This window comes from Leptonychotes weddellii, chromosome 13 (genome assembly GCF_054177405.1).
Source record: "Leptonychotes weddellii isolate Sample4059 chromosome 13, ASM5417740v2, whole genome shotgun sequence".
NCBI classification, from domain to species: domain Eukaryota; kingdom Metazoa; phylum Chordata; class Mammalia; order Carnivora; family Phocidae; genus Leptonychotes; species Leptonychotes weddellii.
This window is the reverse complement of record NC_138381.1, coordinates 11,781,826-11,848,639: the sequence shown is the minus strand read 5'-3', so window position 1 is coordinate 11,848,639 and position 66,814 is coordinate 11,781,826. Positions and strand designations below refer to the sequence as shown.

The following is a 66,814-nucleotide window of genomic DNA, read 5'->3' as shown; positions in this document are numbered from 1 at the left end:
ACCAGTTGAAATAGGGTCCCCTACTCCTCCACCATCTTTCCCCCCTCCTTATATGTCTTATTCTGGGAGAAGCTTCTCCTTTTATTTCTTTCCATTGGTGGCACTTGTTTCTTCTTTGTGTCAGTAGAGAAAGCAGAGCTCAACGGGGGCACCCAGCCTACCCTCAACCAGACCCAAAAAGGCACATATACCTCCAGTCAACACCAGATTTGCTGCCCAAGAGTGAGTCACTTTAAAAGATTTTTGTCATTTCATTATTCATTGATACTTGGTTCATTTCTTGAAGAAATATTTCTTGAGCATCTACTAAATTCTAGGCCTCATGTTAAACCGTATGTATATATAACCAATACCAAAAGAGTCGCAATACTTGTCTTCATGAACAGAGAAGACAGACTTCAGAACAATAATGACACCTGGGTGCTGGGCACTGTGAGAAGGCTGTTACAGGCAAGGACAAGTGATGAGGATGGAGTTATGGGTGGGGGGTCTCCAAGTGGGGAGCCCTGTAGCCATTTCAGGGAATGAGGACTTTCTTCTGAGGAAAATGACTTGATCAGATTAGCATTCTGGAAACATCACTTGGGCTTCCAAATGGCCATCTTTATAGTGAGAAAGATGCATTACAAGCTACATAAAATACATCACAAAGGAGCATTTTCCATGTTAATAATCATTTTGGCAGAACTAGAAGAGTTTAGAGGTGTAGACAGAATGACTGCTCATGGTTTATTTTGGTTATATGTAGATAGCATCTTTGACAATTTAGGTGTGATAGTGAAGGTGCCATTGAGATGCTAAACTGGGTGATGGAATTGTCCAGTAATGTGGACGTGAGTCAGAGTCACCCACCCACAAAAGCTCTGAGATGTCCATGCCAAGAATTCCCCGGTCTAGTCCCCAAGCATCTTTGACTATCAACGTGGAAAAGACTGTGTGTTAAGAGGTAATAAGGTTGTTGGCTGACATTTACCAGACTGGGATTTGGCAGGGTTTCCAGGTTCTGCATGTGATCTATGGAATTTTTTTTTTTTTTTAAATACTCCTTTCTGTTAATGAAATCTTTGTAAGGTCTTGTAGAGCGTACACTGGACTAACAGACTCTTTCTGCACTTGATCTCACTGGTTGTTGTGGGTCCTTCAGAATCCCGCCCCTTGCTTCCATAGTGCCCCAAATCCTCACTGAGATTCCCCACTATTCCCTTCCTTGTGGTTGGATCAGTGTGGAATCTGCTCCCCTCTTTGGTGCCCCAGAAGCCACCTGTGATGTCACCAACAGGTCCGCGAAAGTGCTACCCTCTGTTGGTGTTGTGTCCAGAACTGCATTGGATCAAGTGTCCTTGAGTTCCTGGATCTGCTACTTCTGCCCCAGTGGGCTCAAGAATTTGGTGTGAGGAGACAATGCAGTGCTTGCAGTGGAAGCTGGGGTCGAAAAACTCTTGCTACCTGTCTGCTGTATCCCGTCATCATTCCCAAGCAGGGCTGTGTTGCTCTCCCAGTCTTGTTCAAGGATGATGCAGAGGCTATTTGAACTGTCCCATGAAGCTTTTCTGCCCTGGGGCTCGGACTCAGGTATGAGGGAACATGACCTGAGCATACAGGTGGGCTGCTTGTACAATTGCCCTTTATCTCAGAACCTGAGCCACCGTCCTTGGGTCATGGACACCCCAACTCTCCTCCTGAACATGAATTCTTTCCAGGATGCTCCCTGGTTCCTCATGCAGATAGGCTCCAGTGGGCTCCCTCATCACTTACTTCTTCGTACATGTCCATGCCACCCAAATTCCTGTGTGGGCCACAGGTCCATTTGGGACCCTGGCCACATTCCTAGTCTTCACTTCCAGATGTCATCCTCCAGACTTCTAACTTGCAACCTCATTACACACTCGCAGTCCCTCTTCTCTATTTTGCTTTTCTCCTTAGCACTTACCACTCTCATATATTTTATTTATTTTGTTTATTGACAGTCTCTCTCCTCTAGTATGTGAACGTCATAAGGGCCGTTTTTTGTTTTTTTTTTTAATCTTTTTTGGTTGTCTCAGTGCCAATAAGGCCTAGAGCATAATAGTTGCTCAATAGATATCAGTTGAATCAGTTAAGGAATTAATTCCTTAAATACTTCAATGTTCTGAGTGTCTACTATGTTCAGCATTCATTGGTCTGAGTGATACATGCTAGATGGGGACTAATGCCGTGAACTTGGCCCAGAGCTCATCTGACAATTCTAATAGGATTGTTCTATAGTTAAATGAAAGTGACCCCAGGCTACAATGTGGAAAAACGTTTTGTTTCTGCATTCACAATCTCTTCTGATAAAGAAGATGAAAGAGCCTATATACTCCCACATGAGATGGTTTAAGATACACCTTGTGTTGAGCTGGTTTCCCCAGAACATCTAAGCCACAGTTTAGGAGAGTCAGTGACCACTTAGGTCAGCTGACCCACTGCAATGATGCTCACAAGTGGAAGAGAAAGTCCAACCTGTCTAACTGAGTTCGAGGTGTTGATACATTGGGAGCTGAACAGTTTAGTGGTTGCCAGCTTGTTAGGATACCACTCAGATTAACTAAAATTGTTAAGGATGGTCAAGAGTCTTCTGGCATCTCCAAAACGAAGTGTCATCGTGTTATATAATGTAACCAGATTTTCCAATTACAGCTAAATTTTATTCAGCTTTTACACTAAGTTACAACCTCTTTGTTAACCAGTGTGTCTTGGGTTCTTCCTGATGGGTGAGACAATAACATGAGATGCATATAAAACATAATCTGTGCTTGTGGGAGACCATGATGACAACAATGGCAATGAGAACTAACATTTATTGAGGCATTACTATATGCCAGGCACCATTTTAAGTATTTTACCAGTTTGATCTCCACAAGTGTATGTGATGACACTCGGTCACTTGGCCTGAGACTTAGAGAATGTCAGTAACCTGCCTAAAGTCCCACTGTTGGTAGTAGAGTCAAGATTTGAGCCCAAGCAGCTTGACTTCAGAGTCTGTGTTCTGTCCTCTGCACCATTGTTATAACGGTACTTGGTACTTTTGTGAAAGTTGGAGGGAGGGTTAGATTGGCAATGTAGAGGCCTGGGTTCTACCTCTGCTTCTGCCACAGCTCCTCTTAAACTGGGTAATCCCTAAACACTGAGCTGACTGACATTTGCTTAAGGGCTGTAGATGTGTTGCTGCAGCTCCCCATCCCATCACTAGATGGCAGACATGGTGGTGGGAGGGAGCGGAGGGTGTGGTAGATGTACAGCATTTAATTTGTAAATCTTGTCTTGTATCCTACTGGTAAAGTAGTTTATGGGCTATTTCAGTCAGGCAATATAAATATTTATTACATTTATACTCATTAAATTTCTGTCAGTTTGTATTTAATAGTTCCATTTGTCCTATTTGTTCAATGTATATAGTAGCTACAAAAGGAATATAAATCAGATAGTAGGGAATTTGGCTGCCTTATTCATGATAATGACTACAAGAGTATCTGGCCTATAATCAGGACTCAACAATATTTGAGATTTTCTTTTCTTTTTTTCATGTTGTAAGGATTTCATTTTCCTTTTTGTTTTGAACAAATGTTAGCGTTATAGAAAAGTTGCAAATATATTACAAAGATTTGCCTTATATCCCTCACTCCATTTCCCGTAATGTTAACATTTTACATTACCTTAGTAGAGAGATCACGAATAAAAAATTGACATTGGTACAGGCTTATTGACTAAACTACAAACCTTATTTGAATTTTACCCATTTTTTCCACTAATGTCCTTTTTCTGTTCTGGGACCATACTCTTCAGGGTTTCACCTTACATTTAGTTACTATTTTTTCTTAGTCTCCTCCAGTCTGTGAAAGTTCCTTGGTTTTTCTTGGTGTTTTGTGACCTTGACAGTTTTTATTGATCCATTAATTTACAGAATGTCCATTAGTTTGGATCTGTCCAATGTATTCTCCTAATTGGAGTGAGATGATGTATTTTGGGCAAGAAAACCAGAAGAATGATGCTGTGTCCTTGTCTGTGCACCACATCTGGGTGTTCATGATATTGATATGTCTTACTGCTGGTGACGTTTACCTCGATCACTTGGATAATGTGATGATTGCTAGGTTTCTCCATTGTAAAGTTACTTTTTTATACCATTGTAGTTAATAAATACCTTTGAGGAGAGTTTTTGAAGACAATGCAAATCTTGTATCTCCTCAAACTTTGCCCACAAAGTTTAGTGTTTTTTCTGCTCTCCATTACTCACTCTGTTATCCATTTGGCCAAATCGTTATACTCTTGGCCTTATTTTTCATTCTTATATGACTCCGTAGTACTTACAATGGAGTGTGGATAAGAGAGTGGAATATGCATATACTGTACATCTACTACTTATTGACTAGTTCAGATAAAGTTTTTTTTACTGATGTATAATTAAATTATTAAATTCCCCAACTGGACCTCTCTAGACCCCACTTTGGATATTTTTAAAGTGAGAAACTATGCTCTGAAAAAAATAATGGAAGCAAATTTCAACAGTAATTAATGGAATAGGATCTACCCTCTTAAATCCATTGAAAATGTAAAGAGACATTGTATTTATAAAAATTTATCCAGTGGTAGAAACATTAGAAATTATAGGTAATCATAAAGAAAAAAACTCATTAATTCTTCCCTTAACTCTAACCTTTGTTAAGATTATGCCAATATCCTTCAGAATTTTCATATATATATATTTAAATTTCTATTTTAAAAAGGATCATATTGCATATGTCATGTTAAACTTAATTTGTGTACTTACTATGTTAAGTAATTCTTTTTTTTTTTTTAAAGATTTTTTTTATTTGACAGGGAGAGACACAGTGAGAGAGGGAACACAAGCAGGGGAAGTGGGGGAGGGAGAAGCAGGCTTCCCACGGAGCAGGGAGCCCGATGCGGGGCTCGATCCCAGGACCCTGGGATCATGACCTGAGCTGAAGGCAGATGCTTAACGACTGAGCCACCCAGGTGCCCCTATGTTAAATAATTCTTAAGAACAGCACAGTATTCATTTACAGGATATAGCAGGATTTATATAAATAATTCCTTCTTATTGTATATTTTCAGTTGGCTTTTTAAATTTTAAATGTATCATTATAATTGGAGATAATATTTGAGGGTTACTTGTCCCCTTGATGTCTTATATCCATCTTCTAGGTTTTCTTTGTATACTGCCTTCATGAGGAAAGAGTATGCTATTGGGCAGTGCTAAGGTTCCTCAATGGATTTTCTAGATAATAGCCTTGAAAGTCAAGCTTTTGTTTGCATATACCTGAATTTGGGAGGTAAGATTCTTTAAATTTCCAAGATTTGGCACAAAAAATACAGGGTGCAAACTACGAGAGAAGCTGAATTTGCAGTTAATTTGACACATGTGTACACATTTCTGTTGCGTACATATATAGGGCTGGAACAGCTTATGCACAGACTTATAATCAGTTTTAGTAGTTTTTCCACTTTATACTACCACTAGCAATGTCTGAGAAGTTCCTGTTCGAATCTTTTGCACATTTTTCTACTGGATTGTCTTTCCTTTTATTACTGATTTGTAGAACTACTTTATATATTTGCATAACATTTGAATGGGAGGAGATGAGGAAAAGGGATGTACTTATACTCTAAGTCTAGCCTTGGCAATGTGTCTAATTTTCCTGTATCCCAAGGGGTGTGTGTGTGTGTGTGTGTGTGTGTGGTGAGGGGATGCGTGGGATGTTGTTTCTATAAAGGACTAGTGACCTTCAGATAGCTTATTATGTTATGCCATGCTGCCTACCATTCTTACCCTTTCTACCCTGGCAGTTAATCCATGGGCCAGGGCATCCAGTAAGATGGAGACTGAGTATCCCCAACCCAAATAAATGGAAATAGAGAATAGAAGTGGTTCTATAAATTAGTGATACTGGCTGGTTTTATTTCACATGAACAGGGAAGTCTCCTTATTTCAGCACACAGACACTACATCTCTATGCTCCACTGTCACGGGCCATGGCTGTATTTAACAAGGGCAAAGTGACAATAATTTTGTGATGTAGATGAGATTTTCATTTTACATACAGATCATGATGAAATGCAAAATGAAAAGTCTTTTTCCGAAAGATAATTTAGGAGATGTCCAGGTGTGTATGAAGGGTGTTTATAGTCATGGCCAACCAAAATACTACTTGGACCACAATTAATTAAGTACATATTTTTCAAGTGCTTACCAGATTTCTTACAGTATATTAAATCTTTGGGATTTTAAGGCAGTATGGCTTGCTTTCTGTGCTCAGGAATATGTCTTGTAGGAGTGACTTAGAAGTGACAACATAAAATTATGTATAAAAAGTGGAAATTTAGTAAAGTATATGATGAAAGCCTATTATCAAGAAAGAAAGAAATCAATATGGGCTCGTGAAAATATGGAAGATGGTGAAAATGGGGAATTTGAGGTGGACTTTGAGTAACAGGTAATATGTAAATAGAAGAATCTTATAGGATCAGCTCTCATACATCCTGGATTTTCCAGGGCTGTCTCAGTAGGTTATTACAATAATAACTACATTTATTAAATGCCTGCTATCTACTAAGTACTTTGTATATGCTACTTATAATCCTTTCAACCACAAATTTCCTAAAATTCTCCCCATTTTTCAAACAAGCAAAGCAAGACATACAGAGCTTGCCAAAGGTCAGGTGGGTACAAAGTGAGGAGCTGGAATTTCCAGTACACCACACCCTTCTCTATTCTGCCACCAGAAGTGCACTTCCCAGAAGACGTATCCTGATGTTTGGTTCCGAATATATGGTCTCTGCTGTGTATTGCGTTGTTAGCATTTCTCCAGAGTTGCACGTTGCCATCTATTATTGGCAAAAACTGTTCATGTGTTGCAAGCTTATCCTGAGATCTGGGACTTGAGTTACTTCATCTTCAGGGACACCATTTGAACTCTACGTAACGACTGTCATGGGAATGGCTGAAGCCCAGGCATTCGGTCAGTCCTGGGCAGAGGACAGGATTGTCTAAGTTTTGCACCTGGTGCTTGGCCCCTCTTGGCTCTGTCTCACCCTCTCACCCTCCCTGTGTTCTATTCTGCTGGCTCTGATTCTTGGCTCTTAACTGATAACCTGCTCTAGGTCCAAATACACACAGTTTAGATGGGAATGTGAAAGGAGAGTCTTTAGAATGTTTTCTTTCTGTGGTTGGTTTAGTTTACTTGCTCATGATTAAATGTGGTCGGTTGAATGACAGACACCAAGGCGCTGAGCAGGGGGCGCCCTGTGCCTTCCTGAGTTGGACAGGGAAGCCTATTTGGTGTGCCTCAGTGGTGTCCCTTCCATGATTTTCTTCGGAGAGCAGTCTGGGAGAGGGGAGGGGCTTCTTGCACTGCTGTCACCGCTGCTGCTGTTGTTGCTAGGCCCTCCTTCAAGGGCTGAGCCAGTGGGGATTCTGGGGAACTTTCCCTGGACCTTGGCGGAGATGAGGAGGGAGGAGGCAGGAGGAACCTGAGCCCAGCAGTGCAGGTGGCAGAACTGCAGTGGGAGGAGGTAAGTGGCATTCTTATGCATGCTGGGTTATTATAGAGTATTTTCAGACACCCTAAAAAGGATGGGCAATGCCAGTGGCTGTCTATGTGAGCATTCATCTGCCTTCAGAGTAGCAGCTTTGCCTCCAGCATCTGGGCTTCTGGCAGTCAGACAATGCCTTGCTTGGAAAACCAGAGTCTCCCACGCTTCCCTGAGGCATCATAAACTCCCCTATTCACTCTCTATTCTCTACAGGGTTGTAGAGTGATTTTAAGATTAGAATGACGGTGGATGGCAGCCTCTATCACATTGGCCAACATATTAGATATAAGAAAATCAGCATTGTTCTTTACTGTATGTGAAAAACGCCTACCAACTGCTGAATAAATCCAAGCTTATAAGAGATAATTTATACACCGAACATACTTAATGCTTGCATCCAGGCTTCCTATCCCCTGGGCGTAAAAACAGTACTAAATAAATGTGTGAATGAATGAATGGATATTTACAAGCTAGTCTTTTCTACCTTTTTGTTTGTTTGTTTAACAGCAAATGATCTAAAACCCTGATGACAAGTTGCATGTCAGCTCCCAGATCCAAAACAAAAGCTAGAAACAATAATACAGGATGATAAAAATCCCCCCTCCAAATCTTCTAGGTGTTAGACACTCCCTGTTGGTGATATTTTCATTATTATCAATGATATTTGGCAACTTTAGCAACAATGGCGAGAGGCTTGAGCTTGATGTTGTTGTTTTTAGGAATGTTAGGTGCTTTGGCGTACTTGATAAACTTAATTCAGAATCAAAAGTTCCCCTGCCCCCGAAAAAAAAAATCCAAAGCTGGTGCTGCTGAGCTTTAGAATATCTCTGTGGTTTATGGGGCGCCTGGGTGGCTCAGTCGTTAAGTGTCTGCCTTCAGCTCAGGTCATGATCCCAGGGTCCTGGGATCGAGCCCCACATCGGGCTCCCTGCTTGGCGGGAAGCCTGCTTCTCCCTCTCACACTCCCCCTGCTTGTGTTCCCTCTCTCGCTGTCTCTCTCTCTGTCAAATAAATAAATTAAAAAAATCTTAAAAAATTTTTAGAATATCTCTGTGGTTTAAATGTTGTGTTCAACAGTAATGTATAGCCTGGACATCTCTGCTCATATTTTTGCTCATAAAGATAAACTAGAGTGTGGGCTTCCCACGGGGCCCCCTATTAGGCATGACACAGAGGAGAGGAAGGAAAAGGACTGTTTATATTTGTTAGGCCCTAACCTTGCATTTAATCACAGTTGTAGCTGGAAGATTTTGATCCAAAGTCTGTGGTAGGGTTTCCAATACTAACATATTAGTAGAGAAGTTTATATTTATATTGATAAATAAAATAACATTTATTCCTCAACAGGGATGAAGTAAAACTGTTCTGAAAGTTTTTCTTAAAAAAGAGGTATTAAGTCTCTCATTTGTCTGAAAAGTGCTTAGAGATCTACATGGGGTGGAATGAAACCTAAGTTTCATAACTAGGGAAGTGTGCTGTTTTATTCACGTTTCATGAGTGAAGACGGGGTCTGGGTTTGCTCCAGAGTAAACACTGATTTCCTCCTTTATTCTTTGAGAACTAATCAGATTATGTTTTCCTGTCTGACCCGGGTTGTGTTGCCATGGGTGATGCTGCCTGGAACACCGGCAAAGAGATAAGAGCTCCACAGTGAAGTTTTGTAGGGACAAGCCCTATAGTCTTAGAATGTTCCCCAGAGGAGCAAAGACAAGGATACGGCTGGTCATCAGGGCTGTCCGGAGAGAGGCTGGAGCCCCAAGGATGGTGATTCTCTGCACCTGAGCCCTTCCCTCCAGCTCAGTCAACCTCACTGGCTTCTCTCCTTACTTCTGTCAGACGGAGTTTGAGCAGCATTTCTCCTGGAAAGCTTCCTGCAGCCATTCCTGCTCCCCCAAAGCTCTTTCCAAGTATCTCCAGCCATCACAGGGCATGCACTACTGGGGGAGAGGCAGGAAAAATGCCTTAGGAATTTCCTCCCACCCACAGCGTTTAAACTGAAGTGTTGAATTGAGGTGGCACTTCAGGCCATAGTTAGAGGCTTCTTGTTTTTTTTTTTCCCCCCCCTGCTTCTGAAATGATGAAAAACACTTTTTTCTTTACTGCTTCTTTTCTTCTCATTTCTCCCCCCACCTTTTTTTTCAATTTTTCTTTCCCTGTGAGAAGGGTGGGAGGGGGCATGAATAGGGACAAAAATCAGGGATAAGATAAGAAGGATCCAAGTTTCTTTCTACTAGTCCCCTTGGTATATAATTAGCCTGTTTTCATGGCAGACACTGGAGTTTGCGGGTTGACTGAACAAAATTCACTGGCAGTAGTATCATTTTAAAGGTGAGTTAGTGGGGCGTCTGGGTGGCTCAGTTGGTTAAGTGTCTGCCTTCAGCTCAGGTCATGATCCCAGGGTCCTGTGATCGAGCCTCGCTTTGGGTTCTCTGCTCAGCGGAGAGCCTGCTTCTCCCTCTCCCTCTGCTGCTCCCCCTGCTTTTACGCGCACGCTCTCTCTTTCTCTCTCAAATAAACAAAATCTTTAAAAAAATAAAGGTGAGTTAGTGAGGCAAGTGGTGCTTAATAGATGGGCACTTTGAAGAATTTTAAAAATCTTTATTCAACTATGGGCAAGAATTGTATCACATCACTAATAAAAGGATGCTGTTCTCTATGTAAGGCTGTTGTCATGGTTGACCAGTATGCAGTAGGTTTTTACCTATTACCAAAGGTGGAAACAAATAGGGACAGTATTCATTGAGATAAATATTTACACATGAACCTTTGAAGTTTAAAAATAGGATACTGTTCTCTGTGCACAAGATGTTATGTAATGAGAGCATGCCTCAGGGGATACAAAGTAAAGAGGAGAGCTGTTTTCTCACACATGTTGCTGCCTGTTCAGGCTCAGATTATGAACTTTACTGTGTGCCAGGTCTCATAAAATCAATATGCGGGGTCGGTGCATGAAATGTTTCAGCCAAGTGGTTGGGAGTGTATTTTCCTACACCTTGATGGTGACTGGCCATTTCTGTCAATGGGGCACAGAGAACCGATTTATGAGTGGTTTGCTCCCAGCCACCCCTAGAGGACCCACAGAGCGATCCAGTGACAACACCACAGTCTAAGAGCCATCCCGACCTGTCTCTTGTTACAGGTTGTAAAAGCACACACCATTCGTCTCATATGACAAAGTGGGTATGGGCTTCCACAGCATCCCAGTTGAAATCAGGGTGGAGGATAAACAGAGGTTCCTGCCTCCATGGTCAGTATTTTTTGAGGAGCTGGTGAAGGAGATTCTGTGAGATTAGAAGGCATTAATTATCTCAGGCAGTTAGGCCTGGCACTGTGGTTTCCTTCAAGATTCCTGTCCTACGTTTTAGATTTTGCCAGTCATTTCCAGAGTCTTGGGTGGACTCAGTGTGTGTATGTGTGTGTGTGTGTGTGTGTGTGTGTGTGGTGTGAGGAAATGGAAAAACTTACAAGGACTCTCATTTCTTTGTAGTTGGCATTACAGTGAATTAAAAGGCTTTCTTTTATCAAATTCTCTACCTTTTCCCACATTGGTCACCGTTGTCATTTTGAAAGTTTCTGTTCAATGTTAAGAGTTAGAAACATAGGAAGTTCATCTTTCTTGTCCAGAAAATTTAGTTAGCTACAAAACAAAAATTTAGATTCTGGATTTTCTGATTCTTATTGAGCCAAATGATTGTGTATAAGTTCTATCTATTATAACGTGTGTACCCTTGGAAAAGTAATTGAGTAACTTGAAATTAATTTTCAGCTGAAAAATAGGAAAATAGGAATAATAATAAAATAGTGGTATCAATGCTTGTGAGGATCAAGAGATTTTATAGATTTAGTTGGTGTAAGAGTTTTAGTTATAAAGTTTAGTTATAAAGTTGCATAGGGGTCTGTCAGGAATCAAGTGTGGTTTGCCAGAGTCCTTAATCTCATCTTTGATTTCCGGAGGGCCATTTAATGCTTTAGGGTGGAGTTGGCAAACTTTAGCTCTCAGTCCAAAACAGGCTTGCCACCTGATTTTGTAAATAAAGTTTTACTGGAACACAGCCATGTCCATTTGTTTACCTACTTGCTCTGTCTGCTTTCATGCTACAGCTGAAAAATTGAGTTGTGACAGATGGCCATATGGCTCAGAAACCCAAAGTATTTACTCTCCAGTCCCTTACAGAAAAAGTTTGCCAACCTCTGCTCCCAGGAGTTCCTGATGAAACAGTCTAAACTGCTACAGTGCAATGCTTAGTCTTTCATGTAATCGTAAACACTAGGCACCACACTTAGCAAACTATCAGTAGAGCTCCCCTTCAAGTTCACAGTCTAGTTTGCCTTTCTGGTAAGTGTTAGATTGTGAGGGATCCTTTCCTGTTTGTTGTCCATCCCTCAACTACAAGTGGGTTTACCGGGCAGGGGGGGGGTGTTGTCTGCATATTTTAGGAACCGCTTCTTCAAATCTGGTGTAAGTGTCACACTGCTACATTCTCAACACACCTTCCCCCACTCCTTCACACACACACTTTGTACAACTCTGTGGTCCACATAGCAGACAACAAATGGCACGACTGGTGTGACTTTAAAATGTTCACCGATATAGAGCCCCAGCAATTTTTAATAGTATCAGGACCAGGACTGATCCTAACTGCCTAGCCACACCCAGAGCCAGACACCATCCACAGAGATTAGTTCTTTTTCCTCTGATATTTGTGCATTTCCTGGCTGGTGAAAAGTGGCACACGAGACTTAAATTGTATAGTGAACACATTTTCACTGTCTTGAACAGATTAGTTAATATAAAGGGAAGCAAAAAGTCATGAACTGCTTTCTTAAAGATGCTTCCTGCTTCGCTGAAGCACTCAGAAATATAATCACTGTTTAGAAACTGGCTCTAAATAACAGTGACTTGGCCATTTTTATCCAGTCTCAAATCTTCTGTATCTGTCCCCTGGAGAGATAGTGGTTGACTGTGGAGAGATGTTTCAGGGACAGTTATAGGAAAGTGATTCTTTAGGGCCTGGGCCCCTTTACATGAACAGATCTCATGTCATCTGGATTTTTGGTATGTGTGACATAAAGAAGACTCTTGTGGAAATCCTGGTGCCCATGTGGGTGACAGGCCCACTCCGTTCTAGCTCCTCACCCTTCTCACCGACATGAACAGCCACTGTGAGGCTCCCACTCCCTGCTTTGGCACAAAGCCCAGCTCTTCAAAGGCATCCCCACAGTGTGCAAGTTCCCTTAACAGCAAAGAGCAAGAACTTTGCCTGGTGGCCAGGGTCCCCGAGTTTTAGTATTAAGCCCTAAATATGTAAGAAAGATTTCAAAGGTTTCAAGACTTGATTAGAATCATCACTGAGTGTAGACCCACTTCTTGGTCAGTGGCTGTCAAGCAATTGTTGTCGATCACATGCGTGTGCGCACATGAAATAATACTTGCCCTTACTGTGAGCAGTGCTCTATGATCTATTTTATTCTCTTTGTCTGTTCTCGTGTGTCCTATCCTATTCTATCTTATCATATACTACTGTATTTCAGTTTTTAAAAAGATTTTATTTATTTTGGGAAGGATAGAAAGATGGGGGAAGGGGCAATGGGAGAGAGAATCTCAAGCAAACTCCCTGCTGAGCGTGGAGCCCGGCACGCGGGGCTCACTCTCATGACCCTGGGATCATGACCTCAGCCATAATCAAGAGTCGGACGCTTAACTAAGCCTGAGCCACTCAGGCGCCCCTCATTTTTTTTTTTTTTTAAATGCTGATGTCCATGCACTAAACGTATTTCATTTCCCCCAGTGGATTGTAATCTGCAGTTTGGAAAGCAGTGTTCTAGGTAATATGAACATTACTGACTCTTGCCCACTAAAATTGATGGCTAGGAAACAATATGTTTTCCTTCGTACAGAACCATGACACAGAGACCTAAGGGAGAGCACTCAGGCCTCTCTGGGCATATGTATCTTTTTCCTTCTACAACTGGATGGGTTATTTTAAAGTCCTGGTTTCCTTTTTATTTCATTACTAGCTTTTCACTTCTTTTTTTACCCCCTAGTCTGTTTGTTTTCTTTCTGCCTTTGACCACTAGCTCCGCCGGTCACATGAAGGGCTGCCTTGTTCTCTACTGTCCCTGAGCCCTTGTGTGTGTGGCTTGGCCTCCTTTCTGCCCCTGTAGGCCTGATCAATTCTAGTTTATCTCTGGTAAGTTTCTCTGCTCCCTCTAGTTCTCCATGAACTCTATTTCCTGGTTGTTCAGACAGCACCGCCCTGTGGCACTTTTCATTCTGCCTTGTAATTGTTCATAAAGGGTCTCCTTTCCAAACTTTGGGCCCATTGAAGGCGGGGACAGGGTTGTTTTAAATTTACCTACCACAGTATCCCCACAGTATGGCACAAGGCCCAACATCTAGTAGGCTCTCGATGCAAATTTGTGGGATGAACGAGTAGATGAATGGAACTACTGACTGGAGGGGGAAAAAGCCACTAGATGAAGGATTTGAATGGGCAACCTTCTTAAAATAAGTTCTGTTATCATTATTATTATTCTTTCGCTTTGTGCACAATGCCAAAATGTTCATGGAGTTTCCTTCTGAAATAAGATCGTGAGTTTTTTCTCTCATCTTTGGTGGTATAGTCCTTGTATCTTGATTCAGATCATACCTGCCCAAGACTATTACTGAATCGGACTTATAGATTGTTATGTGCATTAGTATGTGTATCAAGTGGTAGGAGACACAGTGGCCTCCTACACATCTAGTTTATGGGCTGAAAGGAAATGGGACAAGATTGTATACATTAAGGATCCTAGCTTCAGGCACATTCATGAAAAGCTGCATGTGCCAAGGATCTGATTCGCATGGTTTTCATTGGCATGGTTTTGAATTGTATATGTTGCCTGTCTCAGCCAGTGCACGTGGCGGTTGGTGCATGCAAGCAGTCATGCTTGTTCTCCAGAAGATCAAATATTGAATAGGAAGTCTTTTCCCTTGTAATGGCATTTTCATCTCAAATTTTATATTGGCTTAATTTAATTAATCCCATATCTGTGGAATATAATTCATTTTATCAATAGTCAGTTAAAATTTAACTTTAATATGGTTGCTGGATTTCAACTGACTCAACATGGGAAAAGCCACTTCTCAGAATACTCACCAACAAAAAGAGATTGTTTAGTCCTTTTTTATTTCTGTAATTTCATTTATTGAAGGACAATTTTTAGTGTCCACTAGGATATTGTGGTGAGACAACAAACACAGACATTGCCTTCATGGAACCCAGTGTAAAGGAGAGACAGACATTCAACAAATACATAGATACACAATTGTAAGCTCTTATAAATACTAAAGGGAAGGTCTCTGAGTATAGGAAGGAGGGCCGAATTTGGATCAGATGTTGAGGAAGCCTCTTTGTTGAAGTGGTATTTATGCCAGATATTTCATTCCTGGTGATGGAAACCTGTAAGAAATCTTTAAGGAGGAAAAAGCTAACTCTTTTAAATAATTGAAATACCACTGTATTGGATCTTAGGGAGTGCATTAGGTTCCTAGAGCTGCTGTAACAAACCACCACAAACTTTGTGGCTTAATTAAGGCAACACAAATGTATTCTCTTACAGTTCTGAGGATCAGAATTCTGAAATCAAAGAGTCAGCAAGGCCCACACTTAACTCTGGAGACTCTAGGGAAAATCCTGGCTTGCCTCTTCCAACTTCTGGTGGCTCTAGACTTCTTTGCCTTGTAGAAGCACAATTCCTATCTCTCCACTTGCCATCTCCGCCTGAGTCTCTGTGGCTGAAATATCACTCTCCTGTGTCTTATAAGGGCATCAGTCATTGGATTTAGGGTATACCTGGGTAATTCAGAATAATTGCATCTTGAGATCCTTAATCAAGTCTACAAAGACCCTATTTCCATTTAAGATCATATTCACCTGTACGGGGGGTTAAGAGATGGGTATATCTTTTTGGGGAAGGAATACAATTCAACCCACTACAGGAGTGAGAAGCAGAGTGTTGGCGAAGAGGTGGGCAGTGGGCATGGCCAGATCATGGCCACGGGTCTTGTAGGCAAGATCAAGAACAAAGGAAAGTCTTTGAAGGGCTCTCAGCAGGGAAGTAACATGATCCACCCATGTGTGAAGACAACTGTCCTGGATGATGTTAGAGATCAGATTGGAGAGGGCAAGAGTGGAAGAGGTGAGGGCAATGAGGAGCTATTGCCAGAGTTCAGATGAGAAATGATGGTGATTTGGATGAAGGTAGTCCATGAAGAGATGATGAGAAGCGGACAGACCTGAGATATATTTTGGAGGAGGAATCAGTAGCACTTGGCAATGGATTACATAAGTATGGGAGAGATGGAGAAATCAAAGGTCACCCTCAAAATTTTGTACTGAAAAACTGGGCTGATCGGAGTTATTGAGATGGGGAAGGCTAGAAAGGAAGAGCAGGTTTGGGGAAAGATCATGAGGGCAGATTTGAAGGTGAGAAGTTTGAGATTCTTGGGTGATGTCTACTAGACTTTGGAATATAGGAATTAAAGGAGATCTTGGGTCTGGAGATGCAACTTTGGGAGTCGCCAGTGGTGGGTGACCATAGAAGTAATGGGGGTGGGTGAGATCTTCTGGAGAGAGAGTGGGAAAAGTGGGACTAGCATTTAGAGCACAAAGCAAACAGAAGGAACCAGCAGAGGAAACTGAGGGTGTGGTATGGACCCCAGCAGGCTTTCATCCACCTCTGAAGATGTCCGAGGAGCAGGGGCAAGTGCAGGAGACTTAGAGGTCTGAGTTTTGTTGATACACTTGACACTCACTTGTTCTGTGGTTTTGAGCATCTGTTCTCTTTACAAGCAGGTGCTATGAACACCTTTTTAAAATAGATACATAAAATAAGGGCATTATTAATCTTTGCCTCTCCATGTATGAATATTCAGGAAGAGAAGAATCATTTAACATGATGAGGTATTTCACTACATTCAGTGGCACATTTTAGATTAATTTTTATTTCTCAATCATCACATGTTTGATCATAAAACAAGAACTATATAAATATAATAACACTTTAAAATAAACATTGAATTCCTCTCATGCCTATAATATCAGCAGATAATCGTGAATTAGGTTGATGATATGTGTTTGAGGTTAGGTCATATCCTTATTTTTAGATTCCATCAGAAACAAAGGGGAGAGGGCCCTGCTTACTGTGGTCTAGCTACAACCTTGGGGGATGTGATTGGTTAGTGACAGACTCGCTTTTTAATTGTGGAAAGGAGTGGAAGGATGGATGAAAATCCAGCTCTAGAAGGAGCCTGAGCATCCTAATGAATATCACACAAATCTCTGCTAATTTTATTATCAAAATGTTGATGTAATTTTACTGAACTCCTACAGAAAGTTGTTGAAATCTATGTCTTCTGCATGCAGCTTTGTGCTTCAAACTTTCTTGCTGCTTATTTTTTTTTTGAATAAGCATAAATAATATGCTGAAAAGTGGAAACAACTAAGACATCTTCCAGAAAGTAATCTGGTCACTAGAATAAACTGAACTATAGGCTTTCTGTTGTTATTAAATATTTAAAAATTTTCAACCTGAAATGATTTTATGTTTGGGATGGTCTAATTTTTAATATTTTAAAAATTGGTAAATAATCCACTTTAAATTTATGAGTGGGTCTAAAAAAAGCTTATTTTATTTAAAAATAATCCTGGTGAAATCACAGCCAGAGCTAAATTTGGTAATGTTCAAATTCATCAGATGTTTAACCTAAAGGATGACTACTTGTCCAAATTTTAAGGTGCTATGGGATGTTAAGGTATTATGGGAATATAAAGCATTTATGTAGAGCACTTTAAATAATAGAGAAAGAGGTTTGGGGTTAAAGAATCGTAATGTAGGTGAGTTGCAGGTTGTGGTGATACCTTTGATTTGGGTTCAGTGAAGCAGAAATTAGTGGCCATTGGGCAAAGAAGACTGTCTGCTTCCCTTTGTTAAAGATCATGTCCTTTGAACATGCCCTAAGTTATTTTACTAAATGAAGGACTAATTTTTGGTGACTTAAATCCTGTCATCTCACCATGCCATGCTTTGAGAATTCCATGACTTGGGAACATATTCCAGGCCAAGGAACCCAGAAAAGAACAAGTTTGACCTGTGTTTCTAAATGGGTCACTATAAAGAATTGCATTACAATACAATTACAGTTGTGTAGTATTTCCCAAGTTATGAAAGCAGAAACTGCATGCCATTTATGTGGTATGAACTGAATTGAAGGCAGGCCCAAGAGTGAAACTTAACCAACCTTCAGGGTAAAAGAAAATTCTCCCAAGACTTGGATTCTGTTGAGTGATGGATGATCTGATACATTTGGATAAATTTTTCTCAATCACTTGCAGCCTTGGTCCCAATATCTGCAGTAGAGTAATGTGAATGCAGATGGGATTTGGTTAACCAATCTAAGAAGATGCTGCCTCTGTTCTTCTGTAGTGAATGCAGATGGGATTTGATTAGCTAATCTAAGAAGATGCTTCCTCTATTCTTCTGTAGCTCGTACCCCAATGACACACACTGTGTTTGGAGGTTTCACAAAGCCAAATTTGTTTTCTGTCTATATTCAAATAAATATGGGGTGACTGAATAGTTTGGCCCTTTGAAGGAAGCCAGGTCTCTGCTTGTTGGAATTCTGACTGTCCCTGTCTCTTTATACATCCCATGTATGCTCTTTCCTGCTTCTCCCAAGCTGCTGATGGAAGTGTCCTAAGGAACCCTCAGACTAGTCTTCCAGGAGTGGCTGTATCTAAGAACCAAGGGTATTCTCCTTAAGGAATGCGTGACTCAATATATTTTTTAAATTACAGAAATTAATTCTACTATACTTTGTACTGGGATGTTTTTCTTGAAAAATAAATCTAAAATTCTGTAGAAAATTTAAATGAATGAAAATAGTCAAGAATGTTTTGAAAGTGAAGAGCAATTTGAAGGACTTGCCTTAACAAATACTGAAATACACTTTTATTAAACAGTTTTAACTGACAAAAAATAAACGGACAAATGAGTGGCATGGACTTGAACTCAGAAATAGACTTACATAGTTGAAATTTAGCTTGTGATGAATGGGAATCATACATATTTGGAGGCAAGAGAGTTTAAAGAGATACTAGTAGGATAATTGGTTATTATTATTATTAAGTATGTAGATCTTCATTTTATACCAAAGGATAATAGAAGGAAACAAAACAAAACAAATTAGCAAAAGACATGGGTAATTAGGTATTGGATCTCAGAGCAAAGGGTTTCTAAACATAAGAGCAGTAGAGGAAATCACATATTTCTAATTGCATAAAATTTAAAATAGGAGTGGGGAAGAGAGGAGGAATGAGTAGGCAGAGCACAGAGGATTTTTAGGGGGGCAAAACTACTCTGTAATTCTATATAATGGTGGCTACATGTCATTATACATTTGTCCAAACCCATACAATATACAATAGCAAGAGTGAACTCTAATATACACTATAAACATTGGGTGATAATGATGTGTCATTTTAGGTTCATCAGTTGTAACAAATGTACGACTCAGGTGGGGGATCTTGATTATCTGAGATGAATGAGGGCAGGGTATATACGGGAAATCTCGACCTTCCACTCAGTTTTGTTGTAAACCTAAAATTGCTTTAAAAGGTAAAGTCTATTAAAAAAATTTTTTTTTGTATATGTGAATTGTCTGTTCATGTCTTGTCTACATTTTTCTATCAAGTTTTTGGTCCTTTGCCCTTCACATTTAAGAGTTCTTTATGTGTTAAAAGTAGGCCTTTTGTCTATGGTGTATATTGTTAATTTTTCAGCTTAACTTGGTTTTCAGTATTTTCTGACATGCATTAGTTTTTATTTTTATTTTTTAGTCAAATATATTAATGTTTTCTTTTACTGTCTCTGGATTTTGGGTCATCATTAGAAAGCCTTTTTCTTCACAGAAGTTAGAAATTGACCAATATTTTTTTTCTAGTACTTCCATGATTCAATTTCTTACATTTAGATTCCCTAATCCATTTGGAGTTTATTCCTATGTATGGGGTGAGATATAGATCTAATTTTTTTTTTTAAAGATTTTTTTTTTTTTTTTATTCATGAGAGACAGAGCGAGAGAGAAAGGCAGAGGGAGAAGCAGGCTCCCAAGGAGCAGGGAGCCTGATGCGGGACTCGATCCCAGGACCCTGAGATCATGACCTGAGCCGAAGGCAGACGCTTAACCATCTGAGCCACCCAGGCGCCCTATAGATCTAATTTTATCTTTTTCTAAATGACTACCCAATTGTCCCAGAGTTGTTTATTTAAATATCCATCTTTATTCCATTGATTTGAGATGCTGCCTTTCTCATATTCTAATTGTCTGTAGGTATTTGGGTGCAACTATAGACTTGTATGTTTCTTTTATGCCTGCTACTTCTTTGAATTTCTTTTATTGTTTGATTTGCTTTTATCACTGATTATCTGTGGCTTTCCAGGTATACTATTACAACATCTAAAAATACAGGTAATTTAACTTATTTTTTTCGATCTACTCTTATTCTTCTGACTGAGTTCTCTTATCTAAGTGAATTTACTAATACCTTCAGTGCAATGATGAGTAATAACAGAGAAAGTGAGCACCCTTTTTTTCTTGAGCATTAGAAATTTTTTTATCACAAATGGGTATTGAGTTTTGTCAGTGGCTTTTTCATCATATGTTGAGATAATCAGGATATTTTTCCTTAGATTTATTAATATGGCATATTATAGTAATAAAGTTACTAATATTGAACTAACCTTGCCTTTCTATAATAAATCCCACAAGGTATTGATGTATTGTTTTCTTAATGTGGTATTGGATTCTATTTGTTAATATTTTGCTTAGAATTTTTGCATCAATATTCATGAGTGATATGTGTCCCCTCCCTGCCCTACTGTCTTCATCTGGTTTAGGTATCAGTGTTACAATTGCTTCATAGAAGGAATTGGGAAGTTTCCTTTATTTTCAATGTTCTAGAATAATGAGCACTGGGACTATCTGGTCTTTGGAAGTTTGGTCGAATTCTACTGTTAAACTATCTGTACCTGATACTTTTTTGTGGAGTAGTTCCTTAATAATGCTATTTCTCCAATGGAAATCGGCCTGTTTAAGCTTCTCAGCTCTTATCTAGTTTTAGTAATCTGTAGTTCTTTAGGAAATTATCCAGTTCATCTAGATTTTCCAGTGTATCTACATCCACTTATTTATTTATTTATTTTCTCTTTCTTACAAAAGTGTTGGAAATTGCTAGTTGCAGCATTTTCTAATAGCTGCTTTAAAATCCTTGTTAGATAATTCCCACACCTATATCATCTTGATATTGAAATCTGTTGATCATCTTTTGTCATGTGATTTGAGATTTTCCTGGTTTTTGGTAAGATGACTAATTTTGTATTGTGACCTAAACATTTTGAGTATTATGTAATGAGACTCTGGTTCCATTTAAATCTTCTCTTTTAGTAGTTTTTAAAACATTTATGATCACAGAGTACATTCTGGCTCACTTTGGTGGGCTGTGATTTTAATGTCAATTTAGTTGTCCAACTTTGCAGTGCTATTCTGGTCTGCCCCACTTTTGCATTATCCAGCGGCCTGCATGGAACTGCACTGTAATTCACTTCTCAGAGTATTTGTTTTATTGATTCTGTTCAGTCACAGATGAGTGGAACAAGGGTGTGCCTGAGACTTCATATACAAATTTAAAGGATCATTTTTTCCATCTCCTGCCTCCAACTCTCTAGTTGGGAGGAGGAGGGGGGACTACTTGTTTGCTGGTTATTGTATTCTTCATTTTACTTCCTTTGGGGTGGTTATAGTTGACAAGATCCCACCTCACAGACTGTGTTCTCAGGGCAAGTGGGAAGGAGTGGGGTTCTCTTGTCTGTGTCTGCAGCCACCACCAGTGGCCAGGCATGTGACACTGTTTGCTTGGTATAGGGTGGGGATATTCACCATGGTTTCACTCCACTGTCTCTGCAGCAACTAGACCGTGGTGTGGCAGGGGGGGAGGGGGCAGTTAGGGGTGTTGCTTTTTCATGACATCTGCCTATAATTGGGTGGGTAGAGTCTAAAAGGCTCTGTCCTGAAGGGCTACCCTCTTCCTAGACCTCTGGTTAGAGAGAACAGGCTTTCCTTGAAGACTTTTTTCCTGTCCCTGTTAGGAGTTCCAGAGTATAGAACTCAGGCTGGGATGTATAGGACGATACAAACCCAGCAAATTTAACACTAAGTTGATCCTCCAGTCCTGAGGTTCCTAGGCATTTTTCCATCTTTCTTTCTTTCTCCTTTCAGAGTCTTCTCATAGTTCCTATATGGCTTTTGTCCAGGGATTTTAGTTGTAATTTTTGGGAAAAGTAGGGTGGGGTATGTTTTTCCTATTTTGACTAGAACTGGAAACCATTGTCATTAATTTTTTTGTGTGTGTAATTTTAGTTTCAATTTTCCCTTTCACCCAGGAGTGAATAGGAGGATTTTAACTATCCATGTGTTAGGGTCTTTTGTGCTTTGTTTTTGTTAGTAAACTCTGTTTTGTTGCAATGTGATCAGAAGGTGGTGTTTGTAGTATTTTCCCTTATTGAAGTTATTGATGGGTGCTTTCTTTGTGACGCAGTATATGATCAATTTCTGTGAATAAGCCATGGGTATTTGAGATGAGTGTATTCTCCAGTATCAGGGTATAGAGTTCATAGAGATATGTAAGATTTACTCTGATGACTATGTTGTTTAAATCTTTTAGCATCTGGCCTTATTTTCTTTTCATTCCTCTCTCTCTCACACAGGTACACACACCCCACAGAATGTTACTCCCTTTCACCAGAACAAAGGGGATGATAGTCTCATGAAATGTAGTCAGAGTGGGAGAAAAGCTGAACTTCCAAAAGATGTGCATGGACTTTGCATGATGGGGAGAAGTGGGTCTCCTGTCATTAGTTGTTGCATGGATGGGGATAGGGTGGACTTGTGCAAAAGTGGAAGGGGTGAATGGAAAGTGGGGCATAGTTGTGGTGAGGATTTGTGATACAGGGAAGGATGGTTAGCTGCTGTTCTGAGTGAAAGTTTGGGGATGGAAAGAGATATCTAAAAAGGATCTAGGAGGGACTTTTATGTGGCATACTTTGTGAAATCTTTAGAATGGTCTCTTTAAGGAAGCCTAAATAAATGGAATGGGATGTGTGTTTTCTTTGAATGTGACTTTTTGCACAAACTGGATCAGTGGTCCTAGTTTTTATTCTCAGTTTTGTTTATATTTTATCCATAATTAACATAATTTGACATAAAATTACCATAATAAAAGAAATTTTTTAATATTTCCATTATCTGTATAGATTTGGCATTAGTTTATACTCATTTAATATGTTCTTTATGTTTCATATACCCTGCACATAGTTTTTTCTTTAAAGACCAGAATCTCTATATGCTTGACACCTCCACTCAGAAAGGCACCCCTCTTTAAGGTTTTGCATGGGTTGGGAAAGTATTACTCCAAAAATGGTGAGAAAACAACTCTGAGTTGATTGGTTTATTTTAGTTTCCTATGAGATCATATGGGATTCTCTATTTCTCATAGGCTCTTATGAGAACTGATGGGCTGCTAGCTATGAGGCAGAAATCTATGGTGGGCACATTCATGCATAAATCAAGAAGGCAGCCATATTAGCTTCTGACTTCTGACTAAAAATAAGTCTCAGAGGAAGCAATGGGGGATGCTTGCAGAAAAGCCAGAAGTACTCAGGAAGAAATTACAGTTCAATGAGAAAAAAAAAAAATCCCAGGCATCCTGGGGTATAGTTCCAAAAGTTTCTTTTTTGGGGGAGAGGTAGGGGCAGAGGGAGAGGGAGAGAAAGAATCCCAAGCAGGCTCCACGCCCAGCACAGAGCCCAACACAGGGGTGGATCTTCCAACTCTGAGATCATGACCTGAGCTGAAATCAAGATTCTGATGCCTACCTGATTGAGCCACCTAGGCATCCCCCAAATGTTTCTTATTTTAAAAAAGCACAAACTTTCTGAGTTCCAGTTTTCTCAAGTTGTAAAATGGGAGACTTAGATTTAAATGTTCTCTGAAGTTTCCTTTAGCTCATTATATACCTATCTTTAATGAAGGCAGAATTGGATTTATGTTTACCTTCCAGGTCACTGAATTCACAAATTTAATTAAAATTAAAGTGGAGATCTTAAAATTACACTGCAAGTAGAGGAATGCATCTAGAATATAGTTTTAATGAGCCCAGTGAGAACCAGAACCATGATGATAAAGGATGAGAAAATAAAAGGTTATAGAAAAACTAAATACAGGTTTCCCCTGCCATCATTTTGTAAGCTGGGATGGCCTGAAGTGAAGAAGCAATTACGTTAATTTATATGGAAAAATATTTGAGTGTTCCCTGATCCCAAAATAACCTGTCTTAGGCATTCCTGATACCTTAGGACACAGATGCACAAAATAAATGGAGACAAAGCCCAGAGGCTCATAGATACAGTTCACAGCTGGGGCTGCTGCTGAGGTGCCCAGTGTGGTTCCCGGGGAAGGAACCGGTGGGGCCCCTCTCCCTGCTGCTGGGAGGGGGGGGTCCACTGCCCCTACAGTGGCTGTGACTCCTGCAAACAATCTCAGAATTCTGTTTTCATTTTTTACCTTTTTTCATAAAAGAAAATCTTCTTTGGATTTATTTTGGTTAGCAAAAACAGCTACTAATGCAGGTCTTTCATAAAAGCCGAGTGGCTTAATGCAAACTTCTGAGAAGTAGGTGATGCCTATACATCATTTACATTCAGCTTTGCCACTGAAATTGATCAAGGCTTAATGAACCTGGGTTAAGCACCAGACTCTTGATTTAAGGTCAGGTCCTGATCTCAGGGTCGCAGGATCAAGCCCTGAGTTGGGCTCTGCGCTGGGTTTGGAGCCTGCTTGAGATTCTCTCTCTCTCTCTGCCCCTCCCCCTGACCCCTCCTGGAGCATGCACACATGCACTCTCTCTCTATCAAAAAAAAAAAAGAAAAAGAAAGAAACTAGAACTGGATTTTATTTGGGAAACTTCCCTGTCTCAGCCTGTTCATAAATATCGGAGAACTAAGAGCTCAAATAAGAAAGGTTACTAATAAGCAATAGTGATGACTCAGTTCTTCAGGAACTTACCATTCATTATTCTGTTGTTTGTTGCCATGAGGATGTGATGAAATGACATGGCGCAAATAAGTGGAAACTGAGAAAGCCTCCGATATTTGAAATTCTGATGAGAAGAGATTGTAGGAAGTTCCAATGACTGCATTCATTTAAATGTCTGAGGAGAATACACCATCATGGTATTGATGGCCAGATGAGAGCTCAGATTATTCATTTTGAAAATAAAAGAGGGAAGAAAAAGGTGAAGGAGGTAGAGCCAGAAGGAAAGATAGGGTAAATACTGACATGTAAATAGGAGATGTAGACTAATGGAATTCTTTTATGCCCTGCCTATTGTGCAACAACAAAAAATACATCAAGAAATAAAAATAAACCTAACATTCAAAGCATGTAGGATCAATTAACCATGATACAACATGAAATTAAGCCATGGAACTTGCTGCTGCAAGGTTTTATTCAAATAGATAGATTAGAGGATTAGATTTGATAAACACAGTTTATAACAAAATTTCAATGTCTGCAATTCAGAACAAACGAACAAAACACCAAGCAAAACAAAAAGCAAATGACTTCAATTTCCAGAGAATATTCTAATCTATTTTAGGATGTGTAGGAAATTTCCCTTAAGTGATATTTTATTGCTATTCTTATTGATGGTCTTTAGTAATAACCTCCAAAAGTAGTGTTGCTGAGTAAGAGGCAGAAGCGATGGAGTATGAATTCATTGCTTTTCTTTTTTTTTTTCTTTGTTTGCATGTTCAATGTTTATAAATTTTTTATTTTTTTAAATTTTATTTTATTATGTTATGTTAATCACCATACATTGCATCATTAGTTTTTGATGTAGTGTTCCATGATTCATTGTTTGTGTATGAATTCATTGCTTTTCAAAGGAAGTAGCCATAACCATAATGTAACAATGGATTTTCCCCATATCAATTGTGTAAAGAGAAACTTTAGGGAGAAAAAGTGAAAAAATCATATGTCAGTAAATAGGAGACAATTTAGTGTAGTGAGAAGAATAAGCATTTTGGAGGTCTGCAGGTTTTCCTTACAGTTTTCCTCCTACTCTCTCACCTCTTGCTCTTCTGCCTTTCCATACGCCAATCTGTCCTTTCCTGCTTATTTAATAGAATCGAATCCTCGCTAGCCCAGTAGTGAGAATTCAGCAAGCACATGGATTGCAGAATATAAACCTGAAAAGAAAGGCAGATCTTGATTAGACTATTTGTATACCTTGGAGTATTGCCTGCATGTTCTGGGAGCTCACTGAGCAGTACTTGATGATGATGAAGAAGGTGATGATATGATGGTTGTGGTGTAGGAGTGGAAACAGTAAAAAATACATAAGCACAGTCCTCAGGGGCTTCCTGCAGGCCTCTGTTGAGCTCTCGAAATTGACCCACACGAAAATGCTGTAAGGCAACCAAACTGGTCTCTTTCCCCTTCATGTGGTCAGGACATGAAATGTATATTTCTATTTTTAGGCATTGTTTATTCTTTTTTTTTTTCATTTGATTTAATTGTATACTATTGCTCTCTTCATAGACCATCATTCCAATTGAAATTTTTAAGTTCTATTTTATTGTTTATGGAAATTTTCAAGCATATGCAGAAAGGGAGAAAATAGTCTACAACAAATCCTGTATCCATCAGCCAGATTCCACAGTAAGCAGCCCGTGGCCAGTCTCTTTTCATCCCCATCCTTTGTTTCATCTCTGCTCCTTTCTCATTCTGCCACAACATGGGTTATTTAGAAACAAATCCTTAATAAGGTATCCATTTTAATGCTTTCACGTCTTTCTGATGTGAACATCCTCTCCTGGAGTAGCCTTCCCACTTCTCTTCATTGTAAATGTCCCTGTTCCCCAGACACAGCTCTTTCTATATCATTCATGCTGCCAACATGGCTGCTTCAGCCTGCAAGGATCTCAGCCTCCTTAAACTCTACACACTTAGACTGTGTTATTTACGTTATGCCACCCTGTATTTCTCATTATTTTTATGCATTTTAATGTCTTTTAAGCCTAAATATACTGAAAATTCCATGAAGACAGGGAGTTTTTTTCATTCCCCATATATGTGCCTTTATATGCCTATTTTAGTATCTGACTAACAGAGGGCACATGATAAAGAGTTTTTGTTCTGTTCTTTGGAAAAATCATCACTAATCCCGAGGCTATTCCCCTCTCAGTGCTAGTATTAGTATTCTGTCACTGCAGAAATGGTATATTCTTAACCCAACTACAGAGCTCTAACCAGAGTTCACAGCCTCCTCAACCCATACCTCGTATAATCCTGAATTTACTCCTAGTACTTGCATCAAACCCTTCTCAAGTGGAAACTATTTATTTCCTATGAACTCCTTCTCTGAGGCCAGGAGGAGAAGGTAAGAGCTTTTCTCTGGCTCCCCACCAACATCTTCAGAGCATTTTTCATCTTCTATTGCCCTTTCTCTTTTGAAACTCTAAACACCTACATCTGCCCTTTCTCTCCCAGCCTGTCCACTTCCCATCTGCCAGACTCTTAGTTATGCCCTGAGGACTCTAGAGGACTTTGGCATCTGGGTCTTAGTTACTATTTGTGATTTTTCTTTCAAAGTGTCCCTGGCTTGAACATTGATGTTGGTATACCATCTAATACCTAGCCTCTTGTCCTCCTTCGCAGGCCACTTCTCTGAGCACATGTGGACCTTGTTACAACCTGGAGAAGATCCACTTCTAGAGTTTTGAGCTCTTTACCCCAGTCATACTTACTGACCTTTGTGTGGCCCACATTCCCATTAAACATGCTTAATAACATCTTGTCTTCCAGCGTAATGATGTGCATAATCTTATGGTTCACCTTCCAGGTAGCCTGCCAAGGCTCACCATGCTCACTGCAGGTATAGGAGTTTGGGGCAGGAGCATCATGTGCTGATGTCCATGGTTCTGCAACCATCTCTGCTCTGGGAAATTGTGAAGAGGGTCATGCTCTCTCTTTAGTATGCTCTGTTAAACCTGGATTTCATGGTCCACCATTTCAACTGTACTCTTATTACACTCACTAAATTTGATTCCACATCACCTGCATTTATAATTCAAAACCCAACCATTTTATTTTTTTTCATCTGTGCTGCTCTTGGGCTTCCTGCTGCTACTGCAGAAAAATCATGTAGCCGTACTACTTGACTCTTCTTCAAATATTTAATTTTTAGCCATAGCGGATTGCCAGGCCTTTTTAAGTCCCTTTAGGGGTCTGGATCCTTGCTTTGCCTATCTCATAAATGTAGAAATTTCTCAGGGGGCCTTCCCAATGAGCTTTTATTCTTCTTACCTTTGTACGGTAATCTCATTCATGGTTTTAATTACCATCTAGGTGTCAAAGACTCCTGAATTAGCGTCTATCTCGCCAACCACCTCTTTTATATATAGACCTGAATTTCCAACTACTTTGTCCAGCTGGGTGTCCTATAGGCATCTCAAATTCAATATATCAGGAGCAGACCCTGTTATCTCTTCTTCTTCTGTCCCATATACTCTTACTGCTGGATTCTTTGTCTCTGTCGATAGCATTGTCATCCATCCAGACAGCAGAGCCTGCCATGCCTCCACCCCTCCACCACTTCTCACTAGCTATTTTCCAGCTATTCCCAGAACACATCATGTCCACTACTCCCATGGGCCTTTACTCAGGCTGTTCTCTCTCCCTGGAATGCTTCTCATCCTCATTCCTCAAGATCCAGATTGGATGCTTGCTCACTTGTGAGGCCTACTTAAGACTCCCACTTCCAATTAATTATTTCTCCGTCAGAACTCTCACTTGTTTGCTTTTCTGTCATAACACTTATTTTACCTTAGGTCGTTTCATTAATTCAATAGCATTTATTAATGCTGCATATTATATCAGACACTGTCATGTACATGAGGGAAGAAAGAGGAATGACTTCAGTCTAGATTACTTTGTTTTATTTCCCAACCTTCTTTTGGGAAAGGTGGGCATTTTATTCACTTTACTTTATGCCTTTAAAGAGAAGATATGCCTAGCAGTTCATTTGAGGATAGTAACAGGAGAATAAGCTTCAGATAAAGCCTTCATATAAAATGTTAAAGATTGAAAGTTCAGTAGTAACAGTAAAGACAATGTAGACATATTTGGGTCATATGATGGTTTGGTAGTCCCCCAAAGTGCATACTTATAATAGTTAATTTAATTGAGGCAAGGAGCCTATCAAAAGGATGTTTATGTGTGGGTATTAATGGGCATCATGGGTGAGTGAAAAAGAACAAAACAAAATGGAAGAATCTCTGTTATTCACCTGGTCCCAAGGATAAGCATCAGCCAAAGAAACTGTTGAGATGACAAATCCCAGGATATGCATCTCTGCCAGGTGCCTGATAATAAGGTACAATATGAATGATGAAGGGACCTTCTTCCCATTTCTTCATGGTACCAAATGAAGGTGTTGAACCCCTCCACAACAATTGTGGGGACACCAGGAAATAATATTCTTGGTGGGGACAGTGGTCCTCCTTCATTGAGAAGTAAAAAAGGTGAGGGATCCTCAAGGATCCTGGAGACTGAGGATGTTGATGAAGGTACCAGAACAGAAGAGAAATATGGAAGGCTTATATGGTGGCTTTAGCTGGTGAGCAAACTTGTTTCCTTGGGAACCCTCAAACATCATCCCAAGCTTCAGTCCTGGGTAAATAAGTGAGGACAAGAGATAGTCAAATTAGGTTATTACAATTCATGTGATCTCATCTGTACTCATGAACTGGTAAGGCCTATGGAAATTTGGGTTATCATTGTATGACAAGAGAGAAGAATTGATATGACATGCCAGTTCCCATGGCTGAGCTTCCTTCTCAGACTTCTGTCACTTTGGGATTGGTTAGTTCTAAATAGACTATTGCAAACACAGTAGTAGGAGGTTTGTCTGAGTTAAAGTGGAGAAGAAAACATTGGTGAGAAGAACTTTAATTATGGTTGACTCTTGGTAATTGCAGGAGGATTATCTAGTTTATGTGTCACTTGGATTGCTCACCTTTTACCTACTGGCTGTTTTACCACTTGAAAATACTTTATGCCTACAATAGGCAGATGATAGAAAGAATATGGAACTAAACATATTTCAGCTCTATGCAATCAGAACACAGAGAATAGGAAATCCATTTGTAATCCTGTTTTCCATATTAACAGTACCCTATCCACCAGAAAATTTGTTGAAACTACTAAATCAAAATAAGTTTCAGGGACTTTTTGTGACTTTATTTTTCTCTACTATTATATTACCCATAAACCATCATGGAAGTGAACAATGACTATTTGATTTTGGATAAGCTAGCTGGCTCCTCTTCTTCCTTGGAAAGAAACAAAATAGATAAAATTGGCAAGCTACTGTAAGATTGTGGCTCCTTCAGATTCCAGTAGCTTTTTATAGTAGAAGACCCAGTCATTTGGGTAAGCATTGGCTATATGCTGGAAAACATTCAGCCAAAAGAACCAGGTGTGCTGTTCCTTCTGTACACAGCAGATGCAGGTGGTACACAGCTCAACCATGTGATGCTAGCACTGGGACTGGAGTGGATGCCCCTGTGTGGTATGTTCTTTTTTTTTTTTTGGTGGGCAGCAAAGCAAAGTTTATTGAGTGAGACCGAAGTGATAGTACAAAACTCCTGAGGAGGGAAGGGGACCTGAGAGGATTGCCCTGTGTGGTTATGTTCTAATGGCAAAGTTGTCAGCAACCAGTTGGCCCTAACCTACCTTTTTGCCTACACATGGCCACTGTCAAGGGGCAAACCCATTTCAATGAACTGTAGCCTGTATTATAGCAGGGAGGATCTAGATATTGCAGATGGAGCTTTCCATTCATTGCCAGATTAGAAGGGTGGAGAAAAGTCTGGCCGGGTGACAAGTTTCAGCTTCTCTCTGAAGCTGCTCAGTTCAGGTAAGCATCTAGAGAAGCCAGGTGAGATTACAAACCCAACAGATATATTTCTGGAAAATTCCAAGCCAGAAAAAAACTGGGATGAAGAGGAAGTAGGAGAAGGATGGAGGACAGTACAAAAAGAAGCCAGTTAAGATAGTTTGAGGTCCAGATGAACATCTGAGTTTGAGGAATGATGAACATACTGTATTAAACTCTATTTTTAGGTTTCTATGCTAAGCACATCTACACAGGATAAGGTTGAAAATAATTAGACTACAAGAGATCAATGATAAGTTGCAATAAAATTTCATACAAAAGTCACAGAAGTCCCTGATGTCTTGCTTTAGTTTACTGATGATCCCTCTCACAGAGGGTATGTTTTGAGACAGGCTAATAAATACTGTAGATCCTGAAATTTTTTGTATACTTACATTAAAACCGTTGGCATTGTAAAGAAGAGAGATGGGCAAATTCCCCCTTTAAAATTCACATACAAACTGAGGGAACCCCATAATGATTGCCTTAGTCAGATACTATTTTGAAACTTGGTACAAAGGCTTAATGCTTATTAGCTTCTTTAGGGACAGTGCTTACTCTGAGTCACAGGGAATCCATCCCAGAAACTAAGTCTACACATCAATAAGCAGTTGCTGGGGCAGGGAGGGTGTAGACTGCACCTATGGACAGCCTTTATTTTATTTTATTTTTTTTAAAGATTTTATTTATTTATTTGATAGAGAGAGACACAGCAAGAGAGGGAACACAAGCAGGGGGAGTGGGAGAGGGAGAAGCAGGCTCCCCGCAGAGCAGGGAGCCCGATGCAGGACTCGATCCCAGGACCCTGGGATCATGACCTGAACTGAAGGCAGTCGCTTAACCAACTGAGCCACCCAGGCGCCCCTATGGACAGCCTTTAAAACCTAATCCTAAGGTTTTTAGGAAAATATTCAGCTTAGAAATGCTTGTGTTTTTTTTTTTTTTATTAGATTGTGGTAAATCAGGCTTTCAGCTCCCCTCTTCTTTGTCCCCTTCCTGAGTGCCTTGGGAAAACACGTAGGGCTGAACAATCCAGAGTGGCGTGGAAACACTTTCTTTGCGAGTGAGAATGCATCACTTTGAGAAGGGAGATCAGAGTTTCATCACTGTGTGTGTGCGCATGTGCCAGGAGGCTGGTGTGAATGCATTATTGATTTGCATATTCAAAAGGCTGCTCCTGTTTCTGTTGCTATAGGTGAGCGGTAAGCTCACTGCTGAATTTCAAGAAAGATGTAAAAAATGGCCAATGATCCCATGCAGAGGTCTGAAATCTCTCCAGGTCACTCCTCTGGAGGAATTGCTGGGTTTGGGGGTTGCTGGAGGGAACACTGGGACCCCTGGTCTCCCATCATGCACCAGGTCTGTCTGGTCTCCTGTCCTGCTTGGCATCCTATTCTTTACCTCACTGCCTCTCTGTTTATCTTTAGCTCAGGGTACCCCGCCCATCCTCCATCAAAATCTGCCCTCAGGAATAGATCAATTATTAGTTATATACAATGCACTTGATCCTACTTCTGAGATATTTTATTTCCTTATATATTTTGATCGACTTTTTAAAATCATGAAATATAACTTGGATACATAAAATATATGCATACAATTTAACAAATAGAACATTGCCAATATCTCTGAAGCCTCCTTCCTCATCCTTTTACCAAAAACCTTCCCTCCCCCTAAGAGGTAAGTAGAGCTAAGTAAAGGCAATCATTCCCTTAACATAGTCTGCCCACCTATGTAAGCATCCTTAAAAATACAATTTTGCCTGGCCTGATCTTCTCATAAAGGGAATCATAATGTGTGTATTCTTTTGTGCTTCCCTTCTGACTGTGGCTTGGGACCCCATGTGTCCTGTCACAGTGATTTCAGGCATCAGTGTCAGTAATACATTTTGTATGTCTCAAGATAGTTTGAAGGGAATGACCAGGACCTGGTGTGGAGCACAGTTTTGGGGTGTGCTAGATAAGCAGTGGTCTGGGAACTGCAGGTGAAGAGAGGAAATGTGCCCCAGTGGGCATCCCACCAAGACAGAGGGGGTCCCAGGATGTGGGACTTTCAGTGCTAAAACCGAGGAAGTCTCAGGCAAATTGGAACCAATTGAGCACCCTGGTTCTTGGTTCACACCTAAACCGCCATGCCAACAGAGATTCCTTCCCCACCTCTTAACTCTGAGCTTGTACTCCCAACTGCCCATTATTCCTAAAAGCCCTCTCCATTCCTCCCGTGATGAAAATCTCCATGTATTATTTATCATTGTATTATTTTCAGAAGGATGGAACTATCACACTAGAAAGATAATAACAGTAAAACCCCAGATTCTGGAAGGTAAAATGCTGTATACAAACAGTTGAGGTGATCCAACTTCTTATGTTGTATGTAATCACATATAATACAATAGAGCCAGGGCAAGGTGAGCATGGAGGGGGATTAAAATTATTGAGGGCCTCTCCTGCACCAAATGCTATTCTGGTGTATATAGACATAGTATAAATGGTATAGTATATAGTATCTATAGATGTACACATACATTCATATGTCTTTAAATAAAAATAGAATTGATCTGAATTTTGATTTTATGGATAGAAAAATGGGGGCTCAGAGAAACTAAGTTATTGACTCAAGGTCATATGGCTAGTAGAGTTGCCAAGCTGGAACTTAACCCTAGGTCTAGTATTTTATCCTTTTATCTATTGCAAGTTTAGATATGATCTAAGCAGTGAGGAGTCAAAATGAGACCAAAGATCAAGTAGACCAGCAGTGCCTTCTTCCCTCCCCCTCCCACACTGCTTCTCACGTAACAGGAAAAACAACTCTTGTTTTTAAAACCACTTAATTGAAGTATGATTGACTGTGGTGGTGGTTTCGTAGGTGTATACTTATCTCCAATCTCAAGTGCTTTTAATGCTGGCTTGTATCTTCCTCCAGACAGCTAAATACCATGCTAATCCTGCTCTTTTTTGCATTTTTCTTTTAAAGACTAATACTACAGACTTCCTTTCATGGAAGGAAGATACGCCTCTTGGATACCCTATATTTACCACCTGACCCCTACCCACAGTTTCCTCCTGGCTTCCTTACAGAGATACATCATGAGTCTTGTTTAGCTCAATACTTAATATTTAAATCATTACAACTAAGAGAATATTACCTACAGTTGAGCTGTAAAGTGTAGTAGGCTACACATTTCACTGTGTAGTCTTTGTTTTCCCTTGAGTTAATAATTATATTTTTTTCCTAATTTTTTTGTTTGCTTAGTTTTCAGTGTTCCTATCACTAGCTTATTCGTCTTCTGGTGGAGGTAGGTCTCTCCCCATGTGCTCAATATGTTCAAACACAGCTATCCCTCTGATAGGATATTCACCTTAGAGAACTTTAAATGATCAGCATATTCCCTTCTAGCATTAAAACATGCAATTAAAATGAAGGCATGGTGGGGAATGCCTGGGTGGCTCAGTCGGTTGGGCGTCTGCCTTTGGCTTGGGTTGTGATCCCGGGCTCCTGGGATCGAGTTCTGCGTCAGGCTCCTTCCTCAGTGGGGAGCCCGCTTCTCCCTCTGTCTGCCGCTCCCCCTGCTTGTGCTCTCTCTCTCTCTCTCTGATAAATAAAATCTTTAAAAAAAAAATGAAGGCAGGGTGGGCAAATGCTCATAGGAATAATGTGTAAGGTAAAGTCAGAAACACTTCGTAAAGTAAAACCTGGGGAGTCATTAAAGAGTGAGCTCACCTGCTGTCCTCAAATACAGAAATCCCGTCTCTGAGCCAAAACAGTGCTTGCTGCCCCCACTTTGTTCCCCACCTCTTCGCCCTCTCCCCTTCTCTAGGGGCCTACTAATGCTCTTCTAGGTGAGGCTCTGCAGTATTTCTTGTTAGATACCAAAATCCGAGGAGGAGGTGGACTCCCAACAAACAGCAATAGCAAAAATCAGTGGTTGAATCTGAAAAGCATGCCTTTCCCTGTAGAAAAATACCAGGTTAGCACAATATATGCATATTTACATATACTACATAAAAATACTATGTGATGTTAATACCAAGTTAAAGTTTCATGCTAAATTATACTTATTAAAGCATGTCTACTTTGACTACTTTTAATTAGATCTGTAGCACATACGCTACACATTTCTCTTAATTTGCTTTATAAAGGGCCTTAACATAATTACATTTTAATGCCATTATTTAAAACTTCCATGGTCATCATAAAAGGAAGTAGGGAGTGTCTGAGTCAGAGGCTTTATATTTCAGAGTAATGCAAGGAACTCTTTCAGACTCACCCAACCTGCTGCTAACTTCCTCTATGAAGAGAGTAAGGTAAATATTTCTGAAGCCCACAACTTAAAGTCTGGCCAGACACTTTGAATGAGAGAGACAAAGAGGGCAAGAGATAGAGACAGAGACAGAGAGAATGATGGCTGTTTGTACCTGAGGGTCTGAACTCATCAAATACTATTAGAATCATTGCCTACTCCTGCCCTCAGCTTCTCTATCTTAGGGCTTGTCTGTGGCTGACTTTGTGTGGTGTCCCGGGGAGAAGGGCAGGCAGCACCATGCAGGGGATTGGAGACAGTTGAACACCTCATATTCCATTCTTGAATAGATAAATAGCACTTGGGGAATTATGTACAAATCTAAATCTAGATTCTGTATTTCCAGTGTTCTTATTTTAGGCATTATAATTTAGAATTTTTAAATACAGCATAGGAAAAACTAGGTTTTGAGATTAGAACTGAACTTTAAAAATCACATAGCATGGTGTTTGTCTGCTTAAAGATTTATTAAAATTTGAAACCAGATTTTAAGAGAAATGGAAAGATTTGAAAGTACTTCTGTAGAGGAGTAACTATTGATAGCATTACATTTGACTTATATGATAAGAATAAAAATTAAGCATGCTTGATAGTAGTTACTCATTTTTTTTCCCCAATAAGTGTATTTAATTCAGTAAATACAGGAGTTGTTTTTTTTTCTTCAGTAATGTACCATGAAATAGGATTACTTTTCCTTGTATAGACAAAATTATCCTGAGAATAGGTAATATTTTGATCTAATATTTAAGGCACACAATTTATCAATCAGGTATAGTATGTTTAGGTCCATAAAATATCATTATAATTTCGTGGGTTTTTTTTATTGTGTTTTGTCCCTAGTTTTTCCTATGCTTTATTTAAAAATTATTTTTCTTGCCTTTTATTCGACTTTTGAAAAAGCTTTAGTGAGAACATGCATTCTTTTCTTTTGACATAAAAAGTGTTGACTCTAGGAAGGAAGGGGTAAAAAATTTCTTGGATTAAAATATACCATAAGTAAACAAATAAGCTTTGAGTTCCCATGGGGTTTTAGATCCTCAAGGTGGACACTTGGGATTTAAAAACCTTCAGGAATCTTTGTTAATTTGTGTTAACTTGAAAATTATAAATTATATATCTGTATAGTAAACTAAAATATTTGTGTAAAGAATGTCAGAATACAGTATTTTTTAGTGGGATGAAAAATTAATCTGAAGCCAAGTTCCCTCCTGATTTGGAAATCCTATTCCTTCACGGTTACGTCTGGACAATGGCATCCTGGGTCCCGGGTAGTATCATACTGATATCTTCTGTGGCTTAACGTGATTTATTTTCCTTTTCTATTTCCTTTAGTTATTTAACTGGGACCCAAATCAGTGGATACTTTTGGATGGCCTGTTTGAATTTAATTTATTTCTTTTGGTGCTTGTTTATTATTTTCTTTAAAGTTGCGATAAAAAGTAATTATAAGAGAAAGGAAAATCACAGTTTTGGCACTAATGTTAATATTTATTCATCTGTCACCTGATGGAATCTTGGGAGTGTAAAAAAGTAACTCACCCTTAAATATTGTTTATCTATTTGCCAGTGAGATTTAGACTTTATATCAAGAGACAGGGAAAGAATCTTGCTTCCATTTCTAGAAACTGCAGTGCACCTGCAGAGAGAAAGATAAAAACACTTATGTGAAGTGGAACATAGTATTTGGTATTTATTTTCAAAGTGCATAAACACGTCTGTACAGGAATGTTTAAAGATATATGATCTAGTACCATTTGTCAGTTTAAAAGTCATTGCTTGAGAATTTGTATTGGTCTAGGAGAGTCTCAGCTCATTTTCTTTTTATGTTTATCTAGTATGGTGTCTCTGCCATAAAATTGATCTAACTCATAAAAATGTGTCCTCAGTTGCCTCAGTAAACAAATTCCTGTGTAGCTTCTCTTCTCTCCAATACAATGATGATTTTGTGAAAAGTCACCAGGATGGTTAAAAAATTAGAAAATGAACATTTGTAATTATTGCTTAGAAAATGATTTAAGGAACGGTTTAAAAATATGAAGGGCCCACCCCCCTTGCCCAAGGGGTAATATAGCAAGATATACTTTTTTATTTAAAAAATTTTTTTAAAGATTGGGGCACCTGGGAGGCTCAGTCGGTTAAGCATCTGCCTTCGGCTTAGGTCATGATCCCAGGGTCCTGGAATCAAGCCCTGCTCAGTGGGGAGTCCGCTTCTCCCTGGGCCGCTCCCAGGCTTGTGTGCTCTCTCTCTTTCTCTCAAATAAATAAATAAAATCTTTAAAAATAAAAAAAAATTAAGATTTATTTATTTATTTGAGAGAGAGAGATTGCGTGGGATGTGAGGGGCAGAGGCAGAGGGAAAGAGAGTCCTAAGCAGACTCCGTGCTGAGCATAGAGCCCCATGTAGGGCTCAGTCCCACGACCCTGAGATCACTACCTGAACTGAAGCCAAGAGTAGGAAGTTTAACCCACTGTGCCACCCAGGTGCCCCAGTAAGACATACTTTTGTAAAGCATCAAGAAGAATTGGGGCCTGACCAAAGAAAAGTGCATTGAAATTTTGTACTTTGGGATATGACACTAACCAAGTAGCTTCCAGACTCCACTGACCCACACAAGCAGGTCCCCAAATAGGGTCATTTTTAAATCTTGGAGGTCTTAAAGATTCAAATTATATTGAATATATTATATCAAATATATCAAATAAATTATATAGAATATATTAAAATAAATTCACAATCCTCTATTAAGTATAATTTTCACTGGTAAGTATTTGGAAATAATTACTGTAATTTTGCTTTTAAAGTTACTTTTCTAAGAGTGATTAATTTCATTTACTGTGCTTTTCAGTATGAAGTCTTGGAAACTGAAGAGACAGAATCTAGCATACAATTTCTCTCTAAAATTAAGGAACTTCTTATGAGTACAAAATTTAATATAAAAATCAATATGTTTCAATTTGAGTTCCAATTTAAGTATATGTTTCAATTTACTTATATATTCACTAATTTCAATTTTGTCATTTTTTTCATTTTTTGGAAGCAATACTTATTTTTCCAATGTAGAATGTGACTTTGAGCCCCTGGAAAGTTCAGGGGCCTTAGTCCCTGACAATACCACTCACATAAAGCTGCCCTGCATCTCTCATCCTGTGTCCTCTCCTTCTTCTGGTTCCTTCTTGCCTTTGCTAGAAGGGGTTTCTCCTTCCAATCACAGCGGCCACTGGGCATCCCCTTAGTTTACATGGATTTGATATGAAATCATTAAATTTTCTGGATAACCATTAAAAAAACATTAGATGTTCTTTCTTGGAGTGAAGAGTGTTTGGAGTGTGAATGATGTTTTCACCCTGTATTTCTGGGGGCATAACTGAGGAGTGGGACCTGTAATGAATTGGAAGTAGCTGAATTTGACCTTGCAAAACAGCATTATTTATGGCCCTGTGCCTCAGTGATGTTCTCAGGGGTTAGAATTCCAAAGTGCAGAATACAGTTTCCTTAGGAATACTCTGGAAATGTCCAATTTGTGGTCTTTTAGGAAGAGCAAATTTATTACCATTTAATAAAGAATAATGAATATAGGGCAGCTTCAATTCATTTGACTGTTTACAATGAATCAGGCATTATACTAGATTGTTCCTCATTTTTTTTAAACTCAAACTTCCATTTGATAAAATAAAAGTTGAAAACTTGCTTTAGTGTCATTTGTAACTTTGAAAGGCATTAAGTTTGTGACTTCAACAAAATCAACACCATGGTAATTTTAGAATATTATTTTTTCAAACCACACATATCTCCCTCCTCTTGACCTTCTTCCTTTCCCATACCATGCCCCCACCCCCCTCCCCAAATGCTTTGATATTATGTGGTTCTTTTACAGCTGTAAAGGTGGAAGGACACGTGGTTTTCTGTCCTGCAAATTGATCATCTCACTGAATAAGATGCAGTTTAGAAGGTTAGAGAAATTAAAGACTTGACCCAAGTCAACAACTTTTAGCAACAAGGTTGGGGTTAGGGCTGGGTCCTTTAAGGGTCCATGAGTATTGGAACCTGCCACACATTAGGCATAATGTCACAGAATATTCAAGGAGAATAATTTGGAGGATCCAAGTGAATTCCTTTAGTCTGTGACAACCCCAACTGTGGTATTGGGATCAGTTTAGTATCCTGGAAAAATTCTGCAAAGAAATACCAAAGCAGATTCCTAAAGAATTCCATGCTGGTGGCAGCCCTCTATATTTCAGAAACAACATTATCAAGAATTTGAAGACAATCTCATTTTCATCCTGGATTCTAAATTTGCTATTATACCTCAGGTTCTCCAGTAAGAGACCTCTGTGTTGGAAAGTCATGTGCATGATACATAATATAGTTAATCACACTTTCCATTCCAAAAAAATTAGAAAGTTGTATGAAAATAATAAATACAGGATCAAGGATGCATAATATTTAAAATTAGGACAGTCTTGAAAAGAGTTAGGATGTATGATTACTCTAAGCACATGTATGGTGGCTATTCTAGAGAGAAGGAGTAAGGAAATTATGTGTTAAATCTCCAAATGTTAACATTTTTTAAAATTACAGATTGAGAAAGCAAGGACTATAGCCCCATTTAATAGACTGTCTAATGTTGTAATATTTGTTTTACTGCAAAGAGCACTTTTGCTCTATTTCAGCTTAGAAAGCTGGGGTGATTTGATGAATGGTAGACCCCAGGAATGTGTCTGCTTAGGAGTTGAAAACAGAACTCTCAGAGGGCGCTGATGATAGAAATGCCACATCAAGGAGAAGTGGGAATATAATGTGAGAGCATAGGCAGAAACACAGAAACATTGCACTAAAGAGAATCAGTGTTAAAGAAAGTGAGTGTATCATGATGTTGTTGGCAGAAGAGAGAGTTTTAGAGTGTTGATAACAAGGATACAGGACCAAAGGAAATTTTTTTTGTTCTAACTTATTTGATGGTTACATCCAAGGCTGAAGAAATGAAGTTTAAATACAAAAATAAATGAATATAAAAACCATCATATGCGCCGAAAACATACTTGGAACTCATTCCATTTCTCTTTGTCCTCTAGGCGGCACTCCATTCCACAATGGCCTCCCTTGCTGCAGCAAATGCAGAGTTTTGCTTCGATCTGTTCAGAGAGTTGGATAACAATCAAGGGAGTGAAAATGTGTTCTTTTCTTCTCTGAGCATCTTCACTGCCCTGGCCCTGGTCCGTTTGGGTGCCCAAGGTGACGGTGTGTCTCAGATTGATAAGGTCAGTCTCGGTTGCGCCACCACCCATGGTTTCTGCGATTAATCGGGGCAAATTGTTTCCTACAAGAGCATATTCTACTGCAATGGTCCCATGTAAATGAAAACATCTCAGTGAGTCCCTCTCTGGGTGTGAAGAAGACACACTGATTGTAGCACTTGTTTTTGGGGTGAGAGACAGAAGGAATATTCTCAGAACTGCCACTTTGATTCTTTTCCTTAGTACAGTGGTTCTCAAAATGTGTTTCCTAGACCAGCAGCATCAGCATCACCTGGAGAGCTTGTTCGAAATGCAAATGCTTGGGCCCCAGCTGAGACGTACTAATTAGAAACCTATGGGGATGGAACCCAGCAATCTGTGGTTTAATAAACTCTCCACGTGCGCACTAAAGCTTGGGAACCACCGCCTGAGTAGAAGTAGATGAGAAAGAAGAAGAGCAAGATACCAATGAAGTCCCACTTTAAACACAAGTGACGTGGGCACCAATGACATAATAGTGCATTCCAGATAATAGCAGCCTACCTGAATGGTTATCACATTGTCACCAACACATGTAGAAAGTACTTTTTAACTCACCCTTGTATACTACCCTGAACCAGGCTGTGCAGGGAAGTGACACAGTCGCGGAACTGTAGTAGCTCAGTAGCAGGTGAGATCCCAGGTCCAGGCTGCCTGTGGAGGTCTTTGTCATCCCTTTCTGCCCCCTGGATCCCCCCATTATTTTATTCATAAATGAGAGCTAGCGGAAGATTGTCTGCATTGTAACACTTCACAACTAAGCACTTGTTGAAGATTGTGCTGATAATTTAAGCTAGGACAATTCGTTTCTCACTCTGGATAGCTCAGTGAATATTTGTTTCTAGGGAATAACCACAGAGTCTCAGAATGCCATTTTCCCAAGAGCTGGAGTGATTCACAACCACAGAGCATTGGGCACTTTTAATGAGATGATAGCAACTAACTGCTGACAACTTCATCAGTGTCTGCCTCTGGGATGAGCCTTATGCGTATCTCACTGGCCGCTCGCGATAGCACCGAGTAGGCACTTACCCTGATCTTGTGTGTTCCCATGCCATCTTAGCTAGTAAGTGGCAGCACTACGAATCAAACTCAGGGTGATCTTCTAAATCAGGGTTTCTAAATCTTGGCCCTACTGACATTTTGAGCCAGATAGTTCTTTGTTGTGAGGGGGCTTTTCTGTGCATTGTAGAAGGTTTAGCAGCATCCCTGGCTTTTCCCCACTAGATTCCATTACTGTACCTCTGTCCAGTAATGACAGTCAAAAATGTCTGCAAATATTGCCAGATACCCCCCAGGAAGCAGAATCAACCCATAGTTGAGAACTGTTTGCCTTAAAGCCACCAAACTGAAATGCAGCCCAAAGTACATTATTGCAAAGCCTCAGTTATTTTAAAGTTAGTATTTTGATAAAAAAATATAAAGACTTTGGGGGAGAAAAACTTAGCAACTAATAAAAATGTATTCCTTCGTTATTATAAGTACATAATGTTTTAGAACCAAGTAAAGCAACGTGGTGTCATGGAAACAGAACACTGGTCTGGGAGTTAGGAAATCAAATCCAAATTCTGATTTAGGAAAATTAGTTCATCCATGTGGGCCTCAGTATCCTCACCTATAAACTATGGGGGTTGATTTGGTGGTATCCACTTAACAAATAGCTTAAAAGTTGTTCCTGTGGCATATGATAGACAAAGATGTGTAGGCTCCACCCTATGACAAAACCCCACGCCTTTAACACAACAGAAGACACAGTCACTTGTTATTGCATGATTTCAGGTTAGGAACATTCCCAGGCTATTGCCTGATTAATTTCCTGAGGTCTGCTTGCCCCACCAGCAGCCTGGTAGCCCCGGTCAACAACTCATGGGAGGTGGGTCACAGTGGATTCAGAGAGCCTGTCTTACTGGGGTCTGCTCTTTGTCACTGCTGGAATCAGTGCCTTTGCTGAGTTACTTTTTATACTTCTTGCTATTATAACCTATAAGAAACAGGCAAGAGGGAAAAAAAATGCAACTGTAGACACAGAAACATTCATATAATTCATCTGTACAAATATTTAGTCATCTGCAATATACCTTCTGGGAATTAATTGTTAGCCTTCCCCCTCCCGTCCCCAAACTCTGTCCCAGTTAGTTTCTCCTTGCAATACCCAGCACTTGACACTCTGGGTCACATATGTATATCTTAGAGAAATCAAGCCTCAATCAATTTAGTTGTAATTTATGGCATCATTCTGTCTCTCTCAAGCATTGCCATGGACCAGTGGTCATTCTTGTTTTTGATGTTCAGATGGTCACAGTTGGGCCAGTAGAAGTCTCTTTAAACTTGTCATTTTTAAACAATGCTTTCAGATGACTCTAAATCTTTGCTGACAACACGATGTTCTGGGCCTGTCCTGAATTTTCTTGGCTCAAGACAGGTCAGGTCACCCACTCTCAGGGAAACCCTGGTTCCTTTACTAGGTAATAGCATTGAAATCCAGAATCGGTATGTGTGAGGTTCAGTAGAGTTAAAGTGACATATCAGCTGCTTGCCATTTGAGTGAAAGCGCAGAAAAGCATATTTATTTATAAGGTCCTGTGTTCAGGTTCATATTTTTTCATTTAGCTCTAATATTACTGTACTTTCTTATTTTAATATGTTTTTATTTTATTTTATTTTTGGAGGAAAAACTAAACCTTATTTATTTTTTAAGACTGAAACACTTGGACAATGTGTCACAGCCTTGAGACACCAAACATAGGCTATATTATTTCAAGTAATAAGCTGGTAAAAAGAAAATAAGGTCCTTATCAAAATGATAAGGTGCTAGAGCTAGGGCAGGAACACTGCTTGCTACAAAGGCCCCAGGCAAAAGTGGTATTTGGTAAAGGGCGGGGCGGGTTGCTCCTCTTTTGTTTTAAAGGAATCGTAGCTCCGCCCTGAGTTGCTTACTTTTTCTCCTTTGACCTTCCTGTTGCCCAGGGATTGTCTCAATAGGGCTGTGTTATTTCAGGGGGCTAAATAAGCAATACTGAGTTTAGGCTTTCATTCCATCATGTTCGATAAAAACAGATTTTTTTTTCCAAATCCAGTACTTAATAACTCTCTTAATTAAGAAGCCATCAGTTCATCCTTCAATGTTCATTCCTGGATACTGGTATATAGTGCAGTCGAAGCCCCCTTTCCCTTCAAGGGAGGGTGTCACTGCAAGATTGTCCAGTGGCTCTGCAGCAGAGAGCTTCGGGGGCCCATCACGGCAGCCAGGGAGGGGGAGGACTGCTTCCCACACCGAGGGGAGCATCACCTCCCATGTATTTGCAGGGTCTCCCAGTTGGGAGATGTAATGTGTATTTCAAGAAACGCATATCCACATCTTCCTGGCCAGAAACAGATAGCCACAAGGAAGTGTTCAAAGTTCTTCTCCAAACTACGTCTCCTAACTCCACATCTTAAAAATCAGCTTCAGGCCCTTGTATATAAAACAAAACCAAGCAAAACAAAGATCTAGAAACCTTCCCCCCCCCCCAAATTAGTGACCTCCTGGATTTTGTTTTACAGCTTATGGAAAATGATTTGGTGATCCTTCTGGTAAATAGGAGTTTGGCAACAGACAGAAATACCTCTGCTCACACTAATACAGTGCTTTTTAAAATGTATTTTTCTTTTCTTTGAGCTACCTACTCTTCTGTTTTCTCTCACATAGCATTTCATTGAAATAAAGTATGTATAAATTTTTATCTTAAATCATGTCTTTATATTACAGTGTTATTTAAAAGTTATATAAATTTGAATTTTCTAAAATAATTGGGTTTTACCAAAAATATTTCAAAAAATAATCATTGTAATATGTTACTTATTCTACCACACTGTGAGAAAACATAATAGTTTTATAATTTGGCGTGAATACACAGGTAGAAGGCCATTGAGATGCAATGATTCATAATCTTTTTTTTTTTTACCTTCAATCCAAAGATCCTAAAATTTCTTACATTGTGTTGACCCATGATTTTCCTTGTTTGCCATTATCTGACTATGTTAAAAGTTGTGAACAATAAAAAGAAATTGTGATTTTCCTACATAGGGTCAGTCAGACATAGGGTCAGTCAGGGGATATGAGAACACAGGACTGCCGGCATTTTGGATTGTGATAAATATGCCCTTTGATATTTTATTTAATACCTATTACATTTGAATATTTACTAGTATCATTATTCATCTTTAGTCATGGTAGTTTTGTTGAATGTGTAGTATCTTAGAATTTTTGAAAATATAAAAATATATATGCATCACCTCAATATTTACCAGTCCAGTTTACTAAAAGCCAATTAGGAATGTCAGAAGAGACAACCAGATTATTATCACAGTAGAGTAAAATTAGAAATGATCAAAGAATGATGTTAAATGTTTATGCTTGTTAAAGCTATTTCAAAAAGTTAACAAGAATGACTTCTGGGGATTCATATACTTTTTATAATATTGCCTCAGTTCCATAAGAGTTAGTTCAGAAAGGACATTAGCATTTTTGAGTCCTGACATTGTACCATGATATTTTATGTTTCTGGTACCTCCATATATTCCCAAATACCAGTCTATCCAATGCCAAGGCAAAATGAGAAAGGAGCCTGATATTTTTCATGCTCCACTGTGGCATCGAGCTCGAGGCTCAGGATGACATCCAGGGTGCCAAGCATGTTGTCTTGCAGAGACCCCACCTGTGAATTTTAAATTGACTGCTAATTTGTATATCAAGTTTGCCTTGTTGTCTTTGTCTTATCTCTTACTCCATCTCATGTTAATTATTATTTCAGATTAAGAGGATGTAGAAACTGAGGTAGGTTCCAATTCTCTGTGACCTATTAAGATTAATAATGACACTCACAGCCTTCATACGTTTTCATATAGCTTACTGAGCTCTTCCATTTCCTCCTAGCCAATAAGATGGTGCTATTAATTAGGGGTCTGAAGTCTTGAAGTTGAAAGCCCCCACAGACACACTGATAACAATATTGACTTAATTAGATTCCCATCCATAATTCCTTTACCCAGTGTCAGAGTGGTCCCTTACCCCTTCTCCCTACTTCTGCCTCCCACCAAGGATATGGTTCAGATATAGCTCACATGACACCCCCCTTTTTTAAAGATTTTATTTATTCATTTGAGAGAAAGACAGAGAGTGCACAAGCAGGGGGAGTGGCCGGCAGAGGGAGTGGGAGAAGCAGACTCCATGCTGAGCAGGGAGTCTGACCTGGGTCTCCATCCCAGGACCCTGGGATCATAACCCAAGTCAAAGGCAGATGCTTAACCATCCGAGCTACCCAGGCGCCCCCATATAAGACCGCTTAAAGAAAACCTACATCTTTCTACGGAAAATCTTGCCTGTCTCCGACAGTGCACATTCATTTTGCTCCAGACAGCTGCATAAATGATTATCATATGCGTAGTACCCTTTATTACTTCCTAGTACAGAAGCCATTTTGCATTTCAGATCCCATGGACATAAGGGCCTGGGGGAATTCGGATAAAGTGCAATAGAAAATTAAAGCTTGGGCAGAATAGCAATTATTAGAATAATGGGATTATGAGAGCCACACTGGAAAAGGAAAAGCCTAAAACTACTTAATTTCAAATAATCGTAGGATCTTTTTTTGTTTGTTTCAAATAATCGCAGGATCTTAAATCACATCTCTCAAGTCCCAATTTAGCTTCACATTTAGGATTTCCTAGATATTCAGTAACTACGTCTCTCTTTTATGTCTTGGTGCCTGCATAATTAGCCTTAATCTCGCCCGCCATGTGGGTAAATAAGATTTCTCATTTATTCACTCTGCCAGCTTGGGGTGCTTTTCCCAGTGAATAATCGTGTTCTAACCAAGTCAGTAGTGGGACTGCACCGGTCATGGCTGCCCTGTGAGCTACCACACACACACAAACACAACCACTAACAATGAAGTCTCTTCCTTCCTTTATTTCATGGGGTCCCTTCCTGTCAAGCAGGACCTGCTAACTGATTTCCTTGCTCCCTGTTTGCAGATGCTTCACTTCAACCCAGCCTCAGGATGGGGAAACTCTTCTCAGGCTCAGGTAAAGACAGCACATTTTTTTAAGGAAAGGGAGTGTGAGACTAAATTTAGAGAAATTACTATCGCACCGATGTATTTAATTATGCTTACTATCCTTTCAAAGCAAAGGAATATGTCTCACTCAGATTTCCATCTTGTGGCATCTCAAGGACAATTTTTGATAATTTCCTTGTTAATTATTAATGTACCAATATTTTACTTGTGCGTTGGCCAGATTTTGGCAAGATAGTTTGGAACTAAATGTTTTGCTTTTATCCTTTGATATTCACAGCCAACTTATATTGGTAAAATGAATTATTTAGTATACACGTGAGGCATATTCATTATCTGCTGTTAATGATTTTATTCTAAGGTTAATTATTTTAGTAAAATTTGTAATTAACTTTGATCACAGATACTATTATGAGAAAGGGCAAGAAATTGTAAATAGAGGGGGCATTGCTGTTTTTACTAGCATCATTATTTTCCAGTTCTTTCATGGTATAATATACATGTTTTATTTCATGTGTAAATAAGAGTGTGGATATATTTGCAGTCTTGTAATACATTTTTATAAATCTTTTTAATAACAGCCAGGACTTCAGTCTCAACTGAAAAGAGTTCTCTCTGATATAAACACATCGCATAGGGATTACGAACTCCACATTGCCAATGGTCTTTTTGCAGAAAAAGTGTTTGATCTTCATAGGGTAAGTGTGGCCTCCCCTGTCACAGGTTATTTCCACTCTGGACCCTAGTCTTGTTCAATCCATCATCTGCAAAAAGGCTTGTATCTTTTCTACGGAGCGATACAACGGTGATTCGTTTTTCTTATAGCTGCTAATTGTGTTGCCAGATGTCTCCAGAATTTCATCTGTTTCTAGAATACAGCTTTACTTGAGCTGAGTGATCCCCGCATTCAGGGTCCCCAGACTGAGAGGCTGCAAAGCAGAGGAGACCGTGTCCTCTGGCAGTGGTGCGGGGCTGTAATGGGGCAGGAGGAGAAGACTGCTCATTTAGGATTGTCCGTGGGCAGCAGAGGAAAAAGTCTCCCCACTTTTCCCCTAAGCTTTGTGTCTCCTGGGATCGTTGTGGATCCCCAGGGCTGAGTTCACCTTCTCTGTTCTCAGCCACACCCTTTCATCTCTTCTGCCAACAGTAATTTTGCGGTGAAGGCCACTTACAGAAGAGCCCCTTGTAGGGGACATAGGCAGATACGGCCAGCCACTGGCAGAGGGACAGCTCAGGCTGAACAGAAGGCGGGGGACTGGTTCCCTCGAGGTCAGCGGGTGAAGTTTTCATGTTCCTGTGCACTGTCTGTGTTCTCAGTTCATTCACCATGGCTTCCTGCTCACCCAAAGACCAGTGAGACCCAGACTGCACCTTATATGCTCCTGGGCTCAACCAATGCTTTAGAGCCCACTGTCTCTGTGACAGCTGGACGCTGGTTAGTGCAGTGGCCATGATTTTCTGGGCATGTTTGTTCTCCCTTGTAATTCTCCACTTGTCAGACAACCATAAAGCTTTGCTTCCCTGACATCTCTGGACTAATCTCCACTTGCATCTTTGTCAGCTGTCTGTGTTCCACCCAACCATTATTGTCTCCTCTGTCACCCACACAGATTCTTTGCCCCTTCCAACACCGCGCCCAAGCCCTTTGGCAGCCTGCCAAGTATGAAGCATTAGGCCACTTTGTTTTTTTAACCTTTCCAAAAGAGTCCTACACAAGCTTTCCAGGGGCCACCTTGTATGTTCAACTCCACATTTTGTGTCTTTTCCCACACATACTGTGGACTCCCTGAGGGACTGCTAACCCTTTTAACCCGGAAGTTGATGTGTCTATCATGTTACTATTTATAGCACATTTCCATGTTCCTTTATCTGGCGCTCAGTGTATGCACCCAGCACAGGCAAGGTGAGATCTGATCACCAACATGGAAAGTAGACACTGCTATTTTTTTCCTCCCAAACATTTACAAACACAGTTAGTTATTCTAAAAACTACTTTTGATTAAAAGTGTAACTGTTGTTGACTTTCAGTTGTCAGATCAGTACAAAGATAGATCCTCTCCAAATTTTCTACATTTTGTTGTGTAACAGTTTTTTACTCATATTTGAATATGGATGAGTCTATTTGAATTGATGAAGATAATAATAATGTATAACTTGTCTTTACAAAAAGTATATAGAAGACCCAGCCGCCATCTCTGATACCTTCTCCGCCCTCCTCCTGAATCTGTGCTCCATCTGTCTTGGTCAGACCTCTGTGAATGTCAGTCCCTATTGCCCCAAGCTCTGCCACCATTTAGGGTGACTTCAGTGTCCCTGTGACAGCCATCTGTGAGCTCAGCTTCCCTCCTTACAGTCTCCTCTGTTCCTGTACCATTACAGTAACAATGCCCAAGCCACACCCTGAAACTCATCAACGCCCAGAACTGTTCCACTCCTGAAATGTATGACTGGACTTGCCCCGTCAGTGGCCTCGTCATTCCGTGCTTCTCGTTCTTTCATTATTTCAGCCCCACTCTACCTGTTCTTCAACTGCATCGAGTTATGCAATTTTTCCTTCTCTCCATCGTCTCTCAACTTATCAGCTCTCCCTTTCCCCCAGCAAAACCCCACCCAGATCGGTCCCATGACTTCCCTCAGCAGCTGTGCTTCGGCCACTAGGCGACACTTGTGCCTGGTCACCACCATGACACCACGGGCTCCGAGCCCCACTAGGTGTCCTCCATGCTGTCCAGCCGTCAGCTGGGTGCTCACAGTGATTTCTTTCGTTCCTCACATCAGTTACTGAAAGTTCTTCTGCTTCTCTCAATTTCCCAGCAACCCCTTATTGCCACCATCAGTTTCAACTAGGTCTGTGCCAGGAGCTCTAGGTCTCTGCTGCCTTAGATTTGTCTAGTTGGTCCTAGAGCAGGAGAAGGGCCCAGTGCTGTGGGAGCCCGGGTGAGGACTGGAAGCCATGGGATTTAGTGGAAATGTCTCTGGGTTTTCTTCAGTGCACATCCTGCTTCCCCTGGTCATCAGAATCCCGACAGTAACAGGGCGTTAGCCTCTGCCTTTGGTGGGGTGGGTGGGTGGATGTCTGGGTCATCTGGGATAGACCGAGACCTCAGGGTGACACCCCTCTGCTCCTCAGAACTGCTGCTCTCGGCTCCTGGGGTGGCTGGCCAGGGGAAGGGCCCGCCTGCACGCCTACTGCTCTCCACGCTGCCAAGACCAAACGCTGGGACTTAGTCCTAAATTTTACACCTGTTTGTCCTGTTCACCTCAAAAATAGAATTTCCATACTTGGCACAAGCGCTTTCAACTTTCAAACTTCTCCTTTTTTAAATAAGAACTTACTTTAATACTGAAACGGAAATACATGTTGTAATATACATAGGATGAATATTTTAGTTCTGGATAGGCCATTTGATCTTCTTAGAATTAATGGAAGAATTTTCAAGTGACAAAGCAACAGTGTGTCTCTTAAAGATGAATACATTATATAAGTTCATAGAACGAATTGTGTATAGAGAAAAAAACTGCACTTGAGTTGTCTTATGTTCCAGCTTCTCTTCTATAGGTAAAAGCACATCTGCCTCAGAATAATGCCTTTTCTTACTTAAGCAATAAATTCCCATCTCCACTTGTCTTCTACTTGACAAAGAAAATAGACACCATCAGGGCGGATCCATATCCCAACTTACACCCGGCTCCCTTTCCCTTTTCCCTTCAATTTCAGAGGCAACACTTTGTTTAATGGATAATTCCTCCTTTTCTTCTTGCCACCTCACCCCCTCCCCTGCCCCCAGTTTCTTGGTGATATCTCCGTCACTATTTTTCCTGTACTTCTGTCACTCTACTGTCTTCTTCTTCATCGCATATAAATGTGTTCCAGATACATACCTTCTAAATTTTTCTCTCCTTTTTTTGTAAAGTTACCCCATGATTCTCTTCCCATTTCTGTGTTTCTCACTCTGACAGTCTAAACTTGAAAAATCAAGCCTCTTCAAAGAGTGATATGTATAGGCAGAATCCACTTTTCCACCCTCTCTCACTGCTCCATCTATTGCAAACTAGCTTCTACCTTCCACGCTCTCCTGAAGCTGCTCCTACCAAGGTGACTAATGGCTTCCAGTGGACACCAAGCTATGGGCACTTTGCAGTTTGGGTCTTACCTGCCTCTTTAGTATTCAACACTACTGGGGCTCCCTGAAACTTTCTCCTCTCATGGTTTCTATGGCATTGAGTTCTTCTGGTTTTCTACCTTCTCCTTCATTTCAGTTTCCTTTGTTTATCTTTATTCCTCCATTCATCTCTGAAATACTGGTGTTCTTTAGGGTTCCGCCCTCCGGCCTCTTCCACTTTGAGCCTACTGTCTCACCCAAGGAGAGATGATCTACTTAGAAAGTTTATAGTTCCTTGATGTTGTCCTCCATACCTCTACAGCTCTCTGTGGTTGTGTGATGAGTCATTCCCCACCCTCAGTGTCATGCTCATCTCTCTGCCTGCCTACTTACTGCCAGTCCTCGGGTGGGCAACCACAGGTTCTTCAACACACCATCTCTCCTGTCCCCACACATTCTCTTTCCCCTGGGTTCTCTTTCAGTGAATGACCTACCAGGTATTTTGATCAACTTTGACATCTCCCTTTCCCGGAGATTCACAGTCCATCAGTGAAGAAGACCTAATAGATTTTCCTTCTACTTTCAAAGAAAAGTTATTTTGAAATAATTTCAAACTCACATAGAAATTCCAAGTATTGTAGAAAGAACACTTTCCCCCTGAACCATTTGAGATGTTTTATCATATTTGGATACTCCCATGTAATTCCTACAAACAATGACATTCTTCTACATAGTGATGATACAACCATCAAGATCAGGAAGTTAACAGTGTGCATTACTTCAGCTCATCTTCAGATCCTTTTGAGTTTCACCAATCAGCCCAACATCATCCCTCATAGCAAAGGACTTAGTTCAGAATCATGCATTATATTCTGTTGACTCACTTTTAGTCTCCTTCAATTTGGAACATTTCATAGTCTGTCTTGATTTTCATGATCTTGACACTGATAATTATTCACAGTGTCCAGTTTTAGACCAGTTATATTTTAGAATGCCCTTCAGTGTGGGTTTGTTTGATGTGTCTTCATGATTAGAGTCCTATTTTCTCCCAGCTTTACTGAAATATGTTGGATATGTAATATAGTATAAGTTTAAGGTGTACAACATGTTGATTTGATACACTTATATATTATGCAAGGATTATCACCATAGCATTAGCTAACACTTGCACCAGATTTGAGGGAAACATCCGGGTGTTTATTTTTCATTGCGTTATCCCTGTGGCACACTAGGAGGATTTTGATTTATCCCATTGCTCATCCTGCCATCTTTGGTCACGTGATTACAAGGATGTCTGCTGGGTTTCTCTGTTGTGAAGTTACTCTTCTTCCCTTTGTTGTTAAGTATTTTGTGAGGAACTGCTTTCAGGCTGTGTAAATATCTCATTCTTGATAAAACATATTTGTTTATTTATGGTAATATTGTTTATTTATAACAATATGGTGTCCTGTTTCCGCCAAAGGGTTATAATCCATCATATTATTTTCATGCTCAAATTATCGCTTCTCTTGGCATCTGCATTTGTTTGACATGCCCCCCTCATTGAGCACTTTCTTTCTGGCACCATGAGATGTTCCAATCGCATCTTCTTTTCCTGCCTCAGCCCTAGAATCAGTCATTTCTCCAGGAGCCTTAGTTCCTTTTTAGGAAAATACATGCGTATATTGAATCAATGTTCATCTTTTTACCTAAATTTGGTGAAACCCACGAGTTCCTACTGATATCTACAATTTCCATCAAACACCACAGGGTTCATTTCTTTTGTTTTGTTTTCTCTCTTTCTGTGTTTAACTCCCTTCTGCAATAGTGAGAAACCTGGCTGCCATTACTCTTACATATTTACTTGTTTGGCCAATCACCCTCTATGTAACCCATTTCCCATCACTGATGCTGTTGCCCCTCCCAGTGTGAAAACACCTTCTTCATCCCATGACAGATCTGCCCCTCCATGCTAGGCTGCTTCTCCATGAGTATACCTCTTCCCTCCACTTAGTCCCCCACACCCCATGGTGGTCTGCCCACCACAGAGATATTCCTCTCGCTTTTTTGGGCTTTGACACCCCACAAGGATGCCTACCTCACACTAACATCTGCCTGAGGCCACCCCTCCTCAGGGATGCCTCTGGATTCTGCCTCCACTTGAATTCCAGAGCTGGGCTTCCCTGACAAGGCAATGTGTTCTTTGTGTCCTTCGGCCACTAATACTTTGTGTTGAATTGCTCCTCACCGTGATGGGGCTCTACCATCCAGCTCTGCCACGCTGGTCCTCCCCACACTGAGATGTATACCTACCTAGATTTGCCCCTCATGATGGCTTTGAGTCTGAATTGTTCAAGAAGGAAATGGAAGGCTAGGGGGTAAGAAAGAGCTAGTTCTACCTTCTTAGTGTATCTCTAAAGTTCGTTTTGTCCTCCCCATGGCCCTGGAAACTTCCAGTGCCTCAGTTCAGGACCTCTTTATATCCCTCAGGATAAACTATACGGACATTTTAACAAGTCCCTCTATTTCCAGTCAGTTTTCTTTTCTATGCTGATTTCAGAGTCCCCTTTATGAAATGCACATTTAATTATATTACTCCCCTGTTTAAATCCTTTTAATAACACTCCCTAAAATAAAATGAAAGCTCCTTGTCAAGGGAAACAAGGCACTCATGCTCTTCCTCTGTCCTGGCTCATGTCCTCCATTTCCCCCTTTCACTACATGCTTCAGTCATCACAAATTGCTGCTGGTCTCCTGAGTGTTCAAAGATCCTCTTACTTCTCTGAGGGTACTACTACTTGGAGGGCTCGCCTTTTCTGCTCATCTTCTTCAACTTGACTTCTTTCTTTTTTTTCTTTCAAATGCAGGCCAGGTCCAGGGGCTTGAGCTTTATCTTAAGTACAAGAAGTAGCCTGGAAGCCTTCTTAATGCTTTCAGTAGGAAGGGGATGACACAAGCAAGGGAGATGAGCGAGGACACTGTTGAAGTATTTATGGTGAGAAAGCAGTGGTCAAGCCAAGGGAGTGGGCTTTAGCCGTAATCCCTGTTAGCCTCCCCTAATCCACTTCAGATAAACTTAGGTTCAAATAGTGTGCTTGCTGTGCAAATTCAGTTTCAGGTTCTCCAGCAACCCATCCAGCCATACTTCATATTTCTAGCCATACTTCCTCATCTTTGAGTGAGGAATGAGTCCTTGAGTAAGATGGCGAAAATGAAGAGACAAGTTCAAAAACAGAGTTGTTATATGCTTAGTTGATGGTGACTTGTGACTATAAAAACTGTGTATTACTTATAGAACTGTAATTATTTATATTTATAGAACTATATTGAGTGTGCTGAAAAATTATACAATGCCAAAGTGGAACGAGTTGACTTCACAAATGATGTAGAAGATACCAGATATAAAATTCATAAATGGATTGAAAATGAAACACATGGTGAGTGCAACCCTATTTTTCTACAAGATTTGTGTGATATATGAATACTGAGAATGGTCAGCCTTAAAGCTGGACATCTTTTGTAAGACATGCAAGGAAAAGTTCCTCCTAATCCAAAGTAATAATTGCTGCTATTGAATATTTCTCATGCACTGTTGGTGGTAAGGCAAATTGGTGCAGCCACTGTGGAAAGATAATGGAGGTTCTTCAAAAAATTAAAAACAGAATTATCAATATGATCCAGTAATTCCACTACTGGGTATTTATCCAAAGGAAATGAAAAAACACTAATTTGAAAATACATATGTACACCTGTGGTTATTACACCATTATTTACAGTGGCCAAGATGTGGAAGCAACCCATATGTCCCTCAGTAGATTAATGGATAAAGAAGATGTGATATATATCTCTATACCTAGATAGAGAGATAGATAGACAGACAGACAGACAGATAGGAATATTACTCAGCCATAAAAAGGATGAGATCTTACCATTTGCAACAATGTGGATGGACCTAGAGGGTATAATCCTAAGTGAAATAAGTCAGAGAAAGACAAATATTATTTCATTCATGTGTGGAATTTAAGAAACAAAGAAAAAAGAGGCAGGCAAAAAACCAACTTGTTTTTTTAAAGATTTTATTTATTTGTCAGAGAGAGAGAGAGCACAAGCAGGGGGAGTGGCACACAGAGGGAGAAGCAGGCTCCCCGCTGAGCAAGGAGCCCGATGCGGGGCTCGATCCGGGGACCCTGGGATCATGACCTGAGCCAAAGGCAGATGCTTAACCATCTGAGCCACCCAGGCGCCCACAAAAAACCAACTTTTAAATACAGAGAACAAACAGGTGGTTACCAGAGGAGGGGAGGTGGGTTTGAGGATGGGTGAAAGAGGTGAAGGAGATAAAGAGTACACTTACCTTGATGAGCACCAAGTAATGTATAGAATTGTTGGATTATTATATTGTACACCTGAAACTTAATATAACACTGTATTTTAATTATACTTCAATTAAAAAAAAAACCGAATGGTGGTTACTAGGGGTTGGGGGTTTGTGTGTGAAATGGGGTTGTTCGATGCATTTGGGGTTTCAGTTTTGTGAGATGAAATAAGTTCTGAAGACGTGATATACAACAAGGCATGTATAGTTAATACAACTAACCTGTTAAGATGGTAAATTTGGTGTTATGATTTTTAATCACATTAAAAAATGGGGAGCAAAAATTCCTCACAATCCTAGCACCTCAACAAATCACTGCTTCCTTTTCCCATTTTCTATTCTAGTCCTTGGCTTTATGCACAAAGAATAAATTGACCTAGTTATGTTCGGAGCCTACGTTCACATCTGTGTCTATATTTTTTTTTCTTCACATTCTATCTCCCACGTATTTACAGACTACTTTGCAATTTTCATGACCATTTAATTCCATAGACCAAGTATGAAATAAAGAATGTAAACATATCCTTAATAGTTTTTTATATTTATTATATGGCAGAATGATAATATTTGGGATATATTGGTTACATCAAATAAATTATTAAATAAAAAAATAAAGAAAAATTGCTTTAGTATTTGTCCACAATGTGGTTCTGAATAATCTTAATAATTTGAATGCTTTATACTTTTCAGAAATCTTACCTATTACATTATCTCATTGGATTGGGAAATAATCCTATGAAACAAATATTGATTTCATTATGACCATTTCATAAATTACTATGTGGGAAATATATTTTATATCATTGCTTCTTCTGAAAGATGGATTGTTTGTCTTTCATTTAAAACCCTCTTCATTTAGCAAAATAATGTATGTGGCAAAAGTGGTACCTTCCAGAAAAAATACATTGCTCTTTTGGTGTTTTTCACACAGCTAAAAACTGAATTCCAGCAGATGTTCTGGTTGAGTTCAAAACAAATAAGGAAATGTATTCATTGCTATTTTGTTGATCAGTTGCTTCCAAACCTAGTCATTTCTGTACTTAAGGCTTGACCTGGATTTATACTCTGAACAGTATACATGTATTTGCTGAGTCTGATTCTGTCTCAAAAGTATGAAAGGTGACTTGCAAACATTCAACATACTACAACTAGTCCTGGGAATAAAAATACAGTGTCTCAGTTTTCTTTTTGTTTGTTCATTCATCATTACCTCAGTAGAGGGTTATTTTGACCATTAGCCACCACATGTTTCAAATGTACTATTCACAAACCAAGTGGAACTATGCAATTGCTTTTCCTAATAACTGAATGGAATTCTATTTAGTGTGTAGTTTTTAAGGGTATCAGATTGCTAATACCTTTTTCCTTCTGGACCAATTATTTATTTCTCTTCCTTCTTTCTTCATGCAAATATATCTTAAAATTATTCTTATTTTGATAAGCATTTGTTCTCAATGCTCATTTGGGGGGAACACCTCAGAATACTGCCAACATTCCAACAAACCCACCCAGGTCCTTTCACCCCTTCCCCATCCTCCACACACTACCAAGTCCTTTTAAAAGGACTTTTAAAAGGTACATCTGACCCATCATGGCCATGTCCCTTCTTATCTTCCAATGAATCCTGAACAATCATTTTCCATTGCCTTCAGGATAACCCAAAATTATTACCAGACATTCAAGGCTCTTCATTTTCGGCCCCTGCTCATAACCTTTCCAACCCTACTTTCCCTATACATCAGAATGAGTTAGGGTTTCCCCAAATACACTGTGCTCTTCCAAGCTTCCATGTGTTTGGGTGAACAGCCTCTGCTATATGCAGCTTCTCTCTGCCTCCCACCTTGCCATCAGCTCAAGCAGAGGGCCAAGCCAGAGATGGGGCCCCTCATCTGTGCTCCCACAGCACACTCAGCATGTGGCTGTGGTGCCAGTGTGTACAGCTGCTCCCCGGTGCTGGGCTGTGAGCCCAATGATGGCATGGACTGTTCTTTCATGGTTGTGATTCAAGTATCGAGAATAGGGTTGACATCCGGCAAAAATCTTGTTCATGTGGAAGGAAGGAAGTAATTAGCCCAACAGAATGGAGTTAAATTATATTTGGAGTGCTGTGGCCTCGTCGAGGCAGGAAAGGTAGTTTGGTGCTTACCAGCAAGAAGGGGCTTTGGGAATTGTCTTTCCGGGTCAGGATCCTGGTGCCCTAACTTGTTGTGTGATGTTGTACAGATTACTTCATCTCTCTGTGTTCCAGCTTCCTCAACAAGAAAGTGCCCACCTCACAGAGATTTTGTGAGGATTAAACCAAATATTCCATATAAGAGGTTCAGAGAGTACTGGACGGAGCAATCGCTCATGGGTTATTACTAATATCATTGTATTATAATTATGTCGTAAGGAAAAATATGTTCACCTTGTCTTTTTAAAAATTACGTTAACAGGGCATCTGGGTGGCTCAGTTGGTTAAGCGTCCACCTCTTGATTTTGGCTCAGATTGTGATCTCGGTGGTGAGATTGAGCCCGCAACGGGGGTCCATGTTCAGTGGGGACTCTGCTTGAGATTCTCTCTGCCTCTGCCCCTCCGCCTGCTCTCTCTCCCTCTCTCTCTCAAGTAAATAAATAAATAAATCTAAAAAAATAAAAATAAAAAATTACATTAAAATTTCACGTTTTTTCTCCATTTATTTTTCAAAAGGCAAAATCAAGAGCGTCTTTCAAGCAGGTAGCATAAGCTCTTCGGCTGTGATGGTGCTGGTGAATGCTGTGTACTTCAAAGGCAAGTGGGAGTTGGCCTTCACCAAGAACAAAACTGTAAATTGCCATTTCAAATCTCCCCAGGTATGGAAATCTTTTTAAGAAGTTTTTTTTTTGCCAGGGGGCCTGGGTGACTCAGTTGGTTAAGCGTCTGCCTTTGGCTCAGGTCGTGATCTCAGGGTCATGTGATCTCCTGGGATCGAGCCCCACATCAGGCTCTCTGCTCAGTGGGGAGTCTGCTTCTCCCTCTTACTCTCCCTCTGTGCTCTCTCAATCAAGTGCATAATAAAATCTTACAAAAGAAGTGGGTTTTTTTGGTCACAGTATTCCTTCGCAGAAATTATGGAATTTACATAGACAAATGATGGATTCATCATTTCTTTACTTATTTCTTCTATTGCTTACCAACACCATATGGTGAATTGTTTATAAAACAACCTATTTTCCTGATAATGCAGGTTATGGTACACTACTGGAGGTGTCCCATAAATTGATATTTCTTAGAATATATTCAAATTTGAGAAAGACAATAATGTATGAATTCATTTTAAGATATTCTGGTTGGATGCCTATAAGAAGAAAATATGACAAAAGTATGCTCTTCATTTTTTTGTGATTCTAACTGTGGGGTGTATAGTTCCAGTAATTTAATATCAGTGATTTTTCCTGAGTCAAAGCAAGGATGTGTTTCCTTTTACAAAGGAAGAAATTATGTTTAGTCAAGTTATGCATTCCCAAGTGTCAGTCCTAACCAACTTTTGTAAAACATATTCTTGTGTGTGTGTGTGTGTGTGTGTGTGTGTGTGTGTGTGTTTTACCAATTTGTACACAATAATCTTATAGGATAGTAGAAACATCGAAGGCTTTGGAGTCAGCAGTGCTGTGTTGGGGTTCTTGCCTTGCTTCAGTGCCAATCTGCATTCTTAGGCAAATTAATTCAACCACCATAGACCTTCCCATCCTCACAAATGAGGCGATTCCAGTAATTGACTTCTAAAGTTTCTTTCAATCACTCAGCCTTTTGTGTTGAGACAGAGAAACTCAGGTTAAACTTTTAAACTTAGTTTTATTTATTGAAATGTTCTTTCTGCATTTTTCCACATCAGAAGTTTTAGACATAGGAGTGCTGAGAGCTGGTAGAAATCAAAGATCACTGTATGAATGATAAATATTGCTATGAATACTATAGATTTTTTTCTATCATCAGAAGTCAAATACAGACCAGTACTATCAAAATCACACAATTTAAGAATGAGGTATTATAAAAATAAAAAATCTATAGCATTCATTTTTAGTTATGCTATTTAATAATTATTCGTTACTTACTATATAGACATTTTCAGATAAAATGCTAAGTGCAAAGCAATGTACCAAATGCTAGGTATGTTAGCTCACATAATCTTTACAACAGTCCTATGCAGGAATGGAGGCACAGGGAAGTGAAGTAAATTGCCCAAAGTTGCACAGCTGGAAGTTTTAAACTCAGGCAGTTAATCTCAAAGTCTGTGCTTGTATCCCTAAGCTATGAACCACTGCAACCACTCTTGGCAGCAAGTCAGGAAAAAGCTACAGGATCAACTGGACAAAAACTGAAGCACTATTCTTATAAAGTGAAATAATGTGGGCTAATAAATATTTTTTTGTGACTTGACTTTCAGTGTCCCGGGAAAGCAGTCGCCATGATGCATCAAGAACGGAAGTTCAATTTTTCTGTCATTAGAGACCCACCCATGCAGGTTCTTGAGCTCAAGTATAATGGTGGCATAAGCATGTTCATTATGCTGCCTGAAAATGACCCGTCCCAAGTAAGTTGCTACTGCCGCTTTCACTAGAGGAGAATTAGAAGATTTTTAGGATATTATTGATTGTGTTTTTATGCATCAACTTTATGATTTCAGGTTATAAGAATTAGAGATTTACCCCCTTATTCATTTATTTGACAAATATTTAAGGAGTACCTACTCTGTGCCAGACACCATTATAGTTACTGAGATTGACTTACTTCAGTTTAATATAATTTTAGTTGAATAGCTATGAAATTGGAACCCTCTCAAACCTCGACCTTGGAGGGAAAATGGCACGAGTTTAGGTCTTTGCACTTGGCCATGAAAACAGTCTTTCATGTATTATTGGAATTTGGACAGACTAAGTATTTTCAGGCAGGAATGATACTGTGGGGTCTGGAGCCCCGGGCCTTTGCGCATTGAAATGTATGGTCTCATTCTGAGCTGCTGTGTCTCTGGGAAAAGCAGAGGTTAGGGACTGCCCTGTGACTGGTATGGCTGGGGCAATAGACCAGCACAGTGCAAGGGCAAAGAATGGTATCCCTGCAAAGCCAGGGAGCATCACCGTATCTCAGATCCTGATCTTTCAGGCTTGTGAATGTGGCCTCCTGAGCCTGTGACCTGAAATCCCAGAAGCCTGGATGTCAGGTCCCTCTCTGTAAATGGAATAATAGACACCATCCATTGAGCACCTACTATGTTCCAGGCTGTGTACTCTAAGCTGCATTTATGTTATCTCTTTTGATCCATACAGCCGTCACGTGGGACAGGGAAAGGAGGCTCATGGAATTTGATCAATTTGTCTGATAGATACATACATATGTACAAATATGTGTGTGTGTACACATATCTCAGCCACCCTAAAATGTTACAACTAAAGTTTAAAATATATTTTTGTGTTTTGATTAGTAAAATAATGACTGTTGCTTATGAAATAACTGGAAGGTAAAAAGAATATGAAGAAATGCTCCTCCTACCTAGAGGCATTACTTCTATCCATCCTTTTTCTATGATTTGGAAACATGATTTTAGAACTTTGGAAATATAATTTCTAAATGGACAAAATCACTGAATCATTATAATGATTTTTATTTAGTTTCATTTTAATTACCTTTTTTCACATGAACAGCAAGAGGAATGTCATGAAGTTGCTATTGTTAAACCTAAAGTGACAATATAAAATATTGATACTCATATTAAACCAATCATTCACTTGATAATCTTTATCACAATTAGATTTTAGCATGCATCAATTATTTTAACTTCAAATAATCTACAATAACAGAGAAAAGTAGCCCATATAAAATAAACAGCAGATAACTCAAAAGATAGATTTGTTGTTTTTTTTTTAAAGATTTTTATTTATTTATTTGACAGAGAGAGAGAGACAGTGAGAGAGGGAATACAAGTAGGGGGAGTGAGAGAGAGAGAAGCAGGCTTCCCGCGGAGCAGGGAGCCCGATGTGGGGCTCGATCCCAGGACCCTGGGATCACAACCTGAGCCGAAGGCAGATGCTTAACGACTGAGCCACCCAGGCACCCCAAAGATAGATTTGTTTTTATACTTATTGTCTAAATTTTTCTTTTCTGTAATAGATCTTCCTAATAGTGTTTGGATCAGATGAGTATAAATGTATATTCCTACATTATCCTACAGACCTACATAATCCTATGAAACTAAATAATGGGGAAGTTGGCTTTATAGTGAGTTAAATGAGGAAAAAATTCTAATTCAGAATGAGAAGTTATTATAGATTAACCATAAACTGGATAATTTACACACATAAAATTTAAATTAGACAAAATTTGATTATACAAATTTAGGTCCTTGATAAGGATAGCTGTGAAAAGCTATCTTTAGGATTCCAGTGAGACTGAATTTGTGAACAAATACCTACATATAAGATTTGTAAACAATCTGCATGAAAAATCTTCCCCGTATAAGTCTGGATTGTCTCTGATCAATTCTCAGTATTCAGGAATTGGTGAGTTCCATTGTGAATCATTGGGGACAGCAGTGATGCTGGAGAGAGAGCTGTGGGTACCTAGCTATGTAACTGATGTGCCCAGCTATGCAATTTGGCACATTTCCTGCAATGTCTTGAGTTTCAGTTGTTGCATGTGTTGAGTAGGAGGGTATATTTGGATCCAAGCCCCCCAGATGGTGTAGGTGACTGTGCTAGAAGGTACTAATCACCTGAACTCTGGAGGCTAGAGCTCTGGGCTCCTTGCCTTGGGCCACCTGCGGTTCCATTGGTTATTCCAGCAAGCTATGCAAACATTACCATTTTCTATGTCTTCCATGATGGGAAATGGTCAAGAAATGCTGACTTAAATGACCACTGAGCTCCTTTCTCCTTCTCATGTTCTCTGCTACCCTAATTCCTTCACCTGCCCATTTTTCCACTTTGGCTGTATTTATTCATATGCGGGAAGAGAACAGAAATGCCTTGAAATACAGGTAAGTCACACCTTGTCATAGCAGAGCAAATTAACCATGATTTGTTAAAGAGTGCTTGAACTATTTGTGTTAGTAACTTCCCATTTTCAGACTCCCCTGGACCCATTGACATACTTACAGTCAAATATCCAGGAGAGGATAATTATGAAAAACCGTCTATCTTTATAGTTGGTGTTTTATCTGTCTCTTAAGCATATTGAATTGCCTTTTCAATATTCCTACAGATTGAAAAGAGAATGACCTTTCAGAATCTAATGGAGTGGACCAATCCAAGAAAAATGAGCTCTCAGTATGTTGAGGTGTTTCTTCCTCAGTTCAAGATAGAGAAGAATTATGAAATCAAACACCACTTAAGAGCCCTAGGGCTGAAAGACATCTTTGATGAAACCAGAGCTGATCTCTCTGGTATAGCTCCAGGAGGCCGTTTATATGTGTCCAAAATGATGCACAAGTCCTATATAGAGGTCACCGAGGAGGGCACAGAGGCCACTGCTGCCACAGGAATTAAGATCGTCGAAAAGCAGCTTCCCAAGTCCAGGGTGTTCAGAGCTGATCACCCCTTTCTCTTCTTCATCAGGAAGGATGACATCATCTTGTTTAGTGGCAAAGTGTCTTGCCCTTGAAAATCCAGTTGGTTTCTATTATAGTAGTCCGTACCACATCAAGGAACCACCACAAGAGAATAGATCTGAGCATAATCAAAGCACATTGTGTTTCCTTTGTGTTTACTTCCTTCTAATATTGGTCGGCAGATGATTTTGGAGACTTGACCTTTTGCAGACACCTGGTTGAGTGTCCTCACCCTGCTTTGGCCTTTCTACCACCGTGTGCCTTACCTATTTCTAAGTTCATTACCTTTCTGACCCAACTCAACTCATTCGCATCATCCACCCTCCCCTCCCCCCCCATCCCCATAGCCCCTTGCACCCGGAGCTGGGCATCACGTCTGGGAACTGCTGGTAATAACAATGTAGAAGCAGCCCTAGGGTTTTGTCTGAAACTCTCTAGTTATCCCAGTTATTCCAGTTTCATTGAAATGAGCTTGGAAGGAAGCCTAGCTACTGAATGTAGGTGTGAAGGATAACCTTTCCCTGCTGACCTAGGAAGACACTAGAGAGTTTCCTTTCACACATCTGATTTGAAATCAGTGTTGAATTTAGATGCCAAAAAAATATAGATTTGGGATTGGGGGACAACTAAAATACTTCATTAATAATTTCAAGTTCATGTCTTTCGGGCTTTCCTTGATAGAGATTTTTTTTTTCCTTGATAGAGACTTAACATGTACATAGGTTTCAAACATTATGCATCTTTGAACTATTGCCATTTGTTATTTACAGTATATGTTTCACGTGCTGTATAGTTTATTCTCTATTTATGAAAAATAAATAAATACAACATGACTGTACAGTGTGATTGTTCTCCTCTGACCAACTGTGAGACTACCAGCAGTTTCTTTATTTGCTAGGCCAAGCAAATTAGCAATGAATAGAAAGAATGCTTTTTAAATATAAATCTGATTTGGTTCAATGTTGCTAATTTATTACACATGAAAGTTACTTTTCCAGATGCATAGGCTGATAAGGTAATTTTAAATAATTTTAAATACTAAGATTTACATTAACAAAACAGATAAAAAATAAATTGAGAATCAATAGACCAAGCTGAACTCACTTAGGATTTTATAAACTGCCTATTGAATTGTGTTTTTATCACAAAAAACTTTCACCTGAATAGGAACTAAATTAATCTGGAGTAGTCTATAGCATGGCACTGTGCTACATAATACTAGACCTGGCAGCTATTTGATTTTCAACAGATGTGGAATTCATGAATATGGCATGAATGAGTTAATGTGACATGATTTGAGAGATGTAGAAAAGCTTCTGACCAAAATAATTTAATTGCTAACCTGCCATACCTGAAATAACTATTATGTCTTTCAGAGACCTTTGTTGGGGCGGCGGGGGTGGGGGGAGTGAAATTAACTGGTATGCAGTGGTATGTCTCTCTCTCTCTCTCTATATATATATATATATTTTTTTTTTTTTAAAGAACTTATTTTTCTGATTAACTCCATTCCCACCTATTGCCATTCAAAAATGACATACTTCTAGACTCTGTCCTTAGGTGGTAAAGATACAAGAAGGGGGTACAGGAGCATGCATTCTGATGGCCGCCATGCTGTTCAGAAGCATGGACACTCTTGTCTGCTGGTAGGGTTTTCTGGGCAGCCATGGTGGGACTCACAGCTCCTGAGGTTTGAAGCAAGCATCCAGGAGAGTGAGAGTCAGGTCTGTGAGGAAATCGTATGGAAAAACTGGTGTGAGCTTTCCCTACAACTCGGTTGGTCTGCCCATCTATATGTCCACCTCATGGTTAAGGGCCCCAGCTCATGCAGAGAAGGGCTACCTTGTCCAGTCATGATCTAGGCTTCATTTGGTGTCACTTCCACAAACCCGAAACAGCTTCGGAAACTGTGGCAATTGTGGAAGCATGATGTTTCCTGTGAACGTCGTCAATACACCTCGGGTTCAGTGACAGCAAAAGTAATGCTGTTGAACCTGTCTTAGCATTGAGCTTCATGCTTCTTGGGGCAGGAGCCGTGACTGATTTGTTTTGTATCCCAACATCCCTAGAACAGTACTTAACATATAGTGGGCACTCAGTGTGTCTTTAGGATAAATGTAGTTGGTAGTCCCAAGGGTGTGATTTGAAGTGGCAATGAGACCTCAGGGACCACTTCGGTGTAAGTTCAAGTCATTGATCTTGTAATCGATTTTTATCTTTTAGGGTCATGTTTTTTTTTCAATCTGTTTATTTAACCATAGGTCTTTCCAGAGCTCTTCTCCTCTTACTCAAAATTCTATATATGATCCCGTCTGAACACATGGCTTCCATAATAGCTGATGACACCTAGCTATATGCTTACTTCATCCAAATTCACGACTGCCTCCTGAAAAGCCCACCGAAGTTTTACTCCACTAAAGCTCCACTTTAGTGGAGTAAAACTAAACATGTCTCAGCTAAAACACATCACCATCTTCCACATGATCTTCTTGGGGGTCTGCTTCTAGTGAAGGACAAATATTGTCTAAAACTCTAAGCTCAAACCATCAAGATTATCTTTGTGTATTCCTTCTTTTTCACACTGTGACTATTCACCAGTGTTACCACTAAAATGTCTCTTAATTTATCTCCTTTTCTTTCTTCCTATCAGCACTGCTCAAGTTTAGACTGTTCACGTCTATAGTTTGTTTCTTATCTGTTCTGTCTGCCTCTTGTGATTTGCATTTCCCTCTCACTCTTAAGCCAAAAGTCATGAAGATTTCTATGTTTTCATCCATAGATGCCAGTTATCTTCCTGAAACACAGATTGAACAAGTCACTTTCTTATAAAGCACCAATGGCTCTTTAAGCACCTAAGGACAGAGTCTAAACTCCAGCATGACCCTCCAGGCCTTCCACAATTTTCCTTATCCTCCTTTCCACTTGGTCTTGCCTCTCCCTGCCAGAGACTCTGAGCTCAACATACCTTGGATTAATTGAAAACCCAGTCTACTATTTTGTGTTGTTCAACCTGTCCCCTCTGAGTGGCACGCTCTCTCCTTCTTTGCTTAATACCCATTGAATTGTTCAAGCAGCTGACCACATTCATGTTCCCTGGGGAGAACTCCATTCACGTGGACTCACAAAACACACTGTGCCTCCTTTTATGAGAGCTATGCTCAAATTTCCTGCTGCCTTCTGTTTGTGTGTGTGTGCACGTGTGTGTGTGCATGCGGGTGTGCACATGGCTTGCTAGATTATAAGCTCTTTAAGGGCAGGTATGGCATATGATATGTATTCCTTCCTCATTTTAAATGAATAAATTCCTCTAAGGTCCCAAGAAAGGACAAAAATCAACCAGAGAGTGTAGTGCAGACAGAGACTCTGGACAGACAACAGGGGCCCTTGCCAGCCTTTGGCCCCACCTCCATGAGCGCCTCCTTGAGAGCATGCTATTTTTCACCAGTCACATGCCAAAGCCTCTAGAAGGGCAAGATCTCTAAGGTGGGCGAAAGAGCATTGTTGGATCTTCTGTCTCTGCAGGAGCAGGAAGAAGCTTTTTTCCACCCATTTTTCAATGAAGAGGAAGAGCAGTATTGTCATCTTCTTCACCACCATCGCTGCTTTATCATCTACAAAATGTTTTCACAGTGCCACTCACTATGACATCTCATTTCTCCTTTCAGTCCTGTAAGGTGGAAACTATTATGATTATTAATGTTATTTTCATTTCATAAGGCAAATTAGGGTCAGAGAAGTTGAGCAATTGCCTAAGATCATGTGTGCTCTTTCCATCATAACCCGCTGCCTTGGACGTCACGGATCTCACTTGTGCCTTGGCTCTGCTCAGAGTCCTCTTATCTCGTGCTCCAACGCCTCACGTGTTTCACTCCTTTGGCATGCCTCCTGGCTGACACCGTATGTCTCTGATGAGCTCGGGCTTTCCTGGACCACCACACCTCCTATAAATTTGGGCAAATCCACAATTACATGACTCTGTGTTCTTATATTTGGGTCATTTATGCTTTTATGATTTGGGTGATTTAATTTGACTACATATAATTTGTCCTAATAATAAACTTTTTGAGAGTTTATATAGGAATGATAATGATAGTGCAAACTCTTCTAATCATAAACTCTCCTAAGTATAAACTCTGTGAAACAAGGGACATTTATCTTCTGCTCTCCAGCACATTCTGTACCCCTTCACTGACTGACAGTTTCTGCTCATCAACAGGGAAAGGCAGCATATGTGTCTGTAATCATCTGGTTATCTTTGGACACTAATATTTCATTTCTGTCCCTACAGACGTCCTAGAATTTGTAAAACTCAGAACTAGGTTCGTAAGCTTAATCTTCCCTTTAGATGCCAGTAGCACCTTGAAGAAAAGAAGGCCACAGTGAGTTTACCTAAAAGTGGTAAAGAGTTGGCTATCAGAACTTAATTGTGTCATGAAACATTCCTTTGATAGTCTCTTTTCGTCTCCTTGTTTCTCGCCCGTGGCGTTGTGAACC

At 39.9% G+C, this 66,814-nt stretch overlaps 1 protein-coding gene across 1 annotated transcript; it reads left to right on the top strand.

Moving 5' to 3' along the window:
- Positions 1-7,252: 7,252 nt before the first annotated feature.
- Positions 7,253-63,153, top strand: SERPINB7 (serpin family B member 7). The gene is made up of 8 exons (XM_081800939.1): positions 7,253-7,551; positions 40,045-40,230; positions 46,261-46,311; positions 46,883-46,999; positions 53,703-53,820; positions 57,448-57,590; positions 59,165-59,311; positions 61,975-63,153. Exons 2-8 carry the CDS (start codon positions 40,063-40,065, stop codon positions 62,371-62,373), a joined length of 1,143 nt encoding a protein of 380 aa, XP_081657065.1. The 5' UTR covers positions 7,253-7,551; positions 40,045-40,062; the 3' UTR covers positions 62,374-63,153.
- Positions 63,154-66,814: the final 3,661 nt, after the last annotated feature.

Coding starts and splice junctions, on each gene's coding strand:
- SERPINB7 (XM_081800939.1), top strand. CDS start 40,063: ATGGCCTCCCTTGCTGCAGCAAATGCAGAGTTTTGCTTCGATCTGTTC. Junction 47,000..53,702: donor AAGTGTTTGATCTTCATAGG/GTAAGTGTGGCC, acceptor TTATATTTATAG/AACTATATTGAGTGTGCTGA. Junction 53,821..57,447: donor GATTGAAAATGAAACACATG/GTGAGTGCAACC, acceptor ATTTTTCAAAAG/GCAAAATCAAGAGCGTCTTT.